This window comes from Eumetopias jubatus, unplaced genomic scaffold (assembly GCF_037043125.1).
Source record: "Eumetopias jubatus isolate StellerSeaLion01/CBP00866 unplaced genomic scaffold, mEumJub1_p1.0 scaffold_10, whole genome shotgun sequence".
Classification (NCBI taxonomy): domain Eukaryota; kingdom Metazoa; phylum Chordata; class Mammalia; order Carnivora; family Otariidae; genus Eumetopias; species Eumetopias jubatus.
This window is the reverse complement of record NW_028274816.1, coordinates 42,488,185-42,560,273: the sequence shown is the minus strand read 5'-3', so window position 1 is coordinate 42,560,273 and position 72,089 is coordinate 42,488,185. Positions and strand designations below refer to the sequence as shown.

The 72,089-nt window shown below is 40.3% G+C and overlaps 1 protein-coding gene and 1 pseudogene across 1 annotated transcript; both read left to right on the top strand.

Annotated features, from left to right (window-relative positions):
- Positions 1 to 24,834: 24,834 nt before the first annotated feature.
- On the top strand, positions 24,835 to 30,249 carry UQCRFS1 (ubiquinol-cytochrome c reductase, Rieske iron-sulfur polypeptide 1). Its single transcript, XM_028123679.2, has 2 exons — positions 24,835 to 25,102; positions 29,429 to 30,249. The coding sequence occupies exons 1-2, from the start codon at positions 24,889 to 24,891 to the stop codon at positions 30,037 to 30,039; spliced, it is 825 nt and encodes a 274-aa protein (XP_027979480.1). The 5' UTR covers positions 24,835 to 24,888; the 3' UTR covers positions 30,040 to 30,249.
- Positions 30,250 to 38,153: 7,904 nt separating this feature from the next.
- LOC114224445 (glyceraldehyde-3-phosphate dehydrogenase pseudogene) lies at positions 38,154 to 39,076 on the top strand (annotated as a pseudogene).
- Positions 39,077 to 72,089: the final 33,013 nt, after the last annotated feature.

The following is a 72,089-nucleotide window of genomic DNA, read 5'->3' as shown; positions in this document are numbered from 1 at the left end:
ATCCTCACCAACATCTGTCATTTCCTGACGTTAATTTTAGCCATTCTGACTGGTGTGAGGTAGTATCTCATTGAGGTTTCGATTTGGATTTCTGTGATGGTGAGTGATGTTGAGCAGTTTTTCATGTGTCTGTTGGCCATTTAGATGTCTTCTTTGGAAAAATGTCTGTTCATGTCTTCTGCCCATTTCTTGATTGGATTATTTGTTCTGTGGGTGTTGAGTTTGATAAGTTCTTTAGAGATTTTGGATACTAGCCCTTTATCTGATATGTCATTTGCAAATATCTTCTCCCATTCTTTCGGTTGTCTTTTAGTTTTGTTGTCTGTTTCCTATGCTGTTCAAAAACTTTTTATCTTGATCAAGTCCCAATAGTTCATTTTTGCCCTTGCTTCCCTTGCCTTTGGCAATGTTTCTAGGAAGAAGTTGCTGTGACTGAGGCCAAGAGGTTGCTGCCTGTGTTCTCCTCTAGGATTTTGATGGACTCCTGTCTCACGTTTAGGTCTTTCATCCATTTGAGTCTATTTTTGTGTGTGGTGTAAGGAAATGATCCTGTTTCATTCTTCTGCATGTGGCTGTCCAATTTTCCTAACACAATTTGTTGAAGACTGTCTTTTTACCATTGGACATTCTTTCCTGCTTTGTCGAAGATTAGTTAACCATAGAGTTGAGGGTCCATTTCTGGGCTCTCGATTCTGTTCCATTGATCTATGTGTCTGTTTTTGGGCCAGTACCATACTGCCTTGATGATGACAGTTTGTAATAGAGCTGGAAGTCCGGAATTGTGATGCCGCCAGCTTTGCTTTTCTTTTTCAACATTCCTCTGGCTATTCAGGATCTCTTCTGGTTCCATACAAATTTTAGGATTATTTGTTCCATTTCTTTGAAAAAAGTAGATGGTATTTTGATAGGGATTGCATTGAATGTGTAGATTGCTCTAGGTAGCATTGACATCTTCACAATATTTGTTCTTCCAATCCATGAACATGGAATGTTTCCATGCTCCAATCCATTGAGCATGGTAAGCTCCCATGTTAGGGGCAGAGATATTTAAAATTGTTAGGTCTAAGAAGACCTAACATAGGTCTTTTCCTGCATAGACCCTTTTCCATTTCTTTGTGTCTTCCTCAATTTCTTTCATGAGTATTTTATAGTTTTCTGAGTACAGATTCTTCACCTCTTTGGTTAGATTTATTCCTAGGTATCTTATGGTTTTGGGTGCAATTGTTTTGTTTTTTTTTTTAAAGATTTTATTTATTTATTTGAGAGAGAGAGAATGAGAGATAGAGAGCATGAAAGGGAAGAGGGTCAGAGGGAGAAGCAGACTCCCAGCCGAGCAGGGAGCCCGATGCGGGACTCGATCCTGGGACTCCAGGATCATGACCTGAGCCGAAGGCAGTAGCTTAACCAACTGAGCCACCCAGGCGCCCCTTTGGGTGCAATTGTAAATGGGATCAACTCCTTAATTTCTTTTTCCTCTGTCTTGTTACTGGTGTATAGAAATACAACTGATTTCTGTGCATTGATTTTATATCCTGCCAAATTACTGAATTCTTGTATGAGTTCTAGCAGTTTTGGGGTGGAGTCTTTTGGGTTTTCCACATAAAGTATCATATCATTTGCAAAGAGTGAGAGTTTGACTTCTTCTTTGCTGATTCAGATTCCTTTGATTTCTTTTTGTTGTCTGATTGCTGTGACTAGGACTTCTAGTACTATGTTGAATAGCAGTGGTGATAGTGGACATCCCTGCCATGTTCCTGATCTTAGGGGGAAGGCTTTCAGTTTTTCACCATTGAGAATGATATTCACTGTGGCTTTTTCATAGATGGCTTTTATGATATTGAGGTATGTACCCTTTGTCCCTACACTCTGAAGAGTTTTAATCAAGAAAGGATGCTGTACTTTGTCAAATGCTTTTTCTGCATCTATTGAGAGGATCATATGGTTCTTGTTCTTTCTTTTATTAATGTATTGTATCACTTGATTGATTTGCAGTGTTGACCCAACCTTGCAGCCCAGGAATAAGCCCCACTTGGACATGGTGAATAATCCTTTTAATGTACTGTTGGATCCTATTGGCTAGTATTTTGGTGAGAATTTTTGCATCCATCCTCTTCCGAGTAATTGGTCTGTAATTCTTTTTGATGGGGTCTTTGTCTGATTTTGGGATCAAGGTATTGCTGGCCTCATAAAAGGAGTTTGGAACTTTTCCTTCCATTTCTATTTTTTGGAACAGTTTCAGAAGAATAGGTATCAATTCTTTAAATGTTTGGGAGAATTCCCCTAGGAGCCATCTAGCCCTGGGCTCTTATTTGTTGATATTTTTTTTTAAAGATTTTATTTATTTATTTGAGAGAGAGAGAGAATGAGAGATAGAAAGCACGAGAGGGAAGAGGGTCAGAGGGAGAAGCAGACTCCCTGCTGAGCAGGGAGCCCGATGCGGGACTCGATCCCGGGACTCCAGGATTATGACCTGAGCCGAAGGCAGTCGCTTAACCAACTGAGCCACCCAGGCGCGCTTTGTTGGGATATTTTTGATGACTGCTTCAATTTCCTTAGTGGTTATAGGTCTGTTCAGGTTTTCTATTTCTTCCAGGTTCAGTTTTGGTACTTTATATGTCTCTAGGAATGCATCCATTTCTTCCAGATTATCTAATTTGCTGGCATAGAGTTGCTCATCATATGTTCTTATAATTGTTTGCATTTCTTTGTTGTTGGTTGTGATTTCTCCTCTTTCATTCATAATTTTATTTATTTGGGTTTCTTCTCTTTTCTTTTTGATAAGTCTGGCTAGGGGTTTATCAGTCTTATTAATTCTTTCAAAGAACCAGCTCCTAGTTTCGTTGATCTGTTCTACTGTTCTTTTGGGTTCTATTGCATTGATTTCTGCTCTGATCTTTACTATTTCTCTTCTCCTGCTGGGTTTAGGCTTTATTTTCTATTATTTCTCCAGCTCCTTTAGGTGTAGGGTTAGGTTGTGTATTTGAGACCTTTCTTGTTTCTTGAGAAAGGCTTGTATTGCCATATACTTTCCTCTTAGGACTGCCTTTGCTGCATCCCAAAGATTTTGAACAGGTGTGTTTTCATTTTCATTTGTTTCCATGAATTTTTTTAATTCTTCTTTAATTTCCTGGTTGACAGATTCATTCTTTAGTAGGAGGCTTTTGGTACCAGTTGAGACCTGATTTGTGGCCTAGGATGTGATCTATTCTGTAGAATGTTCCATGGGCATTAGAGAAGAATATATGTTCTCTTGCTTTGGGATGGAATGTTCTGAATATATCTGTGAAGTCCATTTGGTCCAGTGTGTCATTTAAAGCCTTTAAGTCCCGGTTGATCTTTTGCTTAGATGATCTGTCCATTTCAGTGAGGGGGGGTGTTAAAGTCCCCTACTATTATTGTATTGTTGTCAATGTGTTTCTTTGATTTTGTTATTAATTGGCTTATATAATTAGCTGCTCCCATGTTAGGGGCATAGATATTTACAATTGTTAGATCTTGTTGGATAGATGCTTTAAGTAAGATATAATGTACTTCTTCATCTCTTATTATACTCTTTGGTTTAAAATCTAATTTGTCTGATATAAGGATTGCCACTCCAGCTTTCTTTTGATGTCCATTAGCATGGTAAATGGTTTTCCACCCCCTCACTTTCAATCTGTAGGTGTGTTTGGGTCTAAAATGAGTCTCTTGCAGCAGCATATCAATGGTCTTATTTCTTTTTATCCAATCTGATACCTTATGTCTTTTGATTAGGGAATTTAGCACATTTACATTCAGGATAGCTATTGAAATGTATGAATTTAGTGCCATACTATTGTCTTTAAGTTGACTGTTACTGTATATTGTCTCTATTCCTTTCTGGTCTATGTTACTTTTAGGCTCTCTCTTTGCTTAGAGGACCCCTTTCAATATTTCTTGGAGGGCTGGTTTGGTCTTTGCAAATTCTTTTAGTTTTTGTTTGTCCTGGAAGCTTTCTATCTCTCCTTCTATTTTCAATGACAGCCTAGCTGGATATAGTATTCTTGGCTGCCTATTTTTCTCATTTAGTGCTCTGAATATATCATGCCAGTCCTTTCTGGCCTGCCAGGTCTCTGTGCATAGGTCTATTGCCAATCTAATGTTTCTACCATTGTAGGTTACAGACCTCTTGTCTCGAGCTTCTTTCTGGATATTCTCTTTGTCTCCGAGACTTGTAAGTTTTACTATTAGATATCGGGGTATTGACCTACTTTTATTAAATTTGAGGGGGTTCTCAGTGCCTCACGGATTTTGATGCCCATTTCCTTCCCCAAATTAGGGAAGTTCTCTGCTATAATTTGCCCCAATATACCTTCTGCCCCTCTCTCTCTTCCTTCTTCTTCTGGGATCCCAATTATTCTAATATTCTTTCATCTTATGGTATTACTTATCTCTCGAATTCTGCCCTCATGATCCAGTAGTTGTTTATCTTTCTTTTTCTCAGCTTCTTTATTTTCCATTATTTGGTCTTCTATATCAGTAATTCTCTCTTCTGCTTCATTTATCCTAGCAGTTAGAACCTCCATTTTTTATTGTACCTTATTAATAGCCTTTGTGATTTCGACTTGTTTAGATTAGGTCTTTTATTTCTCTAGAAAGGGTTTCTCTATTATCTTCCCATGCTTTTTTCAAGCCGAGCTAGTATCTTTATAATCATAATTCTGAACTCTAGTTCTGACATCTTACTAATGTCCATATTCATTAGCTCCCTGGCAGTTGGTACTGCCTCTTGTTCTTTTTTTTGAGGTGATTTTTTCCATCTTGTCATTTTGTCCAGAGGAGAACAGGTGAGTGAGAGAACCAAATGCTAACAGGGTAACAACAACCCCAGAAAAATACACACTAAACAAATCAGAGGAGACCTGAAACCGGGGGAAAAGAAAGGGAAAGAAATAAAAAAGAAAAAATGAAAAAGAAAAAACAGAATATGATCAAATATAATCAGGCTGGTGAATAATCAGTGCCACAGACTAGATTTTGGGTGTATTTTGGTCTGTTAGAAGAAACTGCCTCCCAAAATTTTAAAAAAGAAAAACTTAATGTATAAAAATAAGGGTAAATACGATGAAGGGATAGAATATGATTGTAAAGATGAATATTATAAAATATTTTATAAAAGGAATTGATAAGAAGTTGGTTGAAAAATGAAAGAGAAATTTTAAAAGAACAAAAAGAAAAAAAGGGAGAGAATGTGATCAGGCAGGAGACTAGAACAAAGCCATTTACTAGAGATTTAGGGTATATTTTGGTCTGTTAGAAGAAACTGTATCCCAAAATCTTAAAGAGAGAACAACTTATATATATATATACCAAAAATAAGGTTAAGTACAATGAAGGGATAGAATATGACTCTAAAAATAAAAAGGAAAAAGATTTTTTTTAAAGGAGTTGATAAGATGTTGGTTGAAAAAGGGAAAAAGAAAAATTAAAAAAATTAAAAAATTAAAAATTAACTTTGAAAGACTAAAGAATCATGGGAAAAAAGCCATGAATTGTATGTGCAGTATCCCCCTAGCGCTGGAGTTCTGGTCTTCTCATTGATCAGTAAACTTGGTCTTGGCTGGCTGTTCTTGCTGATCTGGGGGAGGGACCTGTTGCCGTGGTTCCCAAATGTCTTTGCCGGAGGTGGAATTGCCCCGCCCTTGCCGGTCCGGGCTAAGCAATCTGCTCGGGTTTGCTCTAGGAGCTTTTGTTCCCTGCAAGCTTTTGGTACAGCTTTGGAGGACGAGAGTGAAAATGGTGGCCTCCCAATCTCCACCCGGTGGAGCCAAAAACTCGGAACCCCGCTCCTCAGTGCACCCCCAGAGAAAAGCAGTCAGTCACTCCCATCTCCCCGGTCTCTGGCCACACTCCGTGCTCACCCGGCCTGTGACCGAGCGTTTCTATCTCTGGCACCCGACCCCATGTGGAGTCTCCAAACCCAGGAGATCCCTGCGGTGCGCTCCCGCGCCACTCCTCCTGGAGGAGGAAGGGGAGTCTCCCTGGATCTGCCACTTGTTGGGTCCCTGCTGGAGGAGCAGTGGCTCGACTGGGCTGCGGATCATGGTTTATGGCAACCCTGAGCTGAGAGCCCACCCCTCGGCTCCGTCTCTGCAGCCGGCTTCCCCGCTCCGATACCTGGGAGTTCTGCCGCACTCAGGCACCCCCGGTCTTTCTGTGACCCCAAGGGTCCTGAGACCACACTGTCCCGGGAGGATTCCACCCCCAGCTTAACCACTGGAATGACGTCCCTCAATGGAGCTGACTTCTAAAAGTTCCAATTTTGTGCTCCGCGGCTCTAGCACTTGCCAGAAGCGGCCGACGGAGGCCCCCCTCCCCCGCCGTCTATCCTTCCGACGCCTCGGATTCACTTCTCCACACGTCCTACCTTCCAGAAAGTGGTACTTTTCTGTTCAGAGTTGTTGCTACTCTCCTGTTCGATCTCCTGTTGAGTTCGTAGGTGTTGAGAATGGTTTGATCCCTATCCAGCTGAATTCCTGAGACCAGACGAAATCCAGGTCTCCTACTCCTCCGCCATCTTGCTCCGCCCCCCGGGGAGGTTTCTGATTACTGAAATCTCTTTACTCGTTATTGGTCAGTTCAGACTTTCTATTTCTTCATGATTCAGACTTGGCAAGTTGTATGTTCCTAAAAATTTGTGCGTGTCCTCTAGGTTATCCGCAAGGAAGGTTTTTAAAAAGATGGCAGTTAGAGCATGTTTGTATCGGGGTATTATGGCCAGAGATAGAGGGAGAACCTGATGATGCAGGAAAGAGGGGGTAAGAAGGAATGGGACCCTTTGAAGGCACAGGGATATGTCAACGTTATTAACAGGAGCGAAGGCAGAATATAATTACAGATTAAGGAAAATTGTGGATTTGGTGTTGGGAAGATGAAGGGGTCTCCATCATCCTGTTACTCTATTGGGCCTCTTTTAGCACTGTTTCCCCACTGTTTTAGTACTTGTGGCCCCACCTTTTGTTGCATCTTTGATAAAGAAGTTTCATACTGGCTCTTACCAGCATTGCATGGATACGATCTGACAGCATGTCAACCAGCTATATCTCTTGTTTCTGCCCCAGGATTTCTCTAGCTCTGAGGTGTTAGACACCCAGAAATAGTTTGATAATTATGCACATTAAGCCCAGAATCTCCAGGAAGTTAATGCCTAGGGGGCCACACTTCACCTATGGGGGTTGGAAGCCAATGAGTAAATGCCTTCTTCTTTTATCTTCTACATTGACAGTTCTGAGGCACAATTGATAAGGCTCTTTATCCCCACAACAGACCCACTTGATAATATATCTTCATATTCAATTTTCTTCTTTCCATATTTCACTGCCCTCTCCCTCTTTCCAGCTCCCTTGGGATAATATTCCCAAATCAAATACCTGCACATGGATCTCTGTTTAGACTCTGCTCTTGGGGAAATTTAGGCTGACAACCTGCCTGACTATTCAGGCCCCTGCTCACTATACTGTTCTTATCTCATTCTAGTTCACTAAAGCCCATCACCCTGGCCTTCTTACAGAGCCTATAATACGCTAATTTTATTCCCACTTAATGGCCTTTGATATATCTTGAATGTCTACTCCAGTTCTTCCTGTGCTACCTCATCTGGTCTCTGCTCACATGCCACCATCATAGCTAAACCCTCACTGATCAGTCATGGAGAGCAGACCTCATTCCCACCACCAGCCCTTCTGCATCTCATTTCCCTGTTTATTTTCCAGTAGCACTTACCATGCTCTGAAATGCCCTTTTTCTTTATTGTTTACCTTGTGCACTGTCTGGGTGATTGGATTACTCTCTGGAGTCCTGCCTCCCTGGACTTTACAATACTAAGATTCACTTTCTGGTTCCATGGAGGTGCAGATGCAGCTCTGCTTTCTCATAAAATATCCCTGTTGCTGGAGCCAGGGAGTTTCAAAGAGGTCCAGTATAAGGTGATAAATGACAACCAGCACTCAACCTCTATAAGGACAGCAGGGACTTGTGGGGATGATGGGGAAGCCCTAGAGCTCAGGCCCTGTCCCAGGAGGGACCTCCATGAAGCTCCTTGTTGCCACCCTGGAATGTGTCTAATCCTATCTGGCCTTATGATTTCTCAAGATAGACCAGATCCCTGTGTGTGTGTGTGTGTGTGTGTGTGTGTGTGTGTGTGTGTGTGCGCGCGCGCGCGCACGTGTGTGTGTCTGTGTCTGTATCTGTGTGTGTGTGTGTGAAACCTCCAAATCTTTAAATATTGGCCAACAGTTCAATTTTTCAACATCTTCTGGACCAAATAAACCCAAAACCCCTGCTCTGCTCCAGGTGTGTCAGGGTTTGGACTGGACTTGTCCTGCCTCGCTTACCTGGATCATTCTATATTAATTCACAGTCAAGGTAGGGAGAGTTGGGTGCTCCAAGCTGTGGATAGTAATTTGCCAGAGTCAGAAACAGCTGCTAACAGAGACCCATCTGATACTGGCAGAACACAAGAGGAGAAGAATACTGGCTAGGGTGTGGAAGGGAAGGAAATTGGACTGATTAACTTTCCACTGTTTGTAAATATATAAATCCAAGATGCCAAAGAAGTAGAATATGTGGCCTTTAGATAAGGTACCATAAACCTGTCTTGGATAATTAACCTTTTTAAGAGCAAGCATGTTCAGCACTTAATATCTGAAAAGGTGTAACATAGCAAGAATGAGCTATAAATAAAAGAGATGGAAAGCACAGTTGTGTTTTCCCAATTCATTATGGTGGGTTGCAGCTAATTAATTCATAATGCCACTGAATTGATACTTCATTATTTGTGTTCATGCAAATTACCTCTAACTCACGTTTAAAGATGAACATGTTGAGCAAGTTGAACTTTGAAAAACCAAAAATTAATAGAAGACAAAATAATAATGGTTATGGCTGGTTATTCATGCTGCTATATATAAGATTATGATGTCAACATTTCCATTTGAAACTCTTATTTTCCACAATTTATAACTTGCTTATAAAAAATAAATTCACAGTGCTCTAAGTTAGTGTTACAGTTTCAATTGGGAAAGGATTACTTTTTCTTCCCTGTGTTTAAAAATAGCTTCATTATATAATAAATTAACAACTTAAAATTTCCCCAGGTGTGGAAAATGGCTTTCAGTACCTAGGTGAACCAGGCCATTGACAGGGATGGTAGCTCTCTGACCTGGCTGCTCTTGGAGTCCACTTGGGGGTGACTCTTAGCCCAGTTTTGGTCTGGGGGTTTCTGGTCACTGCCACACACCTGCTATTGTTTTTACCTGCCCAGTACTCTGAGACCCTTTCCTCTCTGAGGTACCCTTTTCTGCCATCCCTTTCCTTCCCCAAGGCTTGGGAGACACGCATTCATTTGCCTATTCATTCATTCAGTTTATTCACTGAACACATACAGCGTGACAAGCCACATGTTATGGGTCACAGTGGTGAGCAGAGAAGATAGGGGAAAACTGAGAAAGCCCTGGAGTTCCTTATATTAAAATATAGTATTGTTTTATTTTGGATTCCATGGGGGAGTCCATATTTGGGTTCTTCAAAGTCCTAATCTGGCTGCAGCAGACACCACAGGCTACCCACAGTAGTGAACAAAAGAGACTATAAATGAGTAGGGAAAGAAATAAGTATCATCATTTCAGATGGTGAGGAGGAGTATAACAAAGAAATAAAAAGATGCAAGATTGATAGTGATGGGTGTGGAGGTGAGGAGACCAGTTTAAACTGGGTATTAATTGCAGGCTTTAAGGGGCGGTGGCATTTACCTTGAGAACATGACAAAAGGGGTAGAGCTGTGTGAAGACCAGGGCAGTGGTGTGTACCAGGCAGAGGGATAGCTGGTGCAAAGGCCCTGAGGTTGAAGTGAGTTTGGCATGTAAGAGGACAACAAGGTATCCAGGAAAACTGGAGCACTCAGAGCCAGTGAGGCAGTGGTCTGGAAGGGGCAGGTCCTAGAAGGGCAGGTGAAGGGGCTGGCTAGAATTTTAAGTCACTTCCCTCAGAACCCTAGGCCCTTATCCATAGGATTCCTTCCTATCCTGTCTTCCTCATGCAGTTGTTGAAATAGAAGCAAGTGACATTCTGTTGGTGGAAATGCAAACTAGTGCAGCCACTCTGGAAAAAAGTATGGAGGTTCCTCAAAAAGTTCAGAATAGAGCTATCCTGTGACCCAGCAATTACACTACTAGGTGTTTACCCCAAGGATACAATGTAGTGATCCGAAGGAGCACACCAATGTTTATAGCAGCACTGTCCACAACAGCCAAACTATAGAAGGAGCCCCAACATCCATCAACAAATGAATGGATAAAGAAGATGTGATATAGATAGATGATAGATAGATAGATCGATAATGGAATATTACTCAGCCATCAAAAAGGATGAAATTTCGCCATTTGCAATGACCTGGATGGAACTAGAGTGTATTATACTAAGCAAAATAAGTCAGTCAGAGAAAGACAAATACCATATGGTTTCACTCATTTGTGGGATTTAAGAAACAAAACAGATAACCAGAGGGGAAGGGAAGGAAAAATAAAATAAGATGAAAATTGAGAGGGAGGCAAACCATAAGAGACACTGAATTCTAGAAAACAAACAGGGTTGCTGGAGGGGAGATGGGTGGGGGAATGGGGTAACTGGGTGATGGACATTAAGGAGGGCACTTGATGTAATGAGCACTGGGTGTTATATGCAACTGATGAGTCAGTAAATTCTACCCCTGAAATTAAAAAAAAAAAAAAAAGAAGCAAGTGATCTTTGCTTTTTACCATTTCCCAAAGTAGGTTTCCTTAATTTACATTTGAATTGAAATAATAATAATATAAACTCAATGTAAAAAAGTCAGATAATATAGAAAAATATAAAAGAGACAGTAAGAAATATTTAAATTCAATACAAAATATATAAAATATAAAAATAATTCTACTATTCAAGGATGATATTTGACGTGCATTTCATTAGACCTTTTTAGTTTGCAAAATAGGTATTTACAGACACACACAAACACATTTAACAAAAACCTGATCATGTACACCCTGATTTATAAGCTGCTTTTTTCACTTAACACATTGAATGTCACTTACCATGTCATTAAACATAGATCTACAATGTAACTTCAAATGATAGAAAAGCCATTTTATGAATGTACCCTAATCTAACCAATTCTGCATTAAGTCTGGGGATAATCGTTTACTGTTGTAAATAATACTACAGTGAGCATCTTTGCACATTCATTTTCACGCACTTGTCTCATGATTTATTTTGGACACATTCCTGTAAGTGGTGTGGTGGGTCAAAGTCTCTGGGTTATGCATGCAGTTGCAGAGCTCCATCCCCAGAGGATGTGAGGGTCCCTGGTCAGGCCTCCCAGAAGAGCAAGACAGCTGTCCCCCTCCCCAGGTGGCTGGAGCTCCAGGCCAGATCTGTTCTCTCCAGCTGCATCTGCCTTGACTGAAGCTTTCAGAGCTCTTGTGGCCCCTGTCTTCAGTTGTCAACAGCAAGGCAGGCCAGGTTCTTTTATGACCTAGATTTTCCTTCCACAGAAGTGCTGGGAAGTAGTTCATGTCAGGCAGGGTATCTAGCCTTTGAGACAAAGTTACAGGGAAAAGGGGTGGAGAGCCCCAGCCAGGGCCTCGGTACAGAGGGAAGGTGAGACTTGACCTCCAGAACTTACAGAAGTTCACATCCTGCTCACGGCAAGAAATCTACTGAGAGTGCCTATCTTTTCCAGGCCAAGCCAAGGGAATGCCTCTCACTGCCTGAGTTGTTGGGAGAACCAGTGACTCCCTTCAAGGAGACATCTGCCCAGTGCTAGACTGCCAGGCATGTTTGCTTCCCACCCCACTCTACCCCCATCAGCGGCACTGTCCTCAGGCTTGCCTTCTCCTCTCTCACACCCACCTGTTCTCCCTTGCCTTCCTTTTCTTCCCTGTCGCACGCACCCATCCACCCACGCACACACATACACACTGCATGTCCAGGCTCCCTCCTCCCCAGGCGTCAGGCTCTGTCTTCAGTCAGGGTAATCTCTGGCTGTACTTCTCTGTCCCTGGAGCACAGAGGACACACAAGCATTTGCTGACTTTGCTTCCACCAGCACAAATTTCTTGGGCCCCATCTGTGTGCATAACATGCCATTACAGATTGAATAGAAGGAATTCGGTCTTTCTGCTGCAGCTGTGGAAAGAGCAATACTTCAGTGGGGGAAACTCTAGTATGAAGTTCTATCCCCGCCCTAAGGAGTTTATTTAGTGGAGGCAGAATGTAGGGCGGTGGCTTGGAACCTAATGAGGGCATCAACAATACATCCTTCAGCAATCCAGAGGCGGGAGACTGGTGATAATCATAGTGCTAAAATACTAATCAGCATACCGTCTGCACTGCCTGAGACTGAGTGAGCCTTCGCCCCTCCTCCCTGGAAGGCACACTCTTACTATCCCCCTTTTGCCAGGAGAAAGCTGAAGCCAGGAGACATGGAATGAGATGCAGAGGTGGGCATTTCCCCAGGTCTGCCTGAGCCTTCCAGGGCTTCCCCGGGCACATGGAGCTTGCGCTGGACCTAGACCCAGAGGGGCATGTGTGGGAAGACACAGGGTGCTGCGGGTGAGCACCAACAAAGGCCGGGCCAGGGGTTTGTTTTTAACCCAGGCCTTTTTGCAGAGCCACTGGGTCCGTGGTTCCAGGCTTTCGTCTTTCATTGCCCCATCCCTCCCAGCTCTACATTAACAGGACAAATAATCAGTTATTTAGATTCAAATTTGACAAATCAAATTGCAAAGAATTAAATAAGTTGTAGATCAATACCATCCGAATGATCAATTAATCATTTCTTGTAATTAAAACTACCAATTCTTAATACCTTTCCCTTATATTTTATTGCACAATTTCTAATTCAGAGCTTTTAGGCAATTGTATTGATTGCAGGTATACTTACACTTGGTAATCAAATAATTTATTAATCAGCACACCTCGTTACGGGAGATCCGATTTAATTACCATCACCTAGACACAGAAGGCGGGTTTAATTCAACGTGGGCTTTTCTTAAGATGTTGGAAGTTTAGGGGCGCCTGGGTGGCTCAGTCATTAAGCAGCTGCCTTCGGCTTAGGTCATGATCTCAGGGTCCTGGGATCGAGCCCCACATCGGCCTCCCTGCTCCGCGGGAAGACTGCTTCTCCCTCTCCCACTCCCCCTGCTTGTGTTCCCTCTCTCGCTGTGTCTCTTTCTGTCAGATAAATAAACAAAATCTTTAAAAAAAAAAAAGATGTTGGAAGTTTACCATTTCATTCTGTTGTGTGGTTCACACAAAGTCCCTTCTTTTGTGAAAAAGATTTATAAGAAAAATAGGCAAGGGTACTTACAAAGCAAGTAAATGGACAAACTCAAGTGGTTCTTCAAAACTGTTGTGTTTTTTTAAAGATTTTATTTATTTATTTGACAGAGAGAGAGACACACACAGCGAGAGAGGGAACACAACAGGGGGAGTGGGAGAGGGAGAAGCAGGTTTCCCACGGAGCAGGACCCTGGGATCATGACCTGAGCCGAAGGCAGACGCTTAATGACTGAGCCACCCAGGTGCCCCCAAAATTATGTTTCAACTTTAATCTTTTTATAGAGGTTTTGCAACTTAATTTATTCCTGGTATACTTGGGAAAGTGCTCTCAAGATTTAGGGATGAAAGGGCCGTTGGACGTACAAATGGATGCTGCCTTCATGATTACCTTGAAATAAAAATTAAACACCAAGCACTTCACAATTGGCTTCCTTGTGTCCATCAATTTTGAAATAAATACAAGTAAAATTTCTTATTTAACCTATGAATTTATTATTCCAGTGACAATGCTGGACAACTGGAGTTTGATTTAACTTCCCTTAATGTTTTCTGACCATCATTATGAAAGGGAAACAATGACCTAGTAATTCTGCACGCAGATCCTGCAGTGGCCTTGGATGGGCCTGAGCCTCCTTCCTGCTTCACATTCAAGGCCTCAGGGATGTCTTGGAGTGTCAAGGAGCCTAGTCCTCTCCAAGATGAAGGGGCCTCTGTTGGCTCTTGTTCTGCAAACATGGAATCCAGGTAGTAGTCTGGATCTCAGATTCTTCTGAGTATTGGGCAAAGTTTCCACAGAGGTTTTGAGTTGAGTCCAAGCTGAGTGGGTCCAGAACTTCAGAAGATACAGAGCTCTGATACCCTGGGGCAGAGGGAGGGGAAGCTGGGGAGGAGGGAGACACTCTAACACCTTCTTTGTCCTCTATGGGCTGCCAAAATTTTCAACTTATCCCTTCACTTACCCCCCACCTCTCTGACTACTGTCTTCCCTCCAGAAAATGTATAATTCTCCATGAAAACAGCTTACCCTAGAACCATCTCTCCCAGGATTCTTCCCACTCTGCATGGAGTGGGGAGGAAACCTTAACATGCCACATGACACATGGAAGACACAGTGCTCCCATGTGGGAACACATTTGCTCACCTTCCATATTGAGCTCTTGTGGAGTTGTGGAGCCCAAGGCAAGCAGGTAAAAAATGGGACAGCCCCAACCCAAGCTGCTGCATGCTCTATGCAAGGCTCTTCATGATGGGGCGCTGTGGTAGGCCGAACTCTAAGATGGCCCCAAGATTCCCACCCCTGGTATATACCCCCTGTATGCTCTCCTCCCCTTAATGGTGGGTGGGCCTGACCTAATCAGGTGAGCCCTTGTCAAAGAGAGTCTAGAGGTTGGGGGTGGAAGAGGTCAGAGAGATACAAAGATGGAGATTCTCCTGCTGGTCTTCAAGGAACAGCTGCCACATTGTGGAGAGGGCATTGTGGCAGAGAACTGTGGTGGCCTCTAGATGTCAAAGGCCTCTGCCCAACCACAAGGAAGTAGGTTCAGTACCCAGTGAGCTTGGAAAAGGACTCTGGGCCTCAGGTGAGATCACATAGCCCTGGCTAACACCCTGAATACAACGGGGTGAGACTCTAAGCAGAGGACACAAATGAGCCAGGCCTGGACTACCGACCCACAGAAACTGAGATAACAGATGAACATTGTTTTGAAAAGCTAAGCTTGTGATATTTGCTACATAATAGAAAACAAAGGCCTCACTCTCCACCTCCAGGAGCCTCTTCTCTCCCACATAGCTTCTATTCTGCCCACTTGAAACTACTTGCCTCCATTGGTGCCTTCAGGCCTCTGGGGATGTGAGGTCCCTTCTGCCTGCTCCCCTTCTAGAAGCAGACCCTGAGACAACAGTTGAGAGATGATGTTTATCTGGGAGGGAAGATGTGAGGCAAGGAAGGGAAGGCAGCCTGTAGCTTTATCAAACCAGTTACCACCATGGGCAATATCCCGTGAATATCACACGGGAACCCCAGAGGATAGTGTAGAACACACAGTTAGAGTTACCCATCCAAAGGAAAGCAGTGAAGAAGCTGTCAGCCATTGTTGGAGGGCTGCTGGGGGTGGGGTGGCCTCGTTATTCTCCTGCATTCCTAGCCTGCAAGTGTGGGCAAAAGAGTTTTCAGACAGATTCAGGGGCTGGCACCTGGAGGTCCAGGGAGGGGATACAGGAAGGACCTTGCAGCACCTGCTACACCTGCTTTTCTACCTGCTTCCCCCGCCTGCATCTTCATGGCTAGGCTCACGTCCCCCTACCCAAGGGCACCATCCCGTGTCCACCTGTTTGATCACGCTCTGCCGGGGAGCCTTTGCTCTTTTAGCACTTGGCCTTGTTTTGTACATCTGTTGGTGTCTTCTCATTGAGTGTCACACAACTGGGCACACAGCATGGCTGTCTCCCCCTGAAACCATGAGCCTCTCCAGGTTGGCACCTGAGTCCCCAGCTCCAGCCCGAGTCTGGTATCTTGTAGCTTCTCAACATCCATTCAGTGGATGGATACATGAATCATATTTTTTCTGAGTACATATTTCCCTCAACATGGTTGAACCAGGTGATTTCAACCCTCCCCCACCATCCCGGCACTCCCTTCCTCTCATCCTGCTCTCTCTTCTCCATAGAACAGATGGCCATCTGGTATATATGTTTGTTGTCTATCTTCCCTACCTAGAATGTAAGGCCCTGAAGGCCAGACACGTTTATTTATTCTGTTCACTGCTGTATTGCTGGCAGGGGGCACACAGCATTAGCTGGCATATAGAAGTCACCGGGTAAAGATCTTTTAAATGAATGCATGATACCCCAAGAGTCCTTAATTATAATATTAGCTTGCTGAGCAATTCCCAAACTTTATTTCATCTTGACAACAAACCTCTGAGATAGGTATTCTTATCTCCATTCTCAGATGAGGAAATAGGCTCAGAGGGGTTCAGTAACTTCGCCAAGTGACTCAAGCAGCAAGTGTCAGCCTCACTCAGGGGCCTGGGTTCTTAGCAAGTATTCTATATACATGAGTTTAATTAACTCGATAAATTTTTCAGGGGGCACAAAATACAATCAGGTTGTAAAAAGGCAGAGGGGAGTTTTTGGTGTTACTGCAGCAGCTTGCTTGGCAAAAGATGGATGTGTGGCTGATAGGAAAACTGATATGGTTTTCAACAAAGCCTGCAAATTAATCATACTTAATGAATGTGACTAATGTGTTAAAGGAACGAGCGATTAAAATATTAGCACGTCTGAACTTCTCCTCCCTGGCTAATTTCTTCTCCTCCCTAGGGTTACCATCTTTCAAAGAGGTAGGGACACAGAATTATGGAAACAGATTTTATGGAACAGAAATGCATTTTAAATGCCTTAAATTGGGGACAGTCTGTGCAGTTCTCAAGTGGCTGTCAGTCTTCACATCTCGCTGCTCAAGCGAGGGACGTGCGCTGAGGGGAGAGGCTGAAACTGTCACAGCAACTGGAACTGGAAATGGGAAGCCAGGCATCTCCTGGGGTAATGGCGTGGAAATAGGAGACAGACGTGGGGGCCCTTCAGCGGGAGGCTGATTGCCTTTCCATTTAGGCACAAGGTGAGATGAAAGTGGCTGAGGAGGCGTGTCTCCTGAGGCAGGCCATAGGCAGCTCACTGGCTCTGCACATTATCTAGGATCATAGGCAGAACTGCTGTGTTATAAATACGTCCTGAAGATGATCTCTGGGGAGTACAAGGACAGTCTTCTTAGAACACACTCCCCTCCCTGGCTCCACACACACATACCCATTGCCCAGATGGACATATCAAGACTATAGGGATTAAGAAGTATCTCAAAATACAAATCAGACTTGGGACTGGGAGAGTCCCTTGTTTTCCTGACATTCTAATACTTTTGGCAACAGATCAGGTTTGTTTCTGGAATTGCATAAACCTAAGGTCCCGCACTCAGAGGCCTCAGCGGATAGGCAGGTAATGTAACTCAGTGAAGTAGACAGGATGAGGGAGAACCCAGATCAGCAAGCAAGTATTTACCTCACTAGGATAGTTTTTAAAGACAAATATGTACGTGTGTGTGTGTGTGTGTGTGTGTGTGTGTATTAGTTTCTTATTGCTGCTGTAGCAAATTACCACAAATTTAGGGGCTTAAAACAACACAAATTTATTGTTTCATAATTCTGGAGGACAGAAGTCTAAAATGGGTCTGCAGGGCTCTGTTACTTCTGGAGGCTCTAGGAGACAATCTGTTTCCTTGCTTTTCCCAGCTTCCAGAAGCTGCCCCAACTCCATGGCTCCAGGCACTATCCTTCCTTCTTCAAAGTCAATAGCACAACACCTTCTCCCTCTGATCTCCTGTTACTCTCTGATAAGAACCCTGTCATTACAGTGGGCCCACCCAGATGATCCAGGATAATCTCTCCATCTCAAGATCCTGAATCACACCTGTAAAGTCCTTTTGCCAGGTAAGGTAACATATTCCCAGGTCCTCAGGATTTGGACACACACATCTTTAGGGAGGGCATTTGCTGGAATACTCAGAATTTGTAAATGCTATTTTACATCATTACGTAAATTATTATTATTTGACATTTAAGTTATTAAATATTATTTAATAGAAGTTATTAAAATTATATTTGAGGTTTAAATTACTGAGTATGTCATACTGTCACCAGCTAGACCAAGCCTTGGCTTATACAGCCCACCTGCTTATACTCACTAACCTTTGTCTTACAATTTTCCTGAAGCTCTTCTTTCTGGCTTTCCTTGACTCAGGCCAATGAAACCCGAAACCACTCCCCCAGATGAAGGCCACTGCCCTGACAAGACCTCACTCAGGCCCAGACCACCCAGCCCCTTTGAGCTAAACCTGTCTGTTCAGACGGACCATGGAGTGACCCCTGGAATGACCTATAATTACCTTTACCTCATTATAATACTAAAATTTCTGCCCAAAGAGGAGCCTCAGCCTCATTTACATAACATACCACGTATGTATAGACACATTTCCTTCAGGTGCATGTCTGACCTTATGCCCACCTCTATACAGGATAACAAGACTTTCCTATCTAAATATTCACCCTAACCCTAGACAAAAGGAACCCATCCACCCTTTCTCGGGGAGTCAGGACTTTGGAAGCCATTCCCTATGATCTCCTTATTTGCTGCAAATAAAAGTTTTCTTTGTGGGACAACTCCACCTGGTGCAGTTTCTGACTCCACAAGGAGGGAACTCACATTGGTTCTGTTACAATATTAAGAGGTGTTGGGCAGGACTGAGTAGGAGAAGAGAGTAGAGCTCTGGTCTATGACCTCTGACCTCTGATTTGAACAAGCCATTCATTTGCTAAAAGGAAGGCTTTTCCTCATGCCTCCTCCATCCTTGTTCTTTCATACACTTTGCTCTTCAGAGTTCTTGAGAACTGACAAGTTTACCAAATATTTACATTCCCAGGTCCATGGCTATCTCCCCCCCGCCCCAACCATCACCCCTTATCCCTCACCCTCTGAATGACAAAAATAATATTTATTAGGCTCTTGTTGTGTATCAAAGACTAAGTACTTCTTTTATTCTTACAGCAATTTCATTTTTATCCCCATTTTACAGATGAGGAATCTGAAGCTCACCATTGCCTAAAGTCACACAGCTGTAAGGAGCAGAGCTGATATGCAAACCAGGTTGTTTGCCTCTACAGCCCATCAACATGTAGCATTCAAGGAAAGAGAAGCTGAAGCATGAAAGCTAACAGCCTGTTTAGTTAAGACAAAAGAAAAAACTAGCAAGTAGAAACCAGAATGATCTACACAGGTCCAACTTCCAATGTGCCTGCCACTCCTGGATTCCAGCCTCCTTCTCCCATGAGAGGACAGATATTCAGCCACAGATTACCCTCTTCCCTGCTGCAACTCTGGACTGGAACCCAGAACAAAAGGGGCTCCTTTACTTATTGATGTCCTGTCTTTGAGGGAGCGATATCATCAAAATGGCAACACAAGAGACTTCAGTCTCTGTCTCCCCCACAAGGTCAATAATTGGTTAAGCGACTGCCTTAGGCTCAGGTCATGATCCCGGAGTCCTGGGATCGAGTCCCACATCAGGCTCCCGGCTCAGCGGGGAGCCTGCTTCTCCCTCTGACCTTCTCCCCTCTCATGCTGTTTCTCTCTCAAATAAACAAATAAAATCTTTAAAAAAAAAAGGTCAATAATTAGACAGTGATCTCAAACCAATACAGCTCTGGAAGAACTCTGGGGTCCACTTAAGAAACTTTAGCAACATAGTGAACAAAAAACCTGAGAAGAACTGCACAAGAAGAGAAGAAAGCAAGCTTCACATTACTTAAGTCAACCCATCCCCCAAGCTGGCATTGCTCAGTGCCAAGAGAAAATGTCCCAGCTAGGAAGAGTTCTCCATGCCAGGAAAGGAAGCACAGGGAAAACCACTGGCTTCCCCAGCCTTTCAGGGGCACTGCATGGAGGTCCTGCTTCAGTTTCAGTGCACTTAGAGTGGCAAAGTAGAGGTATATGGAGACAGCTAGGGACAGGGAAGAAAAATAGGGGCTACCCGAATCAGCCATGCAGCAGGAGCAGTGGGCTTCACAATGACCTGCTCTGCAGAGAACCACAGCAGATTTCTCCACTGAAGAAATAAATGACCACTACAGCTGCTATGAAATTCCTGCAGATTTCACCAGGCTTTGCCCCACAGGTATTGTATTTGATGCTGCCAGCTGTCCCCCCATCCCCACTGGAGCTTAGGAACTATACTAGGGGCAGCTAGCTTGGGCCTCTGAGGCTGCACAAGGGCGAGATGCCAGGCTAGACCCCTGTGGCTGGCCACCTACCACCACGTGTGTGCTTGGGGCTATCCCCTCCAGCTGTGCATTCATGCAACTGGCCTGATGCCCACCACTATCTTCTCTGCAGTGCTCATGCCTGGGGGGAGACTGAAGCCACAGGAGAGTGTGCCAACAGCCTGGACCCCTCCAGCTGCCAGTGAGCCCATAACTGGCCCTGGCCCTTGCTGCCTGTCTTGACTCTCACCACTGTGTTTGTGTCTGCAACTGGCCCCTGCCACTATATAGGCACCTGTGGCTGGCCACCACAGACCAGTGTGTGCATACTACTGACTGTGGCACCACCAGTGTCTGCCACGGTGCCTGGCTACTGAACTTGGCGGCACTTCTAAGGATCCCAGCAGCCTTTGCAGGAGGATCACGAAGTTGTTGCTTTTGGACCCCTGAGCCAAAGAGACAACATGCAACCCCCCAAACCCGATGCAGCCACATGCCTCCAAACTTGGTGTCCTGCATCACTAGACCCAGGGTCACAACATGTGCCCCTATCCACGGATAAGCCTTTCTTTCCTGAAGTCAGTCCACAAAGTCCGGAAGAGGTGACTGCTTCTTCAAATGCACAGACACTGATGCAAGGCAACACGGACAACCAAGAATCAGGGAAACACAACTCCACCAAAGCAATATAGTCAACCTCCAGTAACTGGCCCCAAGCACATAGAGATCCAGGAATTGTGCAACAAGTAATTCAAAATAATTATTCCATAGATGCCTAGAGGTTACAAGAGAACACAGATAAACAAGTTAATGACACAAGAAAACAATACAAGGACAAAATGAGAAGAACAAAAAAATAGAAAACATGAAGGAGAACCAAACAGAAATTTTGGAACTGAAGAACAAAATGACTGAACTGAAAAACTGAATAGAAAGCTTCAACAGCAGACTTGACCAAGCAGAAGAAGGAATCAATGAGCGAGAAGACAGATCAATTGAGATTCTCCAATCAGAGGAGCAAAAATTTAAAAGAAAGGAAAGAAGAAAGCCATAGGACTATGGGACACCATTAAGAGAAACAATGCATGCATCTTGCATATGGAACATTCTCCAGCTTAGATCATATGAAAAGTCATAAAACAAGTCTTAGCAAGTTTAAGAAGATTGAAACACAATTGAGAGTCCAGAAATAAACCCTCACATATATGGTCAACTAATATTTGGCAAGGGAGTCAAAAAAGGAGGAAAGGATAGTGTCTCCAATATATGGTGTTGGGAAAGCAGGATGACCACATAGAGAACAAAACTGGACCCCTATCTTACATCACTCACAAAAATTAAATCAAAATGGGTGAAAGGCTTAAACATAGGAACAGAAACTGTAAAACATAGGGGAAAATCTCCCTAACATTGGTCTTGGCAATAATTTTTTGGATATGACACCAAAAGCACAAGCAACCAAAGCAGAATTATTAGGTGAATTATTAGGTGGCCCCTGCCACTATATAGGCATATATATAGGCATATATATATATAGGTGAGAATATGTCAAACTAAAAATCTTCTGCACAGCAAAGGAAATCATTAACAAAATGCAAAGACAACCATTAGAATGGGAGAAGATATTTGCAAATCATATATCTGATAAGAGATTAATGGTCAAAATATATAAAGAGCTCATACAACTCAACAGCAATAAAATAAACAATCTGATTAAAAAATGGGCAGAGGATCTGAATAGACATTTTCCCAAAGAAAATGACAACAGGCACACGAAAATGTGCTCAACATCATTAATAATTAGGAAAACGCAAATCAAAACCACAATGAGATATCATCTCACACCTGTTAGAATGGTTATTATCAAAAAAATCAGGTGTGACAAATGCTAGTGAGGATTGGAGAAAAGGGAACCCTTGTGCACTGTTAGTGGGAATGTAACTTGGTACACCCACTATGGAAAATAGCATGGAAGCTCCTCGATAAATTAAATACAGAGCTACCATATGATCCAGCAATCCTAGTTCTGGGTATATATCGAAAGGAAATGAAAACAGGATCTCAAAGAGATATGGGCACTCCCATGTTCATTGCAGCATTATTCACAATAGCCAAGATATAGAAACAACTTAAATGTCTGTCAATGGATGAATGGATAAAGAAGATATGGTATTATTCAGCCACGAGAAAGAAGGAAATCTTGCTATTTAGGACAACATGGACGAACCCTGAAGGCATTATGATCAGTGAAATAATTCAGATAGAGAAAGATAAATACTGTGTAATCTCACATATATGTTGAATCTAAAGAAGTGGAACTCAAAGAAACAGAGAGTAGGGTGGTGGTTACTAGGGGCTGGGGGTTGTGGGAGATGGGGAGATGTCAGTCGAAGGGTATAAACTTCCAGTTAGAAGATGAATAAGTTCTGGGGATCTAATGTACAGCATGGTGATTATAGCTATTATAGTGTATTATATATCTGAAAATTGCCAAGAAACTAGATCGTAAGTGTTCTCACCACAAAAAAGGAATGATAATTCTGTGGTGTGATTTAGGTGTTAGCTAATACTATAATGGTAATCAAGTTGTAGTATAAGTGTATCAAGTCAACATATTGTACACCTTAAACTTACCCATGTTGCATGTCAATTATATCTCAAAAAGGCTGAAGAAAATGATGTGTCTTTGGGTAGGTCATTTGTCACCTTTGAATCAATTTCTTCCTCTATAAAATGACAAGAGTTATTTTTATTGTTATTATGGACATTTACAGAGCACTCACTGTGTGCCAGGCATGGTTCTTTGCACTTTAATATATTAGTCCAATTGATCCCTAAAATAACCCTTTGGCGATAAGTACTGTTATTATGTTCATTTTATGGAAGAAAAGCTGACTCACATGCAGAGGTTATATATAACTCATTTTAGGATTATAGGTTGTAAGTGGCAGAACTGGAATTAAACACAGAGTCTGGACACTCTGGCAAGCAAGTTCTACTCTGCTTACCCCACGGTAAGGTTGTGAGGGCCTTACGAAGGTTCCTTCCTTCCTTCCTTCTTTCTATCCTCACTTACTCTTACCTACCTCAAAGGTCTGTAGTGACATTAAGTGTGCTATTCTATGTAAAGCACTCAAACTGTGCATGGTGTGTGGTAGCTGCTCTGGAAGTGTCCATTCTTACCATTAGGGTTGTTGCTGGGGTGAGCCCAGGCCCAGACCTATGGGTAGCCAAGTGGGGCAGCCACTGAGAAGGACAGTTCCAGTGTTGAGAGTACAACAGAGTCCCTAGGGCAATAACGACGGCCAAGTCTTAGACCCTGAGAAGAGTCCAGGAAGTGGTCAGTGTGCTGTGGACCTAGAGAGAGGAACATAAATGTGGCAGCAGGAATTGAAGGATAAAAACAATACAAACAAACCTGGTGCTTAGCATGTGGTGCCCCTTGTAGGTACGTTACACATATTAGTACATTTACTCCTTCCAGGTGGCATCATTAGCAGCCCCATTTTACAGGTGAGGAAGCTAAAGCATAGAGGGGTCAGGAAACTTGCCAAGGTCCCAGAGCCCACGCACACACAGCACAGAGAAACTGCATTTACTTAATATTTAAATTAACTCACTTTGACCTAAAAAAATGTAAAACAAACTTTATTTCACTATAGTCATTGGAAAATCAGTATCAAGACAAAATAAATACCATGAAAAGAAACAGTATTATTACATCCTCTACCTGCTGATTCAACTGCCCAAGGGCTTTCAAGTCAAGGCCTATTCCCTTAAGGGGAGGCTGGCAAATGTTAGAGAGGAATTAACAACATATTAGCACCAAACTAGGACTTTCTCATTGGTGTAAAATCAGAAGGATTGAAAGAGAAGTAAGAAGGAAATAACTTTCTCACTATGTGATAGAAAGTGATTTAGGGACTCATCCCTGAATCTCCTGAAATCTCACTTAGGGAAACTGGTGATGGTCGAGAGCACAGACTCAGAAGACAGACTAACCCCTTTTACGCCTTGCTGGCTCTCCTGTACTGGACAATAATCCCTCTAAACATCGGTTTCCTCATCAGTAAAATAGCTGTTACTTCATAGGGACCTTGACTATGAATGAAAGAAAGAAGATTATGCACAAAATCTAATACACAGTAAATGCTTAATACACATAAGCCATTACCATTGTCATTATTATTAAGCTTTGCCCCTAAGTCCCTGGCTTTTTAAAAAATTTATTTATTTTATTTTTTAGTTCGATAGTGCTAATTATAAACATTATAGTATACACATAATGGTCACTAGGTTTTACAACTACATATAACCTAATATATATGTATATGCCCTAACATATGTTAAGAATTATTATTACCTCTATTTAATCTACTATGATAACTTATTCTTATCCCTAGGTTCCTACAGATAGTTTTTACCCTGAGGGACGCAAAGTCGATCCACGGGACACGTCCGAAGGACCGCCTTTGTCCACCTTCTTCCGGTTAGATCCCAGAACACAGACCAAAAGATGCGCGGGACGGACGAATAGGGCGGCACACCCTCCTCCCCGCCTGGCTCCGCCCTCAGCGGATGCTCGTAGCCCTGCCTCTGACGCAGCGCCTCTTCAGGCTCGGGCACCACTTGGGCCGGCGCGCTAACGTCACGGGTGCGCGCCTCCTGCACCTTCTCGCGCCTGCGCCGTTGGCGGAAGGTCGTCCCTGTGACCGGCTCGGCGTTTGGAGAAGCTGTCGCCATGTTGTCGGTGGCCTCCCGTTCGGGCCCGTTCGCGCCCGTCCTGTCGGCCACGTCCCGCGGGGTGGCGGGCGCGCTGCGGCCCCTGGTGCAGGCCTCGGTGCCCACCACCCCGGAGCCTCCAGTGTTGGACGTGAAGCGGCCCTTCTTGTGCCGGGAGTCGCTGAGTGGCCAGGCCGCGAGCCGGCCTTTGGCCGCCTCCGTGGGCCTCAATGGTGAGCCGGGCTGAGGGGAGCGACCGGGCGCTGAGGGGACCCCTTTTTCTCGCTCCCTCCGGCTCTGGACCCAGGGCACACCCGAGGAGGGCGGGGAAGTGGAGCGGAGCCCTGCTTGGGAGATTAGGTTTCCGGTCTGGGTCGACCTTGGGCAATCATCTGCACCTCCCGGGTCTCCGCTCTCACCTGTGCACGGACGCAGCTGGGTTGAGCGATCGCAGAGTGACCTCCGGCCCTGGCCTTCCGTGCCTCTGCGGGTTTGTTTCCGTTGGCGGCCAGTCTGGGTAAACCACAGGCCAAATTTTGTACTTCCCTGGATAAATTCAAGAACTCTGAAGACCGATCGTTTCAGCAAAGTCTGACAGATTTTGTTGCTTACAGGTCGTTTGACTTTGGCAAATTTCTAAACGTGTTGCCTTAACCAGTGAAATGGGTGAATGATTATACCAGTTTCTGTCGTGAGCTTTAGATGGAAAAATTTACATAAAGCCATTAATGAGCACATTTTGGGGTACTTTATACGTGCTCAAAAAACAGGAACTGCTATTAATATTTGGGACGTTGTCCCACTTACCACCACCTGATCCCTTTAGTGCCCTTCTCTTTCACGCCCCCTCCCAACAACAACAACAAAATACTAACACAGGCCCCAAGTCATTAATGGTGTGAGTATTAGCAGCGTTTTCATTTGCTGGGCCGGTATTTTCACACTGTAATCAGTTTATTCCTCAAGAAGAGCAACAGGCAGAGGTTGATTTGAAGGACTGAGTTAGCCTTCAACTCTCACAAATCCTACTCTGTTTTTGGTGGCTTGTGTTCCATTTCTTTTTTCAGGCTCCGGATTGGAAATCCTGAAATGGCAACCTGTAGGCCAGTGTGCCTGTAGTCTGCCCAACCTGCATAGTTTTAAAAGGAAGATTTCTTGTGTGTCTTAAAATGTTGGAATCTGGCAGCACTGAACTCTAGTTTCTACATGGGAAAAGTCTAGTGTGCTGTGCACTGGCTGCCCTCTTAGTTGGAGCAAGTGCTCTTTCAGTTAATCACAGTCCTCACCAGACCTACTTCATTGTGTTACCTTCCTGGCCCCACTGACAGTTGATTTGGCAAGTAGGACAAGTAATGCTTGCCCTACAAACTAAATTGCCCCCATTCTTTATTCTTCCTCTATTCACCCTGTTCTCTACTGTAAAATAATCTGCTCAGTTTTCCATATTTCCAAGTCTTACCAGGTCAATCTCTGTTCAGGATCAGGTCAATAAAATCTTTTATTTGCTGATTCGTTTATGCTTTATAGTACGTAACACTTTCCACTATTGTGTTTCCTGGTGACGCCTCTGACCTTGTGCTTGAGGGCATAGAGAAAAATCTTTATTTTTCTATTTCCTACAACCTCAGATTTTGCATCAGTTCAGAATATTTGTGGATGAATAAAATGGTGATTTTTTGTTTTGTTTTGTTAGGGGGCACCAGTGGGTTTTGGAGACATTGTTCAGGGCATGAACAGGGTACACTAGCCCATCCTAAGCCTATTCTTTGGACCTGGAGGTGAGAAACAATAAGGGAGTAGAAAACTTCAACAGCAAAGGCAAAAAGCATCTTTGGAATTTGTGTAATGGCTAAAGGGTTTTTTTCTAAAAATTAGAGGCTTACCTGACTTTTCCAAGACTGGTAAATAATATAGAACCATAAGGCAAACTTTTTCTGTGATCATGTCTTCAGCTTGTAGCTTCAGTTCACATTAAAATCTCCTGTCTAGATGGTTTGTGGAAAGATAGTGCTGAGGGTGTGAGAGGGGAGGATTCGATCAGGAAAAGATCCTTGAGGTAAGGAAGATTTCCAGGGCACATAAGAGTTCACCTTAAAACAAAAACCTGTTTTGTTATAATCCCTTACGTTTCTGTTTCTAGAAGTATCTGATTCTGCTCGAGTTTAGAACTAAATCTAGCTAGCATTTTTGCTGCTTAAGTCACACCTAATAGAGTTAATGTAAATTACTTAGAGAATGACTGTCACAGTATGGCAGTTTAATTTCCCAAAGTGTTCATGGTGGTGTACAGTATAAAGTGTAACCTGCTAGATAAAAGGGGAGTAGACAACTGGATCTCTTGGACCGCCAAATCTCCGGAAGAGAACGTCAAAACCATTCTATTTAATGTTCCTGTACGTTTCCTTGTATGCTGTTAACATGGTCAGGGATTGTAGATACTGTTTTTAATGTAAAGTATGAACTTAGGTTCCTTCATCTGTTAAGTATGATATACATCTTTCCTTTTTAATCCCAGACAATACTAAAGGAAAGTAATTCATACTTGATCCCAAACCCCAGTCTACACTGATAGGTTAGCATTAGGGAGAGGTAGAGTAGTATATAATGCAATGTCACTCTGCCATAGTTGTGAATCTCAGGTAGTCACTACCCATGTCCTGGTCCCCTCCAAAAAATGTTGGGTAGTCAGAAAAGTACATAGAATGATGTTGATAGGTTACCATTGTTTATGAATATAGTTGGCCCTTGAACAACATGGGTTTGAACTGCGCACGTCCACTTCTGTGTGGATTTTTTTATATATATAAATATGGTATAGTACTGCAGATGTACTTTATGATTTTCTTAATTTTCTTTTCCCTAGCTTTATTATAAGAATGCAATAGATGATATATGTATATATAACACACAAAATATGTGTTAATTGACTGGTAAGGCTTCCAGGCAACAGTAGGCTGTTTTGAGGGAGTCAGAAGATAACGGAATTTTGATTGCATCTGGGGTTGGTGCCCCAGACCCCCATGTTGTTTAAGGGTGAATTGTACTTAGGGCTTCCATTGTTATTGACCTTGAGAACCACGTGAAAATAGTTGATATAGTCTTTATTATAATGTTTAACTGTTCAAGAAGTATATTAGGATGAGACGGCCTAGTAGACTAAGTAGAATTGCAACTTATATGAAAATGCATTTTTAAGTACATATTTCTTTTAGAAACAACACATTTTCTAAGTGAGGAATTTTTAGTGTCCCTTTTCTAAAAAGGAAACCTTGTGGCAAATTTCCTAAAATGCATATACAATTTGCAAAGAGATTTGCTTCCTGAAACATACTTAAAAGTGATGCCAGTAAGTTCATTTTTTTGTTAGATATTTAAAAATGGTATGGGACAAAGGACATAATCTGTTTTTTGGTTTTTTTTTTTTAGCAAAACTGGGGTGCCTGGGTTCCTCAGTTAAGGATCTGCCTTCAGCTCGGGTGTTGATCCCAGGACCCTGGCATGGAGCCTCCCTTGGGCTCTCTGCTCAGTGGGGAGTCTGTTTCTCCTTCTCCCCCTCCCCCTGCACATGCTCCCTCTCTCTCTCTCACTCAAAGAAATAAAGTCTTAACAAAACTACTTATATCCAACATACTACATAAATAGTAATTGTTTGTTTAACATTCGTTTGACACAAAGATCTGACCTATTTAATTGGCCTGCAGTAGTAGTGTTTCAGTTGAGAGACCCACACCAATGAAAAAGAAAGATAATGCCTTTACGCTTATAGAAGTTATTGCCCTTGACTGAAGAGTGGGATATATGAGAATTTTGCTCTTTTATCCTGTACCAAATTGAAATAATTGGTTCTTTTGGAGATTTCATTTGATGGTTGTATATTTTGATAAGGATGTTCTTTTCTGTCCATTAGTGGCTTTACTTGAAGTCAAATAATACTAATTTATGCTCCAGAGTATAAAATAGAAATCTCTAAATTTCCTGCAACTAAAGTTAGGCTGACAGTTCACAGAATGTTTATTATCTTGTAATAAGTATTTTATGAATTTTTAGCAGTTCTTTCAGCAAGTAGGTAGATAGGAATGTAAAGTTAGACATTTGGTTTAATAAGATGGTCACAAATCAACTTATTGGGTAGGCTTGAGGAGTTTAGGGTCCCTTGTAATCCAGAGAATGTGAGAGATAGTTACCATAATTGTATGTCTTGGCAGGTTGAATTTTCAGGGATTTTAAAATATTGCTGTTTACAGTACTGTTTAACTTTTTAGATTTGATGCACTGAATTGTTAAGAATTCTGAATCAGCGGTGCTCAGTCAGGAGAAACTCAGGTTTACACATATAATCTTGTGATTTCTTACCAGTATGATAGGTAGTGATTGACTTCATTTCTTTTTCAGTATTTTATATGCTGGCACTGCCAACTTGACAATTTCTGAGATCAGTGAGTGCCATATTTCACATTTTTATAACTTGATTTTTGCTTATGAATTCACAAAGATTATTTCCTAATGTAGGTCCCTTTCACGGTACTCATCTAATTGTGTTTTTTAACTTTATTTTGCAGTCCCAGCTTCCATTCGTTTTTCCCACACAGACATCAGAGTGCCTGACTTCTCTGACTATCGACGCACCGAGGTGTTAGATGGTACGAAGTCTTCAAAAGAGAGCAGTGAGGCTAGAAAAGGTTTCTCCTATTTGATAACTGCAACGACTAGTATAGGTGTTGCATATGCTGCCAAGAATGTCGTCTCCCAGTTTGTTTCCAGCATGAGTGCTTCTGCTGATGTGTTGGCCATGTCGAAAATCGAAATCAAGCTATCCGATATTCCAGAAGGCAAGAACATGGCTTTCAAATGGAGAGGAAAACCACTGTTTGTGCGCCATAGAACCAAGAAGGAAATTGAGCAGGAGGCTGCAGTTGAAGTGTCCCAGTTGAGGGACCCACAGCATGATTTAGATCGAGTAAAGAAACCTGAATGGGTTATCCTGATAGGTGTTTGCACTCATCTTGGTTGTGTACCCATTGCAAATGCAGGAGATTTTGGTGGTTATTACTGCCCTTGCCATGGGTCACACTATGATGCTTCTGGCAGGATCAGGAAGGGGCCTGCACCTCTCAACCTTGAAGTTCCCTCATATGAGTTCACTGGTGACGACATGGTGATTGTTGGTTAGAGACCTGGACTCAAGTTCTAGGCTCCTTTTGGTCTTCTTGTCACCTCAGAAGACTTATAAGCAAGCCTTCTATACTTAAGTTGATTTGAAATATTTAAGAATTGCTAATAATGTATTTGCAAACATTAATGTGAAGTAAATTGAATTTAATGTTGAATGCTTTCAAGCATTCACCTAATAAAGCCACTGTTAAACATTGTTAACCTCAAAGACTTAAAAAGTGCAGTTTCTTTGATAGTTAATTCTCTTTAAAAATTACAGGCTGGTGTATAATATATTTGTGAAATCTATAATGAACTTTCTCCATCTTCTTTCTTTGTGTCAGGGACACAGATTCTACAGTGCTGATGGTTAGACTGAGGTACAACTAGCTGGTCATTTCCAAGTCCTGGAAGATATTTGTGGCATTGGCAGAAATAGTAGTATCCAGGTTTCCCATCTTGTCTCTTGCGCATGAGTCCTGGCTATGTGTGTCCTGCCCCGTCTCCACCCCTCCACACTCCCCCGACCCACCCACCTCAAGTCTGTGTGGTGATGTTGAATATACTCTATGGGAGAGTCCTAAATGAGGTGTTAGCAGTTCGGAGGGTTTAGCCCCACTTCTAGGTAGCCAATTTCCTGCTTGTGTGACAAGTCAGGAAATTTTATTTTTCACATTTGGGAGTAAGTATTTAGAATTTTTCAGTTTTAAGAGGCAGTGGTGGGATATTATCTGAGAAAAGCTTTCCAGAATGAGAGCTGTTACTTTCTTCATCTGGTGTGGCTATTCATGTTCCCATTGCTCCTGCATCCACCCTATCAAGAGGCCAAAGTATCTGACACAGTGTTAGTGTAAAAATGATCCTGCTGGTTTTGTTTCTGCAGTGATTACATTTTGAGGTATTTCAATTGTATTTCACAGTCACCAATTTTCACTGTGAAGTGAAGGCACAGGGGGACATCAGAAGCCACACACTCTTCTTGCTTTCTGCCTTCTACCTTCAGTTACACAGGTGAAACAAGACAGATCTGATACTCCCCCTGGGAACTGGGAGTGCGCTGTGCCCTTCGTTGAGAGTCAACAGCTGCTTTGATAAGTTTGCCTTTGCTCTTTGGCCATGGGCCAGTAATACACCACTGGGTCCATCTTTGATCACATGTGCATTTTTAAGAAAGTAAACTAGATTAAGTGGTTAGGTCTTCCAAAGGGAACTGGCTGTCTGGGTTCCAGTCTTTAAAATGGCAGCTAAGTGCATCAAAAAGAAAATGTCAAAGTTTTTATGCTTATGAGCAGGTATTGGGGTCATCTGTACCATTCCAGAAAGAAAATTAGGTGTGTTAAATGGGGCTTATTATAATAGTATTTTATGTTGTTATTTAGGTAAAACTATAAGACCAAAGGTGCCAAACATCGCTAGTTTACTAAAAGTAGTGAAATTACATCATTATAAGCACAGTGGGTATGTAGTATTCATTAATATTTGGAGCATCTCACAGGAAACAGCTGCCCCCCCTGTCATGAGTCCATGAAATGTAGGTATTTGTTGGATATTTTATCGCTGTAGTGAAGATTACTTTTTTCCTAACATTTATGAGGAAGATCATTTTACACTTTCTTCTCATGCTACCTTTTTATGATGCCAGTTGTCCACAATTTATTTTTTAAAACTATACCAATATATGTATTATAAACTGACAAAATTTGAAGTTGAATTGAGTTCCTACTTTTTAAAAATGGCAGCAGGAACTATTCGTCACTTCCTCAGGATATGCTAATGTAGGAGCTCATATATTTTTACAGTCAGAATTCTTACTTGGAAGAACTTATGGGATGATAAATAAAAATTCCAATTTTTATTTGAAGATAAATTATTAAGCCTGGAGTAGAGGCCTCAAAGCATTAAATGAATTCTTAGACCCCAGCAAATCTGAGTGACTTTTTTGGGGGGGTTTGATTTTTCCTGTGTGTAAGTTTAAAGGAATTTTGTTCCTTTGGGCATAACTGAAACTGCTGAGCTTTTAAAATATCCATGTGTGGATTGAGTTGGGAACATGGCATAGTGGAAGTACTGGAATTTAGGGTTTTAATTCTGGCTTTGCCATTTCCTAGCCATCAAACCACGGCCCTGTTCCTTAACCTCTTTTGGGCACTTTTTTCCCCCATCTAAATTTGGGATGGTTTCTAAGAGTCCTTCTGCCTTTAAGATTCTCTGAGCCTCTTCAACCCCCCTGCCCCAATAATGGAAATAGTTTTCTTAGATAAATGTTTGTTGTGTTTGCAGTATTTGGTACTTCAATAAATACATCCAAAGCATTTTAATCAACTGAACCAATCTTTTACAATGGTAGCGTTCAAACAGGGCAGCCTTCCTACTCAAGGGGGTGTTTGTGGCCATTATTTGATTGTCACAATGGCTGGAGGATGCTGCTGGTATTGGGATGGAGGGATGGGGGAGTGGGAACAGAATACTCAGTTGTGAGGGGAACACAGGTCCACAAGCTAAAAACTGCTGGCCAAACCATCAGCACCACTTTTCTTTTTTTTAACTTTTTTATTATGTTAATCACCATACATTACATCATTAGTGTTTGATGTGGTGTTCCATGATTCATTGTTCTTGTATAACACCCAGTGCTCCATGCAGAACATGCCCTAATACCCATCCCCCCACCCCCTTCCCCTCTAGAACCCTCAGTTTGTTTCTCAGAGTCCATAGTCTCTCATGGTTCGTCTCCTCCTCCGATTTCCCCCCCCTTCATTCTTTCCCTCCTGCTATCGTCTCTCTCTTTTTTTAACATACAATGTATTTGTTTCAGAGGTACAGGTCAGTGATTCAACAGTCTTACACAATTCACAGTTCTCACCATAGCACATAACCCTCCCCAGTGTCTATCACCCAGCCACCCCATCCCTCCCACCCACCCCCACTCCAGCAACCTTCATTTTGTTTCCTGAGATTAAGAATTCTCATATCAGTGAGGTCATATGGTCCATGTCTTTCTGTGATTGACTTATTTCACTCAGCATAATACCCTCTAGTTCCATCCATGTCGTTGCAAATGGCAATATTTGGGGGTTTTTGATGGCTGCTTAATATTCCATTGTGTGTGTGTGTGTGTGTGTGTGTGTATCTCACATCTTCTTTATCCATTCATCTGTCAATGGACATCTTGGCTCTTTCCATAGTTTGGCTATTGTGGACATTGTTGCTATAAACATCGGGGTGCATGTACCCCTTTGGATCCCTACATTTGTATCTTTGGGGTAAATACCCGGTAGCAGCACCACTTTCCTGAAGAGAAATGCCCATACCCCATTATTACCCCCTCCCACCCTGAAGTGCTGCCTTCATCTTTTCATGTTTGAAATGTCAAACAACTGCACTGTGACTCCCTGCCTGGGGAGGCCAAAAACAGGAAGTTCGCGCTTTCCTAGATGTATCACAGGTGTTCTGTGCTGGAATTGGATTTGGTGGGCTGCTTGTGTCTTTTGTGATACTTTGACTAATGATGTTAAACTTATGTATCCCATTTAGTTTTTAAAAGAAGGCTTTGTTCCACAAGTGACCAAGACAAGTAAAATTACTTGATACTATGTTAAACGGTTAGAGCAGACTTATGTTTGATTATTTCAGTGGAACAAAATCCTAGATATTAGGGGGAAATGACTTAAAATAAATTTGACCAGTTGGCATCCTGACATCAGATGATTAGCATGTACTTTTTTACTGGGGGTAAAGATTGGGGCAATCTTGAGATTCCCTTTTTATTATGCATTAAACAGAGTGGTTATAGAAAATGACCTTTCCAAAAACCTTAGCATTGTTGCTAATGTCACATTTACTTTTGTCTTTCTAAGCATATCTTCATAAAATCTGTTTGACTCAATCTGAGTATGGAGAGGGCATTTGTCCTTATTTGATGTATATGGTGTAGGATCAGAATGTGCTATTAGTACGCTGTTTTCTGAACAGTGGGAATGTACTATTTGTCAGAAGTCACTCTTCATTCTCATTGTGCTGAAATGGCATTTTCTATATTTTCATGTCATTTAAATATTGGCTTTTGTATATTGACCCAAAATAAATGTGCATATTTTTCAGAATGATATTCCTGGCCCACTGTTCTAACACACTTTCATTATCACCTATTGCTAATGATTCCCCTAGATTACTTCCCTGAACTTCACAGTCATGTTCAGCCACTTAAACTGGGCATCTGTACACAGATGTTCCGTTAACACCTTAAACTGTCCAAAAGGAAAGGAAGTCATCTGTTTCCCATAAGCCATCTTCTTCATTGCAATTGGTGACCTTCCCATCTACCCAGTAATCTACTTGGCAGTAAGAACCTCTAGTCTCCTCTGCCTCCTTTTCCATTACCCCTTCCCCTGGTTCTAAATGCCCAAACCCTGCTAATCGTATCTACTTAGTAAAACAGGTCCATGACTGTCTCTGCAATTTGTAACATTCTAATAGGGGCAAACTTTGAGCACCAACTCCTAGTCCATAGACTAAGTGTACTTTTGTGTACAATCTCATTCAATCCTCAAAAAATCCTGTCAGCTGGGTAATGTTGCTATTCCTAGTTTACAGGTAGAGAAATTGAGACCCATGGGAGTGCCTTGTCCATAATCATATAGCTGGTAAGTTGGTGGAACCAAAATTTTAGTTTCACCCAGGGACTCTGAGTGCAGCATGTATAGTCCTGATCACGATCCTGTATATGTATTTGTGTGTATATACCTGTGTGTATCTGTATACATAAATGTATATAATACATATATGCATATGCATTAATTGAGGCCTTGTCAGTTCTTGCCTGGGCTATTGCAGCAAGGTCTTTTTTCTTCCTCCAATCTTCTCCCCTTAAAATCCATCCTCCATATAGTTGCCAAGTGGTGTAGAGGTAAAGAGTATGGGCTTGGTTCTTGGGTTCTAATCCTGACTCTGTCATTTCCTAGACATGTGATCTGACATAAATCACTTAATCTCTTTGTACCTCTCTCCCTTATATGAAAAAGACACTGCCTCAGGATTTCTTTAGGAATTAATGCATTAATGTTGGTCAAAAGATGACTTCAAAACGGAACATGGAACCTCGATACGGCGTCCTTACCCACATTCCATCAGTAAAGCCTTTGCTCCAGAAGGCAGCATGTTACCTGCCTTCTTGTTTTCTCTCAGTCTCTTCTCACACTGCCCCCTCTGCCTTGTTCCCCTTCCTTTTGTTTTTGTTCTCCCCTTTTGTTTTATCTGGTTTGTCCTCAGCCTGACCTTCAAGATTTTTTTTTAAGATTTATTTATTAGAGAGAGCATGAGCACTGTGGGGAGGGGCAGAGAGGGAAAGAATCTCAAGCAGACTCCCTGCTGATCATGGAGCTCAGTGTGGGGCTCTATCTCAGGACCCTGAGATTATGACCTGAACTGAAATTAAGAGCCAGGCACTAAGCCAACAGCCACCCAGGTGCCCTGCTTCAAGATTCTTTAGGTGTGGTATTCTGCACTTGAATTACATTCACTTTTCTAGCAAGTTTCCCCAAAATGAGGGCATATCCATTTAGATATCTATGTTTTCCTCTATTTTGAAGTTCACTCCTGGTCTGTCTCCCCACCTCTAGACTGAGGGAGCTGGGGACCTGGCAAGTACTTAGCCATGGAATTGAGTGCTGGGGCAGGGTGGGGGAGGGGGTTGAATTTCTGAGAGGGATTGTTTGAAAGAAAAGATTTCCAGATACTTTGTACAACATTTAAAAAATTGAACAATCATGTGTAATGTCTGTGTATCTTATTTTTCTAGGACTTTAGGTCAGAGGAGAAATGAACTAATATTACCGGATATTTTGGATTTAAGTTTACACTCCTCCCAAAAGAAAAAATTCAAAGGAATTCAAAAGGAATAAATAATTCAAAATCTTTTTTTAAAAAATGGATTATTTTACTTGTTTCCACTTGTTCATAATGAACATTCTTCTCCCCGAGTAAGATTTCAATGTCAAAAGGTCTGTCCTTTAGTATTTTATTTCCAACATTAAAATGCAATGGACATCAGGTCATTACTTATAGCATTTCATCTCTCTTATTCACTTTCTACCCTAGAATTTAGGAAGGGAATATATTGCTTAGAGGGGAAAAATATTATCAAGTAGGTGAATTGATCAATTTTTCTCTGAGGTAGGAATGATGGAGGATTATTTTCTCTTTTTCAGTACTCAGCACTATTTATTGGAAGTTAAAAATGTCCTAAGCATAGTACTGCCAGGAATAGGAGGTTAAAATGGTTGCTACTGTAGGTACTTAAAGGACACCTAAATACACTACACAGAAAGACTGTTCAAGTATTTGCCTATGCGAATGCTTATAAAAAGATTATTATAGATCTTAGATCTCTGGTCAGCGGTACAAGATTAAAAATTTTGCAAAGGGCTTCAGCAGTATCTTTGTAATAAGTCCTCCATAATGATCAACATAAGATTGGTCTAATCAGTGAACTAAAAATCCCAAATTCAAGAAACTACGCTTTATACTTCGCAGCTATTGTACTAAACTTGAGCCAATTTAAGTGCAAAAGCTTACAGTCATCTAGCTGTTGAAATCCTTATCTGATTAGAATATTTGCAAAGGTAAGAAATGAGAGTGCATAAGTAATAGTTTTTCATACAGTTTTAAAAGGGCAAACAAAACCTTGACTCCTTAATTGAAAAAAAGCTAATGCATTTCACATAATTGTCTGGTTTAAGATGATTATCTGAAATTTGCTATTTTCTTTTGTCTGTTCATGGTTAAAATTTCAACTAATGCCTCTTCCTTTATCTGAGGGAATACTTGTTTTCTTAGCTCTCACCACAATACAAACTCTTCTGTGGCCCCTGTTTGGCCCTTTAGAGAAACCGAGCATTCTGAGGGCCCCAGCTGATCTCAGTATATGAAAATGTATTCCCCTTAGTCAAGATTATCTATTAGATCTTTTTAAACATAAATCTCAAATGAGATAAAGGGTATGAAAGGCATTATAAACTGTAAAGCAAAATACAAATGCTCAAAACGTTATTTAGTGAACTGTACCAGTGAGACTATATATGACATTTAGAATATGATTAGGTATGCGGAAAGGCAATTTCAAAGGTAGAGGTATGTTCCTATTCAGACTGCGATTCATCAAGTGAAGATAGGTATTAATCCTGTATTCTCATGATGCTTTAGTCCCTGGAAATTCAGATTTGCATGTGGACATGGTTTTGATGCTAATAGCAAAGCTGAACTCATCCACAGTAATGGTTCACATTGTAGGGCCCTCTTCCCCTGCCAGGTTTTAACTAAAGGATTATTACTAATTGAATCCAAAAGCTAGTTCTCTGAAAAGAACAAGAAAATAGATACAGCTTTTGTAAGCTTGATAAAAAGAAACGAGACAAAGCAAAAATATATAAGATGAGAAGAGAATGAGCCATTATCACTTGATGGAAGATATTAAATAGTAATAAAGTAATATAAGAATGCAACTCTATGCAGCAAAGTTGTAAAGCTTGGGGGATACAGATGATTTATTAACAAAATATAAAATGCCAAAATTTACTCAAGAAGTAGAAACCTTAAATATACCAATTAGCGTAGATCAAATTAAGTATAAAAAGTTAACATGACTGGTTGGCTTCATATCTGAGTTCTATATGACATTTTAAAGAAAAGATAATTCCATTCCTGCTTAAGCTATTCTAGATCAAATCTTCTCCAATCTCACTATGCATACAATTCACCTGGGGATCTTGTTTATGATGCATATCCTAATTCCATAGGCCTGGGTAATGGCCTGAGATTTTGCATTTCTAACAAGTTCCAGGAAATGAGCTTGACGTCCAATTGATGTCCATGCTGCTAGCCCATGAAGCATTCTTTGGAATAGCAAAATTCTATACCATGGGAATGTAGGGTAAGGTGGGATATGGAAGCTCTACAATTCATTTTATGAATTCAACATAAAATTAATATTAAAACTAGACATTAAATATACAAAAAATAGCACATCATTCTCATTTACTGAATAAATAAAAATTTCTAAATAAAATGCTAGTAAAAGAAATCAAGGCTCTCTGCTCCTCCCTGTTGGATACACACTGGCATCATCCTTGAGACATGATGGTGAAGGTTGGAGTGAATGGATTTGGCTGTATTGGGTACCTGTTTACCAAGGCTGATTTTAATTCTGGCAAAATGGATATTGTTGCTAACAATGACCCCTTTGTTGATCTCAACTGTGTGGTCTACAAGTTCCAGTATAATTCCACCCATGACAAGCTCAAAAGCACAGTTAAGGCTGAGAATGGGAAGCTTATCAAGGAAAAGCCCATGTCCATCTTCCTGGGGTGAGAGCCCAGTGCTGAATATGTTGTAGAGTCTACTGGTGTCTTCACTACTTTGGAAAAGGCTGGGGCTAACATGAAGGGCAGAACCAGAAAGGTAACCATTTCTGCCCCTTCTGTTAATGCCCCCAAGTTTATGATGAGCATGAACTGTAAGTATGACAACTCCCTTAAGATTGTCATCAATGCCTCCTGAACTGCCAACAGTTTCCACCCCCCCCCGCCCCGCCCCGACCAAGGTCATCCTTGACAACTTTGGCATTGTGGATGGATTAATGAGCACAGTCCATGCCATCACTGCCACCCAGAATACTGCAGATGGCTCCTCTGGGAAGCTGTGGCATAATGGCTGAGGGGCTACCTAGAATATCATTCCTGTTTCTCCTGGTGCTGCCAAGGCTGTGGACAAGGTCATCCCTGAGCTGAATGGGAAGCTTACTGGCATGGCCTTTCGTGTCCCCACCTCCAATATGTTGGTTACGGATCTGACCTACCATCTAGAAAAAGCTGTCAAATATGACATCAAGAAGGTGATGAAGCAGGCATCAGAAGGACCCCTAAGGGCATCTTAGGCTACAATGGGACCAGGTTGTTTCCTGCGACTTTGACAATGACATCCACTCTTGCACCTTTGATGCAGGGACTTGTAATGCCCTCAATGACTGCTTTGTCAAGCTTATTTCCTGGTATGACAATTAATTTGACTGTAGCAACAGGGCTTTATGAAAAAAGTAACTAAAGTACAGGGTCTATGAAAAAAGTCTAGGGTGCCTGGGTGGCTCAGTTGGTTAAGCGACTGCCTTCGGCTCAGGTCATGATCCCAGAGTTCCGGGATCGAGTCCCGCATCGGGCTCCCTGCTCAGCAGGGAGTCTGCTTCTCCCTCTGACCCTCTTCCCTCTCGTGCTCTCTGTCTCTCATTCTCTCTCTCAAATAAATAAAATATTTAAAAAAAAAGTCTAAATCAAGATCTAAGCAAATGGAAAGAACATGTTCTTAATGGCATAACTTAGTTTCATCAAAAAAAATCTCTCCAAATTAGCATGTACTTAGGATCTCTATAGTGGTTTTTGTTTGATTGTATTTTGTTTTTTTTAGGATAAAATGGGCATGAAATTTATATAGAATAAAAAATATCCAAGAAGAGCCAAGAAAAGTATGAAAAAGAAGAATGGAGGTTGGCTTTAGAAGCAAGAACCCATTATAAAATCACTGTAGTTAGATTTATATGGCATTGGCATGGGAACAGACATGTTAGTGGAACAAAATAGACTATCAAGAACTAGATCTTAGGGTGTATGAGAATTTAATATAAGAAAAGCAGGAATCAATTCAGTGGTGAAAAGAATGGGTTGTTTAATAAACGGCGCTGGCAAAACCTACTATCCCTCTGGAAGAAAACAGAGTTGAATCCCGGCTCTCATTATGCATAAAAACAAATTCTAGGGAGCTTAAATAGGCATGTAAGACAAATTTTAAAAAATCTCAAACTATATAATCTGAGGATGGAGAAGACCTTAATCATGACAGGATCTATATCAGAAAATAGAGGCCTGTTTGTATACAAAAATGAAATCTTTTTTTTAGATTTTATTTTTATTTATCTGACAGGGAGACAGCGAGAGAGGAAACATAAGCAGGGGGAGTGGGAGAGGGAGAAGCAGGCTTCCTGCTGAGAAGGGAGCCCAATGTGATGCAGGGCTAGATCCCAGGACCCTGGGATCATGACCTGGGCCAAAGGCAGACGCTTAAGGACTGAGCCACCCAGGTGCCCCAAAAATAGAATCTTGAATAACAAAAGATATTAGCCAAATCAAATGACAATAGATTTGTAAAAAACAAAAAACTCAAAAAAGCAATGAAAATGAAAGAATTAGGCAATATCTATAGAGATTTTGTAAACTGTCAAAAAAAAGGACAAACTCCAGAAGAAAAGTAAGAAAAAGAAATGTATAAGCACATACAGAAAAAAGTAAATCTGAGAGACTAATAAATGAAAAGGTATTAAATATCTTAGTTGTCAGATTAAGCACAATGGTAATGAGATATCACTTTACATCCATCAGATGGGCAAAACTTTAAGGAGAAACATCCTTTGCTGTTGAATATGTGTGAGAAAGGGGTACTCACACTGGTAGAAACAGGAGATAATTTTAATATATTTCTCCAGACTGCTTTCCAAAACCAAAAATACACATACCCATTCTTCTGAGACACTCCCCATAGAAATAAAAACACAACTATTGGAAAGTGAAGGTATAAGAATATTTGTTTGGGTGAATTTATAGTGGGCCCAAACTAGAAACAAAATGACAATGACAAAAAAAACAATAAAACAACGTATAAAAGTTTTTGAATGTGTTTTATGAGTGTGGAAAAAATGTGGACGAATGCCACGTCCTGTTAATATGAATTATCTGGGATTGAGGTGGATATGGGGAGAAAAAAGTCTGGGAGAGATGGGGGTGGGGTGTGCACGGAAACAAGTTAACAAGGAAAAAGCAAGAAAATGAATGATAGCCCATTTTGCAAAATTATATATGTGCACCCACATACATATGTATATATATGTATACATATATACATGTATGAATATATGTGTATACGCATCTGTGTATATGCAGAAAGAGATTGAGGAAAAATGAGTTTATACAAATATCTGCAGACATATAAGGATGTCTGTGACATTGCTAAGTGAAAAAAAAGAAAATTACGAAGTAAAATGTATAATATGGCTCCCTTTGGTAAAAACAAAAACATCCTTTATATGTATATTGTTGCTTTGATTTGTTTGCATGAGTAAAGAGGAAGGTATAGATAAGCACTTCCATGCTGTTATAAGGGGTCATAAGTGTAGTGTTGAGGTGAGCATGATGATTGGGTTTTTTCTTTACAGTTTTTAGTATTATTTTACCTGCTAAAACAAACCTGTTTTGCTTTGTAATTTGAAAAACTTGAAATTATACTGTTCTGACTCTCTGGGCAGACATTTTTCCTGACTTATTACCTCACTTGGAATATCAGTTGGTCCCTTCTATTAATTAATATTAGACATTGATTAATATTTGTCAGTTGTCAATTTTTGCCTACTAGCCATTAGACATAAACTTATACACAAAAGCCATATAAAAGTACAGTTCTGGATACATGGGTAGAGTAATTTTTGAACTTAGTAACTGTTTTCTAGGAAGATTAAAAACAATAGATTTACCACTTATTTATTTGCATCACTCATTTGCAGGTCCATCCTAAATCATAGATTGCTTTGGTTTATTCAAATATGAAGGGAAGAAGGATGGAGGTTCATTGCAGAAAAGTCATTTGCATCTTGCCATATAATTATATATTATTATCTAGACCAGAACTGTCTAATAGAACTTTCTGCAATGAAGGAAATGTTCTATAATCTGTACGGTGCTGTCCAATACTGAAGCCACTAGCCACATAATAAGTGATTATTCAGCACTTGAAATGTGACTAGTGTATCTGAAGAATTGAATTTCAAATTTTATTTTAGTTTTGATTTAAACAGCCACATGTGGGCAGTGCAGATCTAGAACCACTTTCCTCACTAAAAACAAAACAAATGTCAAACCTGTTGCTTGAAATAGCAAATTTGCTTCTTTTGTCTAATAACTAGTATGTAGATAATATTTTCTGTGTATAATGCTGTAACACCTTTTTAAAAACATTATGATGATGATCCCTAAATTTTAATAAAATATTTTAAACACAAAAATGTGAATAAACTCTCATGAACCCACCATTCAGATTTAACAAATGCTAGCATTTCATTAAATTTTGCTTCAGATTTTTAAAAATAAAATATTACATATCTAATGGAAGCCCCCTTCACAATTATTCTCTTTCCCTCCCTTCTCCACATCCTGTCCATGTAAGGATATATATATTAGGCAGGTATCCTTCCTGTCCATTGGTCTCAGATATTTACCTCATGCTTTCAAGGTGGACAAAAAACAAGTGTCTTCATCAGAGTGTAACATTCTCTCTAAGTTATGTGTGTATCTGTTTGTGTTGTCTCTGCATGTTTGCCAAGAAATAATCCAAGAAAGATTAGAGGAATTACAGAGCCATAGAGAGAAGCTGAGCAACGTGGATGAGGGGTTATCTACCCCAGAAAGTGAGAGTGGATGGTGTTAAATAAGAACCATACAGCTTGATAGCAAAAAAGCAAATAATCCAATTTGAAAATGAGCAAAGGACCTGAATAGATATTTTTCCAAAGAAGACAAACAAATGGCCAATAGATGTATGAAAAGGTGCTCAACATCACTCATTATCAGAGAGATGGGAATCAAAACCACAATAAGATATTATTTCACATCTGTTAGGATGTCTGTTGTTGAAAAGATAAGAGATAGCAAGTGATGGCAAGGATGTGGAAAATAGGAAATCCTTATATCTGTTGGTGGAAATGTAAATTGGTACAGCTGTTATGGAAAACAGTATGGTAGTTCCTCAAAGATCCTAAAAATTTTAGTTCCTAAAAATTGAACTACATATTATCCAACAATCCCACTCCTGGTTATATATCTGAAGGAACTGAAATCAGTATCTTAAAGAGATATCTGCACTTCCATGTTTATTGCAACATTATTCACAATAGCTAAGATATGGAAACAACCTAAGTGTTCATCGACAGGTGAATGGATAAATAAAATGTGGTATATGTATGTGATGGAATATTATTCAGCCATAGAAAAGAATATCCTGCCATCTGTGGCAACACGAACGAATCTGGAGCACGTTATGCTAAGTAAAATAAGCCAGATAGAAAAAGACCACAAATACCATATGGTATTACTTATATGTGGAATCTTAAAAAAAAAAAAAAATAAGCCAATTTTGTAGATAAATAGAGAGTAGAACAGTGGTTGCCTGATCCTGGGGTAAGGAGGAAATGGGGTGATGTAGGCTGAAGTGTACAAATTTTCAGTTATAAGAACAAGTTCCGAGAATCTTATGCACAGCACAGTTACTGTAGTTAAAAATAAGATATTGTATACTTAAAATTTATTGGGAATAGATCTTAATCACTCTCACCACACAAAAGAGCTATGTTAACTCTGTGAGGTGATGGATGTGTTAATTATCCTGATCTTGGTAATAATTTGGCAATGTATATATATATCAAATCATCATGTTGTGTGCCTTAAATATATACAATTATGTTTATCAATTACTCCTCAATAAGGCTTAAAAAATAATTATTAGGGAAGATTTAAGTTCAGTGGATTTTATAAGAATGGACATTTGCCAATAGGTAGGAAAGGTATTTTCCTAAAGTTAGCAATTGAGGGGCATCACCATGAGGTTTTCTCTATATTTTTCATGAAGGGATTTGCCTAGGGAAGTGGTTCTCAAATTTGTGCTCATTAGAATCATCTGGCAGCTTCAAAAACCACTGATTCCCAACCCACTCCCAGAGATTATGACTTGATTGGTTTCAGGTTCTCCTGTGAGTCAGACTTTTTAAATGATCTCTGGGCGATTCCAGTATGCAGCCACAACTGAGAATTATAGCCCCAGACCAATCTTTCAAACTTGGTAGCTACTAGAGTCACCTGCTGAGATTTAAAAACTGCCTGGGCTCACCTCCAGGCATTAAGGGTTTTTAAACTGATTTAAATGGTATGGAAGCCACCAAGAGGGGGAGAGGGAGAGGAAATTCAAATAAATAAAACCAGAAATGAAAGAGGAAACATTCCATCCGACACTATAGAACTACAAAGGATCATAAGAGACTACTATGAACAACTGAAAGGAAAAATTGGACAACCTAGAAGAAATGGATAAGTTCCTAGAAACATACAACCTACCTACCAAGTCTGAATTATAATGAAATATAAAATCTGAACAGAAAAATTACTACTAAGGAATTAGTAATTAAATACCTCCCAACAAACAAAAGCCCAGGATCAGATGGCCTCATTGGTGAGTTCTATTAAACATTCAAAAAAAAAAATAGTACCAATCTTTCTCAAACTCTTCCAAAAATTAGAAGAGGAGGGAACTCTTCCAAACTCATTTTATGAGGCCAGCATTACCCTCCTACCAAAACCAGACAAGGATGCCACAAGAAAAGAAAATATTCCTGATAAATATAGATACAAAAATCGTCAACAAGATATTAACAAGCCAAATTCAACAATACATTAAAAGAATAATACACCATGATCAAGTGGGATTTATTTCAGGGATGCAAAGATGTTTCAACATTCACAAATCAGTCAACATGATACACTACATTAACAAAATGAAAGATAAAAATCATGATTTATCTCAATAGATGCAGAAAAAGCATTTGACAAAATTCAATATCCATTTATGATAAAAATTGTCAACAAAGTGGGTATAGAGGAAATGTATCTTGATGTATTTAAGACCATATATGGCAAGCCTACAGCTAACATCATACTCAATAGTTAAAAGCTGAAAGCCTTTCCTCAAAGATCTGAACTGGAATAAGACAAGGTTGTCCATTCTTGCCACTTCTATTCAATGTTGAAAGTATTTGGAAGTCCCAGCCAGAGCAATTGGTCAGAAAAAGAAATAAAAGTCATCCAATTAGAAAGAAAGAAGTAAAACTGTCACTATTTGCAGATGACATGCTATTATTTATAGAAAAGCGCAAAGATTCCATCAAAAAACTTAGAACTAATAAATTCAGTAAAGTTACAGGATTTAAAATTAATGTACAAAAGTCTGTTTTGTTTCTATACACTAATAACAAACTATCAGAGAAGAAAACAATTCCATTTACTATGCATCAAAAAGAATAAAATACCCAGAAGTAAATGTAACCAGTGAAGTGAAAAACCTATATATAGCAAAGTATGAGACATTAATGAAAGAAAGTAAAGAAGACGCAAATAAATGGAAAGATAGTCCATGTTCATGGATTAGAAGAATCAATACTGTTAAAATGTCCATACTACCCAAAGCAATATACAGATTCAGTGAAATCCCTATTGGATTTCCAATGGCATTTTACACAGAACTAGAATAAATAATTCTAAAATTTGTATGGAACCAGAAAAAGATATCCAATATCACAGCAATCTTGAGACAGAACAAAGTTGGTGCTATCATGCTCCCTGATTTCAAACTATATTACAAAGCTATAGTAATTAAAATACTATGGTATTGGCATAAAAGTAGACACATAAATCAATGGAAGTGAAAAGAGATTTCAGAAATAAACCCATGCATATATGATCAATTAATTTATGACAAAAGAGCCAAGAATATACATGGGGAAAGGACAGTCTCTTTAATAAATGGTATTGGGGAAACTGGACAGCCACATGCAAAAAAATGAAACTCGATTAATATCTTACACCATATACAGAAATGAATTCAGACTGGATTAAAGACCAAAGCAATCTACACATTCAAAGCAATCCCTATCAAAATACCATCAGCATATTTCATAGAGCTGGAACAAACAATCCTCAAATTTGTATGGAACCAGAAAAGACCCTGAATAGCCAAAGGAATGTTGAAAAAGAAAACCAAAGCTGGAGGCATCACAATTCCTGACTTCAAGCTGTATTACAAAGCTGTAATCATCAAGACAGTATGGTGCTGGCACAAAAACAGACACATAGATCAATGGAACAGCATAGAGAGCCCCGAAGTGGAGCCTCAACTAATCTTTGACAAATCAGGAAAGAATATCCAATGGGGAAAAAAAAAAAACAGTCTCTTCAACAAATGGTGTTGGAAAAACTGGACCGCCACATGCAGAATGAAACTGGACCACTTTCTTATACACAAAAATAAACTCAAAATGGATGAAAGACCTCAGTGTGAGACAGGAACCCATCAAAATCCTAAAGGAGAACACAGGCAGCAACATCTGTGACCTTGGCTGCAGCAAGTTCTTGCTAGATGCATCTCCAAAGTCAAAGGAAACAAAGGCAAAAATGAACTATTGGGACTTCATCAAGATAAAAAGCTTTTGCACAGCAAAGGAAACAGTCTGTAAAACCAAAAGGCAACCCACAGAATGGAAGAAGATATTTGCAAATGTCTTATCAGATATAGGGCTAGTATCCAACATCTATAAAGAACTTATCAAACTCAACACTCAAAAAACAAAAATCCAGTCAATGAATGAGCAGAAGACATGAACAGACATTTCTCCAAAGAAGACATAGAAATGGCCAACAGACATACAAAAAAATGCTCAACTTCACTCAGCATCAGAGAAATACAAATCAAAATCCCAATGAAATGTCATCTCACATGGGTCAGAATGGCTAAAATGAACTAGACAGGAAACCACAGATGTTGGCAAGGATGTGGAGAAAGGGGAACCCTCTTACACTGTTGGTGGGAATGCAAGCTGGTGCAGCCACTCTGGAAAACAGGGTAGAGGTTCCTCAAAAAGTTAAAAATAGAGCTACCCTACAACCCAGGAATTGCACTACTAGGTATTTGTCCAAAGGATACAAATACAGTGATTCAAAGGGGCACATGCACCCCAAAGTTTATAGCAGCAATGTCCACAATAGCCAAACTATGGAAAGAGCCCAGATGTTCATTGACAGATGAATGGATAAAGAAGATGTGGCGTGTATCTACATATCTATATCTATATCATCTATATCTATACACACACACACACACACACACACACACACAATGGGATATTACTCAGCCATCAAAAAGGATGAAATCTTGCCATTTGTAATGACATGGATGGGACTAGAGAGTATTATGCTAAGTGAAATAAGTCAGTCAGAGAAAGATAAGTACCATATGATTTCACTGATACATAGAATTTAAGAAACAAAACAGATGAACATAGGGGAAGAGAAGGAAAAATAAAATAAGATGAAAATTGAGAGGTAGACAAAGCATAAGAGACACTGAACTCTAGGAAACAAACTGAGAGTGGCTGGAGGGGAGATTGGTGGGGGAAAGGATAATTGGGCAATGGGCAATAATGATGGGCATTAATGATGTAATGAGTGCTGGGGGTTATATGTAACTGATGAATCACTAAATTCTACCTCTGAAGCTAATAAAAAAAAATGGGTTAAAGACTTGAACTAAAGACCTGAATGATAAAACTCTTCATAGGCAATCAGCAACTCAGTATCAGTCTTGGAGATGATTTTTTGAATTTGAAACCAAAGTAAAAGCAACAGAAGCAAAAATGAGTAAGTGGGAGATGGAAAATCTGCACAGCAAAGGAGACCAGAGAAAAATGAAAAGGCAACATACTGAATGGGAGAAAATGTTTACAAATTATATATCTGATGAGGGGCTAATAACTAAAATATATAAAGAACTCATACAACTCAATAGCCAAACAAATAATTCAATTAAAAATGGGCACAAGTTCTCAATAGACATTTTCCCAAAGAAGACATACAGATAGCCAACAGCTACATGAAAAGATGCTCAACAACATTAATCATAAGAAAAATGCAAAGCAAAACCATAATGTGGTATCACCTCACTGCTGTTAGAATGGCTATTACCAAAAGACAAGAAATAACAAGAGTTGGCAAGGATGTGGAGGAAAAGGAACTCTTGTGCATTGTTGTGGGAATGTAAATGGTGTAGCCATATTGGAAAACAGTATGGAGTGTCCTCAAAAAATTTAAAATAGAAGTACCATATGATTCATCCACTTCTGGGTATGTACCTGAAGAAAAGGAAAACACCAATTAAAAAAGATATATGCTCCCTCATGTTTCTTGTGGCATTATTTACAATAGCCAAGTTCTAGAAACAAACCAAGGGTCCATCAATGGATGAATGGATATAGAAATTGTACACAACTGTATACAGGAATGAAATCTTGCCGTGTGACATCATGGATGGACCTCAAGGGCTTTGTGCTATGTGAAATAAGTCAGACAAAGACAAATACTGTATGATCTCTCTTATATTTGGAATCTAAAACAAAACAAAAACAACAACAAAAGGGACTGGTAGATACAGAGAACAGATTGGCAGTTGCCAGAGGTGGGGGTGGGGAGATGGGAGAAATCAGTGAAAAAATCAGAAAGCCAAAAGGTAAAATGAAAAAAAAAATGCAGTTAATGTAAAATAGACAGATATTTTGAATCATTTTCAAAATATTCATGTTATATATATAAATATGCATATTTATATATGCTAAAACACTTTGTTTTGATTCATTAAAAAATAATAAATGATAAAGAAGCAACTTGGGATTGGGATATTTTAAAGCCCCCAACCACTTCTAATGCAGGGCTAAATTTGTGAATCTCTGGCCTAAGGGCCTATGTTTACAGGAAAGAATTAGATCAAGAAACTCAATGAATTTAGAGCTCTATTTTTTTATTATTATGTTCAGTTAGCCAACATATAGTACATCATTAGTTTTTGATGTAGTGTTCAATGATTCATTAGTTGTGTATAATACCCAGTGCTCATCACAACACATGCCCTCCTTAATAAGTAGAGCTCTATTTCTTACTTTTATGTGTTGGGTTCAGTCTAGAGTGGCCATATAATTGAGGAATAGGTGCACAGAAAAACAAAATAGAGCAATCTCCAGGACCCTTTTTGCCTCTAGTCGGTGCCAGTATATCCAATTCAAAACACCTGGACACACAAGTCCATCTATTGGTCAGTGGGGACTCTCCTCTCTTGCATAAGGGTTTTAGGATCTGACCTTTCAAAGGCCAGAAGTCACTTTGGGGTTATAAGAAAGAAAAGGATTTCACGTTGTTTGATGGACACAGGAAAGATTATGGTGTGCGGGAATGAGGAGATAGAGGGCCAAAGGCAAGTGCCGTTTTTCTAGCCACTACATTGCTTCTGAATTCCAGGAGTGGTTGATACTTAGTATGAAGGCCAGTATAGATCATATTATTTAAGGAAAGGGTGTATTTGTCACTTGCCTCACCATTTACTTTACTTGAATGAAATGGTTGTTTCTAGAAAAGATAGCTCACTGCTGAGCTGATTTCAGTGAATAAGATGCAACATCAGTAAGAAATGGAGTGTGGCCTTCCTAGCATACTGAGATGAAGAAGCTGAACAACTCTGCCCAGGAGTTAATGCTTTCTAGGGGAGGAAGGGGAAGCAATAAAGAGGGTGGATTACTAAGCAGATGAAAAATCCCAACAGTAAATGCTATAGATGCAGATTGTGGGTACTACCTCAGGGCAATTTCCTTTCATTTATTGAATTCAAGGAGAAGAAACTGGGAAATTGATCTTTGGTTGACTTGAGGGTGAAATGGGAAGATCATTTAAGATCTAATATGTTCTTTTATTGACAATTAAAGTCTTTATGGGAAGAAGGCAGTTATAACATAAAGTGTAAAACATTCTTATATATTACCTGCATTCTTATATATTAGACTGCATTTTATTTAAATACTGTTTTTTCTAAGCATTTTTTCACACAAATGAATCTATGTGCTTTTCTTAATAGAAATTATATCCTCTGTACAAAGTAATTTAGCATAAGAATATTCTTGATATACTAAAGCTGTGCACAAAACAGCCTGCATAAATTATCACAGGCATACTCAACTCATCAGCCCTTTTGGTATTTTTAAGGCATATAATTTTTTTATTATGTTTTGTTAGTCACCATACATCATTAGTTTTTGATGCATATAATCTTAAAGGAATTAAATTGAGGTGACCATCAGAAAATGCCCACGTTTGGTTCTAGAAAACCACGGGGCAGATTTTGGTTCTAAAAGTTTCAAACTTTGTCTTTAGCCTCACCTCATGTGAAATGAGGATGTAATATGGCTGACTGCCATTTTGTATTTTGTTCCCTCACCCTCTTATATTTAGTCTGGACACTCTTCTGTCCTATCACTTCTTTTTAAGCCAGCTGTCAAATTAGCTTATGGGCAAGACCCTTAGCAGACACTAATTTGACTTGATGGAGGCTTGCAAGGAGTTATTGGCATAAATTATCTCAGCACAATTACCCACTAGTTCATGTCACAAGTGTGTTCCATCTCTCTCTCTTTCTCTCTCTCTTTTTTACAAACTATTTAGCATAATTATGTTATTTTAATGACCACTCAAGCAACAGTTATTATGACATTATACCCAACAGTCTATCAACTGGCATTGGAAAGCTCTTTTTTAGTCCCAGAAATCTCACTTTTGTTGACACTTCTCAAAACAGAACTATCAATAATTCTGCTTAAGTTTTCTAGGCTATTTTGACCACTTTGAAGTAAAGGAACCCACAAAATGATGTAGTCTTCTTCAGATATTAGTTTTCACCTGTCCATTCATAGGCCTGTCCAAGTTGTTGTGGTGGGATGCTCTGAGGACCCAACAGAGAAACCAAAAACTTGGGTTAACTTTGCTAGAGGTGACTTTGGAGTCTTTTGCTGCTAAGAGATTTCTCCTCCAGTACAGACAGGTGCTACATGTTCACAGAGTCTTTCTTGGCAGTGATTGCAAACTGGACACCACAGAATACAAACAATTCTCCATCAATAGGCTTAAGTCCAGGAAACTATGTTGTGATTGAGACCCAGGGTCTCATGGTTAATTAGCAGTTGACCTGGGACTCTGCTCTTTCCACTGCCCCTCCCACCTTGGGACAACCTCAGAGAAGACAGTCTACATGAATGAAGACTCTTAAGGACTACTGTCACTTAGTGCCCTTTAATGGGTCACAGGGTATAGCATTCGACAGTTTCCTCAAGGCCTCTGTCTTTCTCTGACCTAGATGATGTCCTGAGTTCTGACCTCATTTTCAGGTATTCCTGGTCTCCTTTGGATTTCCCATCTTAGGAAAGACTTGACATTAATGTTCTTGACCCCACTCCAGAATTAGCTCAAGATTTGTGGACCCCTAGGCAGGAAGAGCCAGAACTATTCCTGTGTTCCAAATGCCTCACCTCCCAGCTAGCTACTAATTAAGAGTTTCTACCATTCTTTGGGTAGAACATTTACTGGGCGCCTACACAGGTGCACCCAAAGTAAAGAAGCCTATTATGAGAACCTTCAATCCAATGAATGAAAATTTGGGGGCTGGCTGCTTGTTTGCCTTTGTTTTGTGAATGGCTGCACTTCTGCTTTCCTTTGTAATAACTGTTTTTGTATAATAAGATTGTCACACAACTTTGGAGGAACAAGAAATAAAACACAACCTCAAGAACATTATCAGACATGTCATTTGGAATTGTTGGCAGTTTTATTCTTCTTCCAAGGGTGAGCCATTAAACTCATGCCCTGAGAGGGGCACTTGCTGGGCCAGAAACCACAAGAAGCCAGAAGTAATCATAGTAATAAATGATATTATTGTAATAACTAATACTAGTATTTTTTTCCAATATGGTGTGCCAGATAATGGTCTAAGGGCTTAAATATCCATATACCTGAAGCAGGTGGTAATTTCCCCTGATGAGGAAGGGGATATAGAGAGATTAAGTTCTTGCTCAAACTCAAACAGTAAGACAACCTGACTCTGAAGCTTGTGTTCTTCATTAATTAAAAACATTTTTGATTTTTCTTTTTCCTTAATGGGAAGAGAAACAGAGAAGCTGGACCCAAATTGCTCCACTTCTGCACAGTCCCTGGTGCATCTTTTGTTCATTAACAGGCTGCCAGGAGCTTCTCTGTGCCTTGGACTATGACAGAGGCCAGTGACTTCTAGCCTGCTAAACAAAGCACAATCTTCCAAAGTCTTCTGCTCCATCCTTGAATCTGGTGTTTTAGGTAATTGCCTACCACAAACCTAGGCTACAGGTCTGATGCACCTGTAGGATGCTACTTGTAGGATGCTGAGACCATCAGCACCATAATAAGGCAAAACTAGATTTCATTAGCCTTCATTAAATGAGGCACTAATCATTTATTGATTTGGTTTTAAATAAAGAATGATTGTCTACCAGGTGCATAAATAATGAAATTTAGCCTGGAGAAGAGCATATTGATTTAAAGAAACATGAGATTGACTTTGATTTAGAGAGCCCCTTCGCTTCTCGGCCTTTTGGCTAAGATCAAGTGATTTAGAGAGCCCTTGAGGAAAAGAAGTATGCATGTGTTATCTGTGGTCCAATGTTTGGCTTGATGGGGGAAGATGGAGGAGACACAGGAAGGGCTCATGGGTAGATAGGGCTGCATGAGGATGGAGAGAGCTGTGTTATAGGTAACAAGACCCCACACTGGCTGTAAGCATCATATAAGGTATTTAAGCAGAAGGTGAATGTTTTGCCTTGATAGCCCTCCTTACTCAGGGACTCGGGTGTTTATTATAACACAGCTATATTTCAAGATTTGGAAAAACACTTAAAATGCTTATAATTGGGCATTATATCAGCTAGGATGCTTTCTCTAGCAAGAGATAGAAAACTGTGCAAAATTTACTTAAGGAAAAGGTGAACATTTTGGCTTACAAAATAGCAAAATCCAGGGACTGTCAGACATGGCTGGACCCAGGGATCAGGAAAAAATCATGATCCTACCTCTTCCTCCCAGATTCTTGGCTCTGGTTCCTAGGTGCTGGCTCATTCTCAGGCAGCTTCTCCCCTCAGGGTGTGGAAATGGCTGCAGCTCATGCTTCCAGAGTCAAATCTGGAGAAGAGTGAGAGTTTTTGTGCCAGTACTTCCATCAAAAGGGCAATTGGGGAATTTAAAAATCCCGCTAACATAAAGAACCCCCGCCCCACTCTCTGCAAATAGAGAAGAGAAAACAAACCTCATTTAGTCTTTTTTTTCCCTTTTTTATTAAAGTGTAATTTAACATGGTGTATATTATTTTCAGGTGTACAATAGAATGATTCAACAATTCTATACATTATTCAGGGCTCATCAGGATAAGTGTACTCTTTTTTTTCTTTTTTTCCCCCATTTTTTATTGTTATGTTAATCACCATACAACACATCATTAGTTTTTAATGTAGTGTTCCATGATTCATTGTTTGTGCATAACACCCAGTGCTCCATGCAGAATGTGCCCTCCTTAATACCCACCACCAGACTAACCCATCCCCCTACCCCTCTCCCCTCTAGAACCCTCAGTTTGTTTTTCAGAGTCCATCGTCTCTCATGATTCGTCTCCCCCTCCGACTTACTCCCCCTTATTCTTCCGCTCCTGCTATCTTCTTCTTCTTCTTTTTTTCTTAACATATATTGCATTATTTGTTTAAGAAGTACAGATCTGTGATTCAACAGTCTTGCACAATTCACAGCGCTCACCATAGCACATACCCTCCCAAATGTCTATCACCCAGCCACCCCATCCCTCCAACCCCCACCACTCCAGCAACCCTCAGTTTGTTTCCTGAGATTAAGAATTCCTTATATCAGTGAGGTCATATGATACATGTCTTTCTCTGATTGACTTATTTCACTCAGCATAACACCCTCCAGTTCCATCCACATCGTTGCAATGGCAAGAACTCATTCCTTTTGATGGCTGCATAATATTCCATTGTGTATATATACCACCTCTTCTTTATCCATTCATCTGTCGATGGACATCTTGGCTCTTTCCACAGTTTGGCTATTGTGGACATTGCTGCTATAAAAATCAGGGTGCACATACCCCTTCGGATCCCTACATTTGTATCTTTGGGGTAAAAACCCAGTAGTGCAATTGCTGGATCATAGGATAGCTCTATTTTCAACTGTTTGAGGAACCTCCATACTGTTTTCCAGAGGGGTTGCACCAGCTTGCATTCCCACCAACAGTGTAGGAGGGTTCCCCTTTATCTGCATCCTCGCCAACATCTGTCGTTTCCTGACTTGTTAATTTTAGCCATTCTGACTGGTGTGAGGTGGTATCTCATTGAGGTTTTGATTTGGATTTCCCTGATGCCGAGCGATGTTGAACACTTTTTCATGTTTCTGTTGGCCATTTGGATGTCTTCTTTGGAAAAATGTCTGCTCATGTCTTCTGCCCATTTCTTGATTGGATTACTTGTTCTTTGGGTGTTGAGTTTGATAAGTTCTTTATAGATTTTGGATACTAGCCCTTCATCTGATATGTCAATTGCAAATATTTTCTCCCATTCTGTCGGTTGTCTTTTGTTTTGTGGACTGTTTCTTTTGCTGTGCAAAAGCTTTTTATCTTGATGAAATCCCAATAGTTCATTTTTGCCCTTGCTTCCCTTGCCTTCTAGGAAGAAGTTGCTGTGGCTGAGGTCGAAAACGTTGCTGCCTGTGTTCTCCTTTAGGATTTTGATGGACTCCTGTCTCACGTTTAGGTCTTTCAAACATTTGGAGTCTATTTTTGTGTGTGGTGTAAGGAAATGGTCCAGTTTCATTCTTCTGCATGTGGCTGTCCAATTTTCCCAACACCATTTGTAGAAGACTGTCTTTTTCCATTGGACATTCTTTCCTGCTTTGTCAAAGATGAGTTGACCATAGAGTTGAGGGTCCATTTCTGGGCTCTCTATTCTGTTCTATTGATCTATGTGTCTGCTTTTGTGCCAGTACCATACTGTCTTGATGATGACAGCTTTGTAATAGAGCTGGAACTCCGGAATTGTGAGGCCGCCAGCTTTGCTTTTCTTTTTCAATATTCCTCTGGCTATTCGTGGTCTCTTCTGGTTCCATACAAATTTTAGGATTATTTGCTCAATTTCTATGAAAAAAGTGGATGGTATTTTGATGGGGATTGCATTGAATGTGTAGATTGCTCTAGGTAGCATTGACATCTTCACAATGTTGATTCTCCCAATCCATGAGCATGGAACGTTTTTCCATTTCTTTGTGTCTTCTTCAATTTGTGTCATGAGTATTTTATAGTTTTCTGAGTACAGATCCTTTGCCTCTTTGGTTAGATTTATTCCTAGGTATCTTATGGTTTTGGGTGCAATTGTAAATGGGATCAACTCCTTGATTTGTCTCTCTTCTGTCTTGTTGGTGTATAGGAATGCCACTGATTTCTGTGCACTGATTTTATATCCCGCTACTTTACTGAATTCCTGTATGAGTTCTAGCAGTTTTGGGGTGGAGTCTTTTGGGTTTTCCACATACAGTATCATATCATCTGCAAAGAGTGAGAGTTTGACTTCCTCTTTGCCAATTTTGATGCCTTTGATTTTTTTTGTTGTCTGATTGCTGTGGCTAGGACTTCTAATACTATGTTGAATAGCAGTGTTGATAGCGGACATCCCTGCCGTGTTCTTGACCTTAGGGGAAAAGCTCTCAGCTTTTCCCCATTGAGAATGATATTCGCTGTAGGTTTTTCAGAGATGGCTTTATGATATTGAGGTATGTACCCTCTATCCCTATACTCTGAAGAGTTTTGATCAAGAAAGGATGCTGTACTTTGTCAAATGCTTTTTCTGCATCTATTGAGAGGATCATATGATTCTTGTTCTTTCTTTTGTTAATATATTGTATCTGGTTGATTGATTTGCGGATGTTGAACCAACCTTGCAGCCCAGGGATAAATCCCATTTGGCCATGGTGATTAAATCTTTTAATGTACTGTTGGATCCTATTGGCTAGTATTTTGGTGAGAATTTTTGCGTCCAAGTTCATCAAGGATATTGGTCTGTAATTCTCCTTTTTCATGGGGTCTTTGTCTGGTTTGGGGGATCAAGGTAATGCTGGCCTCATAAAATGAGTTTGGAAGTTTTCCCTCCATTTCTATTTTTTGGAACAGTTTCAAGAGAATAGGTATTAATTCTTCTTTAAATGTTTGGTAGAATTCCCCTGGGAAGCCATCTGGCCCTGGGCTTTTGTTTGTTGGGAGATTTTTGATGACTGCTTCAATTTCCTTAGTGGTTGTAGGTCTGTTCAGGTTTTCTATTTCTTCCTGGTTCAGTTTTGGTAGTTGATACATCTCTAGGAATGCACCCATTTCTTCCAGGTTATCTACTTTGCTGGCATAGAGTTGCTCATAATATGTTCTTATAATTGTTTGTATTTCTTTGGTGTTGGTTGTGATCTCTCCTCTTTCATTCATGATTTTGTTGATTTGGGTCATTTCTCTTTTCTTTTGGATAAGTCTGGCCAGGGGTTTATCAATCTTGTTAATTCTTTCAAAGAACCAGCTCCTAGTTTCGTTGATCTGTTCTCCTGTTCTTTTGGTTTCTAGTTCATTGATTTCTGCTCTGATCTTTATGATTTCTCTTCTCCTGCTGGGTTTAGGCTTTATTTGCTGTTCTTTCTCCAGCTCCTTTAGGTGTAGGGTTAGGTTGTGTATTTGAGACCCTTCTTGTTTCTTGAGAAAGGCATGTATTGCTATATACTTTCCTCTCAGGACTGCCTTTGCTGTATCCCAAAGATTTTGAACAGTTGTGTTTCCATTTTCATTGGTTTCCATGAATTTTTTTAATTCTTCTTTAATTTCTTGGTTGACCCATTCATTCTTTAGTAGGATGCTCTTTAGCCTCCATGTATTTGAGTTCCTTCCGACTTTCCTCTTGTGGTTGAGTTCTAGTCTCAAAGCATTATGGTCTGAAAATATGCAGGGAATGATCCCAATCTTTTGGTACCGATTGAGACCTGATTTGTGACCTGGGATGTGATCAATTCTGGAGAATGTTCCATGGGCACTAGAGAAGAATGTGTATTCTGTTGATTTGGGATGGAATGCTCTGAATATGTCTGTGAAGTCCATTTGGTCCAGTGTGTCATTTAAAGTCTTTATTTCCTTGTTGATCTTTTGCTTAGATGATGTGTCCATTTCAGTCAGGGGGGTGTTAAAGTCCCCCAATATTATTGTATTGTTGTCAATGTGTTTCTTTGCTTTTGTTATTAATGACCTTATATAATTGGCTGCTCCCATGTTAGGGGCATAGATATTTACAATTGTTAGATCTTCTTGTTGGGTAGACCCTTTAAGTAAGATATAGTGTCCTTCCTCATCTCTTATTACAGTCTTTGGTTTAAAATCTAATTTGTCTGATATAAGGATTGCTATCCCAGCTTTCTTTTGGTGTCCATTAGCATGGTAAATGCTATTCCACCCCCTCACTTTCAATGTGGGGGTGTCTTTGGGTCTAAAATGAGTCTCTTGTAGACAGCATATTGATGGGTCTTGTTTTTTAATCCAATCTGATAGCCTGTGTCTTTTGATTGGGACACTTAGCCCATTTACATTCAGGGTAACTGTTAAAAGGTATGAATTTAGTGCCATTGTATTGTCTGTAAGGTGACTGTTACTGTATATTGTGTGTGTTCCTTTCTGGTCTATGCTGCTTTTAGGCTCTCTCTTTCCTTAGAGGACCCCTTTCAATATTTCTTGGAGGGCTGGTTTCGTGTTTGCAAATTCCTTTAGTTTTTGTTTGTCCTGGAAGCTTTTTATCTCTGCTTCTATTTTCAATGACAGCCTAGCTGGATATAGTATTCCTGGCTGCCTATTTTTCTCGTTTAGTTCTCTGAAGATATCATGCTAGTCCTTTCCGGCCTGCCAGGTCTCTGTGGATAGGTCTGTTGCCAATCTAATGTTTCTACCATTTTAGTTTACATATCTCTTCTCCCGAGCTGCTTTCAGGATTTTCTCTTTGTCTCTGAGACTCATAATTTTTACTATTAAATATCGGGGTGTTGACCTATTTTTATTGATTTGGAGAGGGTTTCTCTGTGCTTCCTGGATTTTGATGCCTGTTTCCTTCCCCACAGTAGGGAAGTTCTCTCCTATAATTTGCTCCAATATACCTTCTGCCCCTCTCTCTCTTTCTTCTTCTTCTTCTGGGATCCCAATTATTCTAATGCTGTTTCATCTTATCGTATCGCTTATCTCTCGAATTCTGCCCTCGTGATCCTGTAGTTGTTTATCTTTCTTTTTCAGCCTGTTTATTTTCCATCATTTGGTCTTCTATATCGCTTATTTTCTCTTCTGCCTCATTTATCTTAGCAGTTAGCGCCCCCATTTTTTATTGCACCTCATTAATAGCCTTTTTGATTTTGATTTGGTTAGATTTTAGTTCTTTTATTTCTCCAGAAAGGGTGTCTCTAATAACTTCCACGCTTTTTTCAAGCCCAGCTAGTATCTTTCAAGTCATGATTCTGAACTCTAGGTCTGACATTGTACTAATGTCTGTATTGAGTAGGTCCCTGGCAGACGGTAGTACCTCTTGTTCTTTTTGCTGAGGTGATTTTTTTCGTCTTGTCATTTTGTCCAGAGGAGAATAGATGAATGAGAGAAAAAATGTTAACCGGTTAACAATGTCCCAGCAAATATACTCTATTCAAATCAGAAAAGACCTGAAACCAGGGGAAAAGAAAGGGAAAGAAAGAAAAAAGAAAGAGAAAAAAAGAAAAAGATAAAAACAAACAAAAAGAGAACAAAACAAAAAAAAACAGAATATGATCAAATATGATCAGACTACTGTATAGATCAGTGCCACATACTAGATTTTGGGCGTATTTTGGTCTGTTAGAAGAAAGTGCCTCCTAATATTTTAAAGGAAGAAAGACTTATATATGTACAAAATAAGGATTGATACAATGAAGGGACGGAAGATGACTGTAAAGATGAAAATTATAAAAGATTTTATAAAAGAAATTGATAAGAAGTTGTTTGAAAAAAGAAAGAAGAAGATTAAAAAACAAGAAAAGAAAAAAAGAAAAGGTAGAGAATGTGATCAGGCAGAAGACTAGAACAAATCCATACACTAGTGATTTAGGGTATATTTTGATCTCTTAGAAGAAACTGTATCTCAAAATTTTAAAGAGAGAACAACTTATATATATATATATATATATATATATATATATATATCAAAAATAAGGGTAATTACTATGAAGGGATAAAATATGACTAAAAATGAAAAATAAATTTTTTTAAAAGGGATAAGATGTTGGTTGCAAAAGGGAAAAAGAAAAATTCAAAAAAAGAAAAAAAACAGTTAATAAAATCAACTTTGAAAAACTAATGATTCATGGTAAAAAAGCCATGAATTCTATGTGCACTATTGCCCTAGCGCTGGAGTTCTCCCGTTGTCCTTGATCAGTAAACTTGGTTTTGGCTTGCTGGCTGTTTGTGCTGATCTTCTAGGGGAGGGTCCTGTTGCCGTGGTTCCCAAATGTCTTTGCTGGAGGCGGAATTGCCAGCCCTTGTCGGTCCAGGATAAGCAATCTCCTCGGGTTTGCTCTCTGGTGTTTTTGTTCCCTGCAAGCCCTCGGTACAGCTTTGGAGGACCAGGGCGAAAATGGTGGCCTCCCAATCTCCACCCAGAGGAGCTGAGAACTCAGGGCCCCACTCCTCAGTGTGCCCCCAGAGAAAAGCAGTCACTCCCGTGTCCCCGGTCTCCGGCCGCACTCCGTGCTCACCCGGCCTGTGACCCAGTGTTTCTATCTCTGGCACCCGACCCCGTGTGGAGTCTCCAAACCCAGCAGATCCCTGTGGTGTGCTCCTGCGCCACTCCTCCTGGGGAAGGAAGGGGCGTCTCCCCAGCTCTTCCGCTTGTTGGGTCCCTGCTGGAGGAGCAGTGCCCTGACTGGGCCGTGGATCACAGTTGATGGCAACCCCGAGCTGAGAGCCCGCGCCTCAGCTCCATCTCTGCAGCCGGCTTCCCCACTCCGATACCTGGGAGCTCTGCTGCACTCAGGCACCCCCAGTCTTTCTGTGACCCCGAGGGTCCTGAGACCACACTGTCCCGGGAGGGTTCCACCTCCCGCTTAGCCACTGGAGTGACGTCCCTCAGCGGAGCCGACTTCTAAAAGTTCCGATTTTGTGCTCCGCGTCTCTATCACTTGCCAGAAGGGGCCGACGGAGGCCCCCCTCCCCCGCCATCTCTCCTCCCGAATATCGCCTCGGATTCACTTCTCTGCACATCCTACCTTCCAGTAAGTGGTCGTTTTTTTGTTCAGAGAGTTGTTGCTATCCTTCTCTTCAATCTCCTGTTGAGTTCGTAGGTGTTCAGAATGGTTTGGTCCCTATTCAGCTGAATTCCTGAGACCAAACGAAACCCAGGTCTCCTACTACTCCACCATCTTCACCTCCCGGATAAGTGTACTCTTAATCTCCTTTATCTTGTTTCACCTATTCCTCCACCCAACTCCCCTCCAGCAACCACCATTTTGTTCCCTGTGTTTAAGAGTCTGCTATTTTTGTGGCCAACAGACACATGAAAAAGTGCCCAACATCGTTCAGCATCAGGGAAATCCAAATCAAAACCTCAATGAGCTACTACCTCATACCAGTCAGAATGCTTAAATTAACAAGTCAGGAAACGACAGATGTTGGAGGGGATGTGGAGAAAGGGGAACCCTCCTACACTGTTGGTGGGAATGCAAGCTGGTGCAGCCACTCTGGAAAACAGTATGGAGGTTCCTCAATAAGTTGAAAATAGAGCTACCCTACGACCCAGCAATTGCACTACTGGGTTTTTACCCCAAAGATACAAATGTAGGGATCCGAAGGGGTACATGCACCCCAATGTTTATAGCAGCAATGTCCACAATAGCCGAACTTGGAAAGAGCCTTGATGTCCACCAACAGATGAATGGATAAAGAAGATGTGGTGTATTAATACACAATGGAATATTATGCAGCCATCAGAAAAACAAAAACAAAAAAACAAAATCTTGCCATTTGCAATGATGTTGATCGAACTAGAGGGTATTATGCTAAGTGAAATAAGGCAATCTGAGAAAGATAAGTATCATATGATCTCACTGATATGAAGAATTTGAAAAACAAGACAGAGGATCATAGGGGAAGGGAGGGGAAAAAATGAAACAAGACGAAACTAAAGAGGGAGACAAACCATAGGAGACTCTTAATCTTAGGAAACAAACTGAGGGTTGCTGGAGTGGGGTGGGGTGGGAGGGATGGGGTGGCTGGGTGATGGACATTGGGGAGAGTATGTACTATGGTGAGCACTGTGAATTGGGTAAAACTGATGAACAACAGACCTGTACCCCGAAACAAATAATACATTATATGTTAATAAAAAAATTTTTTAAAGAGTCTATTTTTGGTTTGTCTTTTTTTCTTTATTCATTTGTTTTTTTTCTTAAAATCCACAATGAATGATATCATATGGTATTTGTCTTTCTCTGACTGACTTAGTTCACTTAGCATTATACCATCTAGATATCCAGGTTGTTGCAAATAGTAAGATTTCATTCCTTTTTATGGCTGAGTAATATTCCATTGTGTATATATACCACATCTTCCTTATCTATTCATCTATTGATAGAAACTTGGGTTGCTTTCATATCTTGGCCATTGTAAATAATGCTGCAATAAACATTGGAGTGCATATATCTTTTCAAATAAATGTTTTTGTTTTCTTTGGGTAAATACCTAGTAATGGAATTACTGGATTATATGGTAATACTCCTTTAAAATTTTTGAGGAATCTCCATATGTTTTCTTTAGTGGCCACACCAATTTGCATTCCCACCAACAGTGCACAAGGATTCCCTTTTCCCCACATCCTCGCTAACACTTGTGTCTTGTGTTGTGATTTTAGCCATTCTGACAGGTGTAAGGAGTTAGATATCTCATTGTGGTTTTGATTTGCATTTCCTTAACAATTATCTGAGCATCTTTACATGTGTCTGTTGGACATCTGTATGTCTTCTTTGGATAAATGTCTATTCAGGTCTTCTGCCTATTTTTTAATTGGATTATTCATTTTTTTGGAGTTCAGTTGTATAAGTTATATATTTTGAATATTAACTCCTTATTAAATATATCATTTAAAAATATCTTCTCTCATTTTGTAGGTTGCATTTTTGTTTTGTTGATGGTTTCATTCACTGTGCAAAAGCTTTTTATTTTGGTGTAGTCCCAATAGTTGAATTTTTGCTTTTGTTTCCCTTGCCTCAGGAGACATATCTAGAAAAGTATTACTATGGCTGATGTTAAATAAATTACTGCCTCTGTTTTCTTCTAGGAGCTTTATGATTTGAGGTCTCACATTTAGGTCATTAATCCATTTTTAATTTATTTTTGTCTATGGTTGAGAAAGTGGTCCAGTTTCATTCTTTTGCATGTAGCTGTCCAGCTTTCCTAGCACAGTTCATTGAAGAGATGGTCTTTTCCTCATTGTATATTCTTGCCTCCTTTGTCATAGATCAACTGACCATATAAGTATATGTTTATTCCTGGGCTTTCTATTCTGTTCTATTCATATATATGTCTGTTTTGGTGCCAGGACCATACTGTTTTGATTAGACCTGATTTTTTTCCTTGAGTATGCATGAGCTTACATGCATTTAGGTAATACAAGACTACACATCTGGGCAGAATTTCACAGTTTACATAGTAAAGTAGAAATAAGAAAAATGAACACTTTTTAAAAATCTCCTTGAGAGACAAATGGATGTACCTTGTGATAGCGTTCTGTACACTTTATGGGAGACTCCTGAGTCAATTATGGAGGTTTGTGTTTATAGTTCATAGAGTCAGAAGGCCTGTGACCTTGTACTATAGTCTAGAGACTGGGTTTATTTAGCTTATGACTATAAGATCTAACCTACCTATTATGTTTTTAAGGAGATGCTCTAAAGGTAGGAAGAAGTAACTATTGTCCTTTATTAAACAAAATATTGTATTTACCTGTACAGGGCCATTATATCACACTGGCTCCATTTGGGTGGTATGCTCACTGCTGAGCAAACTTCTGTGACCAGAAATAGGATATACAGATTGGCTTAGGCCTGGGTTATTGAGGGGAGATTTCCAAGAGAGAAAGTGGGTTACAACAGGAGAAGGATACAAGAATGCTGTGAAGAGCCTTCTAGATCCTCAGGGGCCTGGGGATTGGGGCAGCAATCTTCCTCTGATCAAACCTAGCAGGTGACTTAGTTTGGCTGTCAGGAGTTGGTGTATCACAGTGCTGCCAATTCTAAAACCCTTTTAATAACCACAGTACTTCAGTGGAAAGAACAATGAACAACTTCAGGTTTTTTGAGAATAATTGTTATGGATTTCAGAAAACTTACAATGAGAGAGACAAAATCCAGGCTGAGAGCCAACTTTGAGCTGAGGGTGGTCATCTTGAATGTTAAGGCCTTGCTTGGAAAGCAAATGTTTTGGAATGAAATCTATGTGGGAAGGTTTGGAATCCATGGTCTACCCCAGCTGTCCTGCAAAGGAAAACTACCCAAACCCAAAATGGTTTAACCAACCATCAAAGGGACTGCCTAGGCCATGGTCCACTATGCCTGCCACACACACAGCCCAGGATATTATGTGTGAGTAACCACATTTTATTCCAGTGACCTGGGGAGGGGCCAAGACCTTCAGTCTATTGTTGTAAAGCCTTGCCAGATAAGGTCAACAGTACCTATCTTCCAAATATGTTATCTCTCTGGAGTCTATATGGGATGGCCAGTTATTAATTGGACACTGGAACAAAAATGTTAAACAGAGAGAGGCAGGATAGAGAAGGAGGTATATGAGCTTTGTTGATCACAGGGCACTAGAACAGGAACAGCTCCAGCTCCAGCCATATTGTGTAAATCAGAAAACTGGGTCTTGGAGATTAACTTGCCCAGGGACACTCAGACAGTTGTGGCCAAACTACAATTTTAACCTTGTTATACAATTCCAAGGCCACCAATAATTTGCTTATGAGGAAAAACAATACAGAATTTCCTCTAGTTATTGATGGGTGAGATTCCAAAAATGCTATTGGAGGTCATTGCTCCCAAGTCCAAAGAGATATTTCCCAAGTGACTGCCAAGGCCATCTGTTGGTGACAGGTGGAGAGGAGATGCTCTCATTCAAGATCAGAGCTTTGTTCTTTCATGTCCAGGCAGGATCATAGGTCAAATGTAGGTGACAGGAACAGCCTTTATACAAATTGGCTGAGATAGTTAATTCTAGTCTGAGACATCACATGAGCAAAACTAGTAGTATAAGAAACCTATCACTCTTTGGACTACAAACTGTTAGTTCTGACCAGCAATCTAGGCAGGCAAAACCTGACTATGAACTTCTAGTAAGGCTCAGTGAGCTGCATTATCTGAATTTTTTCTTCTTCTCAGAGTGAACCTATGCTCTGCTGGTGTGGGAGGAATGGAGGTGAGCTAGATCGAAGTGAGGGCCTAGCCTCTCATTTCACAAGCACAGATGTGAAGGCAGAAAGAAACCAGAATTCACTGTGCTCCTTCCCTCTGGAGATAGCAGAATTGACAGAAATAAACCCAGTGGCTGCCTGTTATCGCACAATCACCACTCTGGCTCCATGTGCTGATTAACCTTATAGGGGCTTCTCCTCTTACTTTGGTCTTGCCATCATCAGTTGTCTGACCCAAAGGCTCATTAGAGATCTAATGGAGATGCCATGATTAACAGTTGGGAGGAGTCTGTTGGCACTCACCTCGGAGACTGGAAGGATCCCTTTCACTTGCTGCCAATCACCCTTTGCCAACATTTGTTTTTTAAAGATAGCAACCTGCCTTGACAGGTAATCTGCCTTGGTTTATGATTAGCATTTCTGCCATCAACTTGGACCCTCCTCCCATGTGCTCCATAAATCAGTAGCCTTTTTTGCTGTGAATTCCTTGTCATCTCCACATTGCTGGGCTGAGGTCATTAAAGGTTGTTGCTGCCAGTACTATTTATCTTCAAGCTTTTTTTCTCTTCTGCCTTCCCAGGCCTCTTTTCTCTCAGGCAAGTCTCCTTTCAATTATTTCAATAGGTCATCCCCTCAGTGACAATGATCCATTTCATTAATTTTGTTCTAGCTGATGTGACACACTATGGTGGCCTCATCTGGCCATCCCAGACTCAAGAATGATTGAAGATGCTGGGTCATTTCCCTCCCACCCAAGGACAGGAGGAGCAAAACTGATATGGCAGGGATGTTGGTAGATCAGGCTAGGCTTCAAAGGAGCTGTGTGGCTCTGTAGAGCTTGCAGAGCTGGCTGTGCATTCTTGTTAGACAGGGAGCTTCCTGCCAGTGACCAGTCTCTAGCCTCCCCCAAATTATCCCCCAACTCCTCCCTTCTCTGGAACTGGGCACCTTGCAGATGCTCACTAAATATAGGTTGAGTAAACAGATAAAAATTCATGAATGAGGGGAGGCTGGGTGGTGCAGTTGGTTAAACACATGACTTTTGGCTTCAGCTCAGGTCATGATCTCAGAGTCCTGAGATCGAGCCCTGGGTTGGGCTCCATGCTCAATGGGGAGTCTGCTTGAGATTCTCTCTCTCTCTTCCTTTGTCCATCTCCTGCTCATGCTCTATAAATAAATAAATAGGTAGATGATAGATGATAGATAGATTGATAGATAGATGATAGATAGATAGATAGATAGATAGATAGATAGATAGATAGATAGATGATAGATAGATAGATGATGGATAGATATAGATAGACAGATGATAGATAAATCTTAAAAAGAATAGATGAATGAATCTGATTAACTATTAAGGAAGTCAATGTAACAAAGCAACAATTAAACTCAAACCCTCTATCTGATGTAAGGTTCTTTCTGATCTGTCCTCTGCTGGCCTGTTTAGTTTCATCTCCCTTACCTCTAAGACTTTATACTTCAATAATATAGAATAACTGGCATTTCTCTAGCACCATAACAGTGGTTCACATCTTCAAGCTTTTGTGCAAGTTGTTACATGTGTCTGGATACTTTTCACTTCTTGCTTCAAATCATATTTTTCCACACCCCATTTGGACACCCTTTTGGTAAGAACTCTTCTCCAAAGTCACTCTACAGTCAGCTTTCCGCCCCCCCTCTGAGCCTATTCTGTAATTGGTACACTGGGATCCTGTATTATAATGATCTATGACTGTGTTTCTTGTAGGGCATTTGGTGAAGTGCCATCTGAAGAGATGGTCCCCAAATGACTTTCTGTGTTAATAAGACAAGAAAATACTGCAAACTGGACCTCTCCTGTACAGACTCACAGTGCCCACTAGCATTTTTTCCAGCTTTTTTGAGGTATAACCGACAATAACAAATTGTATATATTTAGGATTACAATGTGATGTTTTGATATATGTATATATCCTGAAATGATTACCACAAGCAAGCTAACTAACATGTCTATCATTTTACATAGTTGCCTTTGTGTGTGTGTGTGGTGAGAACACAACATCTCTGTTAGCAAGTTTCAAGTATATGATATAGTATTATTAGCTACAGTCACCATGCTGTACATTAGATCTCCAGAATGCATTCATCTGGCATGACTGAAACTCGGCACCTTTTGATCAACATCTCCCCATTCCCCCTCACCCCAGTACTTGGCAACCACCATTCTATTCTCTGCTTTTATAACTTTAATTTTTTTAGATTCCACATTTAGATGAGATCATACAATATTTGCTTTTGTTTATCGGGTTATTTTCACTCAGTGTAATATGCTCCAGGTCCATCCACTGTATCACAAATGGTAGGATAGCCTTCATTTTAAAGACTGAATGATATTCAATTATAAAATATAATATATGTGTATATAATACATTTATTTATCCATTGATTCATCATTAGACACTTTGTTTTTTCCATATCTTGGCTATTTGAATCATGCTGCAATTCTGAACTGGGGCATACAGATATCTCTTTGAGACAGTAATCTATCTCTTTTGGATATATATCAGAGTGGGATTGCTGAATCACATGGTAGTTTTATTTTTAATTTTTTAAGGAACTTCATAATATTTTCCATAATGGCTGAACCAATTTACATTCCCACAAACACTGCACAAGGTTCTTTTTCTGCACATTCTTGCCAACATTATCTTTTGAGTTTTTTTGGATAAGATTTTGTTTTTTTAATTTTATTATATTATGTTAATCACCATACATTACATCATTACTTTTTGATGAAGAGTTCCGTGATTGTTTGCGTATAACACCCAGTGCTCCATTCAAAACGTGCCATCCTTAATACCCATCACCAGGCTAACCCATCCCCCCACCACCTTACCCTCTAGAACCTTCAGTTTCTTTCTCAGAGTCCATAGTCTCTCATGGTTCATCTCTTCCTCCGATTCCACCCCCCCTTCATTTTTCCCTTACTACTATCTCTTTTCTTTTTAACATGTAATGTATTATTTGTTACAGAGGTACAGGTCTATGATTCAAAAGTCTTACACAATTCACAGCACGCACCATAGCAAATACCCTCCCCAATGCATATCAACCAGCCACCCCATCCCTCCAACCCCCATCACTCCAGAAACCCTCATTTTGTTTCCTGAGATTAAGAATTGCTCATATCAGTGAGATCCTATGATATATGTCTTTCTCTGATTGACTTATTTCGCTTAGCATAATACCCTCTAGTTCTATCCGTGTCGTTGAAAATGGCAAGATTTCGGGTTTTTTGATGGCTGCATAATATTCCGTTGTATATATATACCACATCCTCTTTATCATTCATCTGTTGATGGACATCTAGTCTCGTTCCATAGTTTGGCTATTGTGGACAGTGCTGCTATAAAAACTGGGGTGCACGTACCCCTTCGGATAACTACATACGTATCTTTGGGGTAAGTACCCACTAGTACAATTGCTGGGTAGTACAGTAGCTCTATTTTCAACTTTTTGAGGAACCTCCATACTGTTTTCCAGAGTGGCTGCACCAGCTTGCATTCCCACCAACAGTGTAGGAGGGTTCCCATTTTTCCGCATCCTCGCCAACATCTGTCCTTTCCTGACTTCTTAATTTTAGCCATTCTGACTGGTGTGAGGTGATTTTCATTGAGGTTTTGATTTGGATTTCCCTGATGCTGAGCGATGTTGTGCAGTTTCTCATGCGTCTGTTGCCCATTTGGATGTCTTCTTTGGAAAAATGTCTGTTCATGTCTTCTGCCCATTTCTTGATAGGATTATTTGTTCTTTGGGTGTTCAGTTTGATAAGTTCTTTATAGATTTTGGATACTAGCCCTTTATCTGATATGTCATTTGCAAATATCTTCTACCATTGTCGTTTGGCTTTATTGACTGTTACCTTTGCTGTGCAAAAGCTTTTTATCTCGATCAAGTCCCAATAGTTCATTTTTGCCCTTGCTTCCCTTGCCTTTGGTGACATTTCTGGGAGAAGTTGCTGCAGCTGAGGTCGACGATGTTGCTTCCTGTGTTCTCCTTTAGGATTTTGATGGACTCCTGTCACACATTGAGGTCTTTCAACCATTTTGAGTCTATTTTTGTGTGTGGTGTAAGGAAATGGTCCAGTTTCATTCTTCTGCATGTGGCTGTCCAATTTTCCCAACACCATGTGTTGAAGAGACTGTCTTTTTTCCACTGGACATCCTTTCCTGCTTTGTCGAAGATTAGTTGACCATAGAGTTGAGGGTCAATTTCTGGGCTCTCTATTCTGTTCCATTGATCTATGTGTCTGCTTTTGTGCCAGTACCGTACTGTCTTGATGATGACAGCTTTGTAATAGGGCTTGAAGTCCGGAATTGTGATGCCACCAGCTTTGCTTTTCTTTTTCAACATTCCTCTGGCTATTCAGGGTCTTTTCTGGTTCCATACAAATTTTAGGATTATTTGTTCCATTTCTTTGAAAAAAGTGGATGGTATTTTGATAGGGATTACATTGAATGTGTAAATTGCTCTAGGTAGCGTTGACATCTTCACAATAATTGTTCTTCGAATCCATGAGCATGGAACATTTTTCCATTTCTTTGTGTCTTCCTCAATTTCTTTCAGGAGTATTTTATAGTTTTCTGAGTACAGATTCTTTGCCATTGGGTTAGATTTATTCCTAGGTATCTTATGGTTTTGGGTGCAATTGTAAATGGGATGGACTCTTTAATTTCTCTTTCTTCTGTCTTGTTGGTGTATAGAAATGCCACTGATTTTATGCATTGCTTTTTACATCCTGCCACTTTACTGAATTCCTGTATGAGTTCTAGGACTTTTGGGGTGGAGTCTTTTCGGTTTTCCACAAAAAGTATCCTATATCTGCAAACAATGAAAGTTTGACTTCTTTGCCAGTTCAGATGCCATTTATTTTTCTTTCTTTCTTTCTTTCTTTCTTTCTTTCTTTCTTTCTTTCTTTCTTTCTTTCTTTCTTTCTTTCTTTCTTTCTTTCTTCTTTCTCTTTCTGCTGTCTGATTGCTGTGGCTAGGACTTCTAGTACTATGTGGAACAGCAGTGGTGATAGAGGACATCCCTGCCGTGTTCCTGACCTTAGGGGGAAAGCTTTCGGTTTTTCCCCATTGAGAATGATATTCGCTGTGGGTTTTTCATAGATGGCTTTTATGATATTGAGGTATGTACCCTCTAACCCTATACTCTGAAGAGAGTTGATCAAGAAAGAATGCTGTACTTTGTCAAATGCTTTTTCTGCATCTATTGAGAGGATCATATGGTTCTTGTTCTTTCTTTTATTAATGTATTGTATCACATTGATTGATTTGTGGATGTTGAACCAACCTTGCAGCGCAGGGATAAATCCCACTTGGTCATGGTGAATAATCCTTTTAATGTACTGTTGGATCCTATTGGCTAGTATTTTGGTGAGAAATTTTGCATCCATCCTCTTCCGGGATATTGGTCTGTAATTCTTTTTGATGGGGTCTTTGTCTGATTTTGGGATCAAGGTAATGCTGGCCTCATAAAATGAGTTTGGAAGTTTTCCTTCCATTTCTATTTTTTGGAACAGTTACAGGAGAATAGGTATCAATTCTTTAAATGTTTGGGAGAATTCCCCTAGGAGCCATCTAGCCCTGGGCTTTTGTTTTTTGGGAGATTTTTGATGACTGCTTCAATTTCCTTAATGGTTATAGGTCTGTTCAGGTTTTCTATTTCTTCCTGGTTCAGTTTTGGTAGTTGATACATCTCTAGGAATGCATCCATTTTTTCCATATTGTGTACTTTGCTGGCATAGAGTTGTTCAAAATATGTTCTTATAATTGTTTGTATTTCTTTGGTGTTGGTTGTGATCTCTCCTCTTATATTCATGATTTTGTTGATTTGGGTCATTTCTCTTTTCTTTTGGATAAGTCTGGCCAGGGGTTTATCAATCTTGTTAATTCTTTCAAAGAACCAGCTTCTAGTTTCGTTGATCTGTTCTAGGGTTCTTTTAGTTTCTATTTCATTGATTTCCTCTCTGATCTTTATTATTTCTCTTCTCCTGCTGGGTTTAGGCTTTATTTGCTGTTTTTTCTCTAGCTCCTTTAGGTGTAGGGTTCCGTTGTGTATTTGAGACCTTTCTCATTTCCTAAGAAAGGCTTGTATTGCTGTATTCTTTCTCTTAGGACTGCCTTTGCTGTATCCCAAAGATTTTGAACAGTTGTGTTTTCATTTTCATTGGTTTCCACGAATTTTTTTAATTCTTCTTTAATTTCCTGGTTGACCCATTCATTCTTTCATACGATGCTCTTTAGCCTCCACGTATTTGAATTCTTTCCGAATTTCCTTTTCTGATTGAGTTCCGAAAATATGCAGGGAATGATCGCAATCTTTTGTTACTGGTTGAGACCTGATTTGTGACCTAGGATGTGATCTATTCTGCAGAATGTTCCATGGGCACTAGAGAAGAATGTGTATTCTGTTACTTTGGGATGGAATGTTCTGAATATATCTGTGAGGTCCATCTGGTCCAGTTTGTCATTTAAAGCCTTTATGTCCTTGCTGATCTTTTGCTTCGATGATCTGTCCATTTCAGTGAGGGGGGGTGTTAAAGTCCCCCACTATTACTGTAATGTTGTCGATGTGTTTCTTTGCTTTTGTTATTAATTGCTTTTTTAATTTGCTGCTCTCATGTTAGGGGCATAGATATTTACAATTGTTAGATTTTCTTGTTGGGTAGACCCTTTAAGTAGGATATAGTGTCCTTCCTCATCTCTTATTACAGTCTTTGGTTTAATATCTAATTTGTCTGATATAAGGATTGCTACCCCAGCTTTCTTTTGGTGTCCATTAGCATGGTAAATGGTTTTCCACCCCCTCACTTTCAATGTGGGGGTGTCTTTGCATCTAAAATGAGTCTCTTGCAGACAGCATGTCAATGAGTGTTGATTTTTTATCCAATCTGATAGCCTGTGTCTTTTGATTCAGGCATTGAGCCCATTTACATTCAGTGTAACTACTGAAAGATAGGAATTTAGTGCCATTGTATTGCCTGTAGGGTGACTGTTACTGTATATTGTCTGTGTTCCTTTCTGGTCTATGTTACTTTTCGGTTCTCTCTTTGCTTAGAGGACCCCTTTCAATATTTCTTGTAGGGCTAGTTTCGTGTTTGCAAATTCCTTTAGTTTTTGTTTGTCCTGGAAGCTTTTTACATCTCCTTCTATTTTCAATGACAGCCTAGCTGGATATAGTATTCATGGCTCCATATTTCTCTCATTTAGTGCTCTGAATATATCATGCCAATCCTTTCTGGCCTGCCTAGTCTCTGTGGATAGGTCTGTTGCCAATCTAATGTTTCTACCAGTGTAAGTTACATATTTATTTTCCCGAGCTGCTTTCAGGATTTTTCTTCGTCTCTGAGACTCATAAGTTTTACTATTAGATATCAGGTTGTTGACCTATTTTTATTATTTTGAGGGGCGTTCTCTGTGCCTCCTGGATTTTGATGCCTGTTGCCGTCCCCAAATTAGGGTAGTTCTCTGCTATAATTTGCTCCAATATACCTTCTGCCCCTCTCTCTCTTCCTTCTTCTTCTGGGATCCCAATTATTCTAATGTTGTTTCATCTTATAGTATCACTTATCTCTCGAATTCTGCCCTCGTGATCCAATAGTTGTTTATCTCTCTTTTTCTCAGCTTCTTGATTTTCCATCATTTGGTCTTCTATATCACGAATTCTCTCTTCTGCCTCATTTATCCTAGCAGTGATAGCCTCCATTTTTGATTGCACCTCATTAACAGCCTTTT

Excerpts from the sequence above, each read along its gene's own strand:
- UQCRFS1 (XM_028123679.2), top strand. The coding sequence starts at position 24,889 with ATGTTGTCGGTGGCCTCCCGTTCGGGCCCGTTCGCGCCCGTCCTGTCG. Across the intron at positions 25,103-29,428 it reads CGCCTCCGTGGGCCTCAATG|TCCCAGCTTCCATTCGTTTT; the intron begins GTGAGCCGGGCT and ends TTTATTTTGCAG.